This window comes from Crocuta crocuta, unplaced genomic scaffold, assembly GCF_008692635.1.
Source record: "Crocuta crocuta isolate KB4526 unplaced genomic scaffold, BGI_CrCroc_1.0 scaffold159, whole genome shotgun sequence".
Lineage (NCBI taxonomy): Eukaryota > Metazoa > Chordata > Mammalia > Carnivora > Hyaenidae > Crocuta > Crocuta crocuta.
This window is the reverse complement of record NW_027533263.1, coordinates 3,693,153-3,765,241: the sequence shown is the minus strand read 5'-3', so window position 1 is coordinate 3,765,241 and position 72,089 is coordinate 3,693,153. Positions and strand designations below refer to the sequence as shown.

Sequence of the window (72,089 nt, the reverse complement as noted above, 5' to 3'; positions counted from 1 at the left end):
AAATGTGGAAATACAAGAGGCTCAGAGGACTCCCCTCAGACGTAACTTGAATCGATCTTCTGCACGACATATCATAGTAAAAATGGCAAAATACAAGGACAAAGAGAGAATTTTGAAAGCAGCTAGGGAGAAAAGGGCCCTAACATACAAAGGGAAACCTATCAGAGTGGTGACAGACCTATCTACTGAAACTTGGCAGGCCAGAAAGGAATGGCAGGAGATCTTCAATGTGATGAACAGTAAAAATATGCAGCCAAGAATCCTCTATCCAGCAAGCCTGTCATTCAAAATAGAAGGAGAGATAAAAACCTTTCCAAATAAACAGAAATTGAAAGAATTTGTCACCACGAAGCCAGCCCTACAAGAAATCCTGAGGGGGGCTCCCTGAAAGAAATGTTGCAAGAAACAAAATTACCAGAGACACCACCACAAACATGAACCCTACAAAAGATACAGAAACTCTAAACCGACATAATTTAATAATAATTGAATTTTAAAAAACTAGAAAAACAATTTGGAAAAAATTTGGATGGGAAAAGTATATCCTAATTGCTTAGACAGAAGGATAAATTGCTTCATGGTCATTTCTCAGACATTCTCTTCATCTGTATTATCTTCTTTATCTTTTTTTTAAATCAACATGTGTTAGAAAAAAACAAAGATATTTTTGGAAAAATACCTACATAACTATGAGCCTAATCTCAGGGTAAAGAGAGTATTTTAAACCTAAAAACAAAGGAAAACTGACATAAAGGAAAAACCTTGATAAACATAATCCATAAAAACTCACAAATTTTCATGCATCAAAAGTTAAAGGCCAAATGGTAAAAGAAAAGATATTTGCAACTCTGATGGCAAAGGGCCAGTATGATCAATATATAAAACTTCTTACACATCATTCATAAGAACACTCTAACTTTAAAAAGTAGATAAAGGGCCTGAGTAGGTAATTCACAAAAGAAGAAAGGCAAAAGTTCAAACCCCACATTAAGAAAAAAAAGTTCAAGGGGTGCCTGGGTGGCTTAATTGGTTAAGTGTCCAACTTTGGCCCAGGTCATGACCTGACAGTTTCTGAGTTTCAGCCCTGAGTTGTGCTCTGTGCTGACAGCTCAGAGTCTGGAGCTTGCTTCAGATTCTGTGTGTGTCTCTCTCTCCCTCTCTCTCTCTCTGACCCTCTCTGCTCATGCCCTTGCACTCTCTCTCTCTCTTTAAAAAATAAACTTAAAAAAATAAAAGAAAAAGTTCAAGCTCACTAGTAAGCAGAGAGAAATGAAATGGAAAGCATGACCTATATTTTTGTCCTACCAAGTTGGCAAAGATATTTAAATGATATTTAAAAGATATGATATCTGAAAGATTTTAAACAAAATCTAATATTCGGCTGTAGTTCAGGAAATAATGGGCACTGTTATCCACAGCTGGCTGGAGTAAATACTGACACAGCCTTCTAAAGACAATTTGATAATAAATACCAGACCTCCTAAAGCACATCAGTCTCCCAATCGAGTGGCGTCTTCCCAGGAAGCCTGCTTCCCCACTTTATCAGATATTTCCGAACAGATCAGGGCCCCTGTTGAAGCTCCAGTAGACCCCCAAGCCCCTATGGAGATGTGTATCCACATTATAAGTGAAGCTATGTCTACACAGCTCCAACCATCCAGATGTTGTTTTATCTTTATAACCTTTAGAATCATCCGAAAGATTAAATTTTATTATTTTAATTGTTTAGTGTTGAATGAATAAAGTCTAAACAGCAATGTGACAGAGTACATACCTATTCCAGCTTTGGAACCTTGCCCTGGAGAGGTGCCCAGGTGGCTCAGGTGGTTGAGCATCCAACTCTTGTTTTGTCTCAGGTCATGATCCCAGGGTTGTGGGATCAAGCCCTGCATCGGGCTCCTCGCTGAGTGTGAAGCCTGCTTGAGATTCTTTCTCTCTCTCTCCCTCTGTCCCTCTACCCCGCTTTCTCTCTCTCTCTCTCTCTCTCTCTCAAAAAAGAAAAGAAAACTTGCTCTGGAAGTAGCTGGAACATATGTATGGTCAGAAAGAAAATATCAAAACAAATAGAAAGGGTAATAGGAACTATTCTGCTCCTTCCCAGACTGAGGGAAGGAGGCTTTGAATATGGTTAATGTAACTTAAATATCAATAAGAAATAAGAGCAACTTCTAAAAGTGTTATATGTTCATTGCTCCAGTAGGCTGGTTGCTATTGTATTAAAAAAAGTAAAAATGCTACATATTCCTGTGGATGGCCCATGCCTTCATTTTGCATTATTTCATTCTTTTGCATTATTTGCATTATTTTGCATTATTTCATCAAACAAGTGATATTCTTAACAATGGGTAGGTGGCTCTATTCCCACAAAAACATGCCAGCTGACAGCTTGCACAAAATTTTACTTTGCCACTGCCAAAAGTACTTTCAACAATGCTAATCCACTCCCCCTGCAATAAAACACTAAAGCACAGGACTAAACCCAGATCATTGGATGATAAACAATACGTATAGAAGCCGACATAAAGCAATATTGATTTTTAAGATCACAGAGAAGATATTAGTCAGGAATTTCTATTACAAGTGACAGAAACCCAAATTGGCTTAAGAAAAGAAAAGGAATAATGGTTCATGAAATTAAAAGTAAGTTTAAGAGAACTTCAGGTACAGCTAGATCCAGGAATCTATCTTCATTTGTATCTCCTTTCTGCTCTTTTCTGTACTGGCTTCATCCTGAATCTAATGAACTCTGGGCTTACATCCCGCTGGCTTTACAAATGTGACAGTTTATAAAGAGTAGATAGCACTAACAGAAGTCGTGAGTTTGATGCACTGACAGAGCACATGCTTTTAAAAAATAATAAGGGACACCTGGTGGCTCAGTCAGGTAAGCATCCAATTTCAGCTCAGGTCATAATCTCACAGTTCATGAGTTCCAGTCCCAGGTCGGGCTCTGTGCTGACAGCTCAGAGCCTGGAGCCTGCTTCCGATTCTGTGTCTCCCCCTCTCTCTGTCCTTCCCCTGCTCACACTGTTTCTCCTCTGTCTCCCAAAAAAGGAATAAATGTTAAATATAATAATTATTATTATTATTGACGAAGAATTATAATATAATGACAAAGGACACGTAGGACTGTAACTGGCTAGGCCTGCTCACCTGCTTAGCCCTGGAGCCCAGAGGCCAGGCCAGCCCCGCGCCAACCACATAAGCTAAGAGTCTGAGGAAAGTGGGCCCGAAAGGAAAATCAAGGTGCTGTTACCAGAAAGGAGGAAAAGGAATGTTGAGCAGACAAAAACAGAGGCCTGCAAAGATGGGAAAATGCTTCCTTCATCTTACACTGCTGATAAAAGTAAGTGTTCAAGGCACACTGTGAAAACTCCTTGCAGGAGGATGTATAACAAGACTTTTAGAGCAAATAACTGACAGTGATAAATGGAAGCCTTTTCTTCGTCATTTCATCATTAAAAATAGAGGAGGAGGAAATAGGAGCCTGAAGTTAGTTCTCACTGTCGGACGGTTCCCAAAAGACGAATCACTCAGAACAAGGAGCGTGCCCACCCTGCTGTGTGCTCTGGGAGGCTCCCCTCACAGACCACAGCCACTTTCTCAACCTCTGGTTTCCATTTGCTTTTCAGCTGGCAAAGCTCTGGCAGGAGATCGTAGGGCAGGAGGAAAGTGAGGTTCACTATTCCCTAAGCTACCTCCTTTTAAAACCATAACTTCTGTCCTGGAGCTTTCTCACAGCAACAGCTACTGCTAGTACCTACTGCTATGGCTCTGTCTGGGTTCTGATAAGCAGCCCCTCTCCTTGACCTTCAGATATAGAGGTGGTAATGGATTCGCGCTGTTGTTTGCCCTGGGATATCTATCCTCACCTTACTGGTTTTCCTTACCCCTGCCCACACACCTTTACAAACAGTCTCTTTATTCAACTTATCTCAGTTACTCCTACTTGTGTTTACTGCCTATTTCTTTTGTTCAGTGTGCTAGGGGAGAGGACAGTGGAGGAGGCTACCCCATCGATCCAATGACCAATTTTGTAAAGAGATGAATTTTGTTAAGTGTCTGGCTACATCTTGTTATTGCAGGGGTGGGGCATTCAGGAAAAGGCATTCATCTCACTTCCCCCCTCACCTATTGATCTACAAACTATTGGGTGAATTCGTTTAAATGGAGACAAAGTCTTTCATTACACTAAATGGGAACGATACAGTGTGCAAATTGCCCTAAGTTAACATTGTTCCACTATATAAATGACTGATATCGGATTCTCTCTTGAGGGCTAGCATTGATGATAGAAGGAGAGTGAGGCACAGAGTCTGATAAAGATAAAGAAGATGGTAACAACAGCATGAAGGCAATATCCTAGGGGAAAAAAGACTGTGTGTACCAAAGATAGATTTTTTTCAACTTAAAATTTTGAAGGGTAGCTCTAGAGCTAAACCTCTCTATCAGCCTAGAACAAATGAGGTTACCCATGGTTCAGAGCTGAACTGTGTATTCCCCCAAAATGTGTATGTTGAAGTCCTACCCCCAATACCTAGGAAGTGACTGTATTTGGAAACAGAGCTTTTAGAGAAGTAATTAAGGTAAAATGAAGCCAGGTGGGTGAGCCCTAGTCCAATATGACTGGTATCCTTATAAGAAGAGATTTGGATAAATGGGAAGAAAGGAAAGACTGTGTGAAAACATAGAACAAAAACAGCCATTTATTAGCCAAGGAGAGAAGCCTGGAACACATCCTTCCCTCATGACCTTTAAATGAATCAGTCCTGCCAACATGTAGATCTTGTACGTCTAGTCTCCAAAATTGTGAGCAATTTCTGTTGTTTAAGCCACCCAATCCACAGCACTTTGTTATGACGGCCCAAGCAAACTAATATACCCACCTATACCCATACCCACCCCCAAGGTTCCTAAAGTAAAGACTTGTCTTCTGCGGAGGCGGTGGGGAGGAGGGTTAGCCACAAGACCCAAAACAAAACAACCCCACATCAATCCATTGTTTTAGCATTATGAAGCTGCAACTTGTATATATAAACCCTAGGGCAAGCCATTTTGTTAACCATCTATTCATCAGTATATGCCATCAGATCCATCATTTAAGGCAATAAAATTGTTATGTATTTATTTGCCAGCCATTTGGGGAAATTAACCCCATGGTTGGGCTATTACCTATCCTACCAAATATTGGAACAAAGCTCCATTTCTAAACAAGGACTTGGCATTTTAGGACTTAATATGTGATCTCTTCTCACACAATGATGTGAGAATTCAACTGATGGGAACAGTAAGAAATAAAATCATAAAATACGGTAAGGTAAGATTTTTGGATTGTAGAGGGCAGTTCCCTACCCAGCCCCTAGGTGTTGCTACTCCAACAAAGATTACTCATAGTGCCTTCTCTGAGACTGCTGGGTCTCCTTGAGCCCATACCCTGACCTAACCCAACCCTCTTAATTTGCAGGATTTGATGCTAAGAATTAGTAGTCTCTTCAGTTTGTTGGTGGTCAGTGCGCTAGATGAACAGGGAAAGTCTAAACAGCAATTGAGAACAAAGCAGAGAAAGAGCCCCAGGCAATCACATTGAGTTTTTTTCTCTCTATAGGCATAAATACTACCAGGATACCTCCTGCTTCTATTGCAATTATTAAAAAGTAATAAGTCATGGGAATGTAATGTACAGTATAGGGAATGTAGTCAATAATATTGTAATAACTTTGTATGCCAACAGATGGTAACTACACTTATCATGGGGATCATTTTGTAATGTATAAAGATATCGAATCACTATGATGTACACCTGAAACTAATAGGGTATTGTGTGCCAGCTATACTTGATTTTAAAAAAAACAGAATTCTGTTTTGAAATTTGTGCTTGGGAACATCGCCTTAGAAATAAATGTAAAAGCATCAAGTAGGTTTGGGACTGATTAAAAGACAAACCCAAAAGAAAGTCAAAACCAAATTGCTAAGGCTTTAAAGGCCTCAGCCTCAAAAATGGAATGTCATATGTGACAGAAGCCCTACTGATGGAGGCATTTATTTTATCCTGTCTCATTTTAGTTTCATGTCCCAGAGCTGTTCATTTTTATTGAATTTAGTGAGGCTTCATGTGAACCATAGTTTATGTAAGTGAGTTTTTCCTTCAAATATATAAAACTAGAAGTTTTGTCTCCTTCTTAAATGTGGTATTTATTACCCCCGTGCCTAGTAGTTTTTCCTAAGGAATACAACTGGATTCCCAAATGGGAAAACTGGATTCCCTTCACAGACTCTTGTTGGCCACAAACTTGACGGGAGCCAGAGTCCCTCACTCAGAGAGGCCTGCTCCTGGTGCAGAGGTTGAGAGCTGGCCTTCTGGAGCTCTGCCTTCTGGGCTTGAGCCCAAGGGTCAATACTTCCTAAGCTGCAGGCTCACAGGCAAGTGCCTGAACTCCTGAGTTCAGTTTTGTCACCTGTGAAATGAAGATAATGGCGATACCTGCCTCATTAGCTTCTTGGGGGAATGAAGCAAGTTATCACAAGGCAAGCACTTCCACTGGTAAGGAACCTGCTCTCTCGACTAGGTAAGCGTTAGCGGCCGCTGGTGTTAAAGCAGCGGAGAAACACCACCATGTGACTCCACCCTAGTTCACACCACTCCTCAGTGGCCGGTGTGGTTAACTGGTCAATACCGCAGGCTGTCTTATAGGGGCTCTGAGCTGGGCCTTTGGTGGTGGTGAGGTTTATGTGGCACCAGCTTTCTCACTGGGTTTTGTTTTGAAGATGCAGGGGGTGTCTATCTTTTTTTTTTTTTTTTATTCACTTCGAACTTTGTCTGGCCTGGCCTTTAAGATTTAGCAAAAAGTTAAAGCTATTCTGTATTATGTGTGTTCAAAAGCTGAATATAGAGAGAAGACAACTAATGTCAAACATGAGAAAGAAGTGTCAAAGATGCTAAATGCAACACTAGACATTATGTTCAGGCTTGGGATGGAAAATTTTCTCCTATTGTCTCATAGTAGGAAAAGTTCCCTTGCTCTTTCTTTCCTATCAAACTCCATCCTGACTATGGTTAGAGACAGGGAAATAGTAATTACTTTCCCCTAAATAGTTTCCAAATTGACTACCCCACTGGATATATTTATTTTCATGTTGGTGGTGCTTTCCCTAAGTACACCGAGAATTTAATGTAATAATATCAATCTTCAAGGACATACGGTATCTACGCCAGATTCTAGAAGTTCCATTGTGCTGTCCCAGCAGTGCATAAAACAGACCACCCGTGTGCACTACAACCTGGAAAGCCCACCTGTTGGGTCCAAGGGAAGTCAAGAGTGAAAGCATCATGCAGGGTTCCTCTCTATGGATAATAGCGCCCTCCAGTTGTCCAGAATTTGAGCCCAGAAACTGTTAACGTAATCTTAAAGGGATTCAAAATATGCAACAAGAGTCTTCTGTGTACAGGTGACTTCTCCTGAAGACATCAGAGGAAGCTAGAAAGCACGAGGTGTCCGATGCAGCACCCTGATTGTCAGATGGCAGCACCCAAACGCAGAGGCAACAGCGATTGGTGGATGAGGAGGGAACTTCGACCAATGAGTGAGAAAAGAAAGAGGAACACATGTGAGAGGGGACATAGAAAGGACTTGGGGATGAGAAAGTAAAAGCGGAAAGAAGAGACAATAGCCAGAGGAAGAGAGGACTGTGAGAAGAAAACTATCTTTCTAGGGAAAGGCTTAACAAGGGAACTGATTTGTTGAGAAACACCCCATTCTGCCTTTCTAGGCTTAAGTATTTTCTGAGAGGCTTCTACTAGAGGGAGTATCTCTGAAACGGAGGCTTGATCCATGAGTTCCCCAAATTTGAAACATTCTTGTAGTCGCAGGATGATTGTTGTTGTTCTGGGTTTTGCTTCTGTTTCTCTTTTTGTTATTTCCCAGTGCCACTTGGGCTGTGATTATCTATCTTAACATTTGTGCTTTTACTAAATTTGTCCTTCTATATTTTTATTTAACTTAAAAAGGGGTTCCTGGCTGGCTCATTTGGAAGAGCATGTAATTCTTGATCTCCAAGTCCTGAGTTCAAGGCTCATGTTGGGCAGAGATGACTCAATCAATCAATTAATTAAAATATCAAAAGGAAGACTTTCATTTAAAAAACTTAAACATTTTTCATATCAGTAATTAAATGGACACCCAGTGTTACTTGCCAAGAATAAAATGCAATGACTAAATAAATAAATAAATAAATAAATAAAATGGGAACAAATAATGTATTAAATTCTAGCCAGAAAGAGAGAAAGAGAGTTTAAGATTAGCAAATGTTAGCAATGTGTTAAAGATACAAGAGAACTAAATGATACTTGTTCTTTGATCAAAAGAATGAAAATTGAAATGGGAAAAATATTCTCACTTTGTGAGTCAATGTTGTTTAATGTCCAAATACCACCCCAAGTCATTTTTTAAATGACTACCTCTTAAAATTAGTGGTATCCCTTCCATGCTTTTGAGAGCCGTGGGGCTAAGAGCATTTCATTCCTTAGAAAAGACTGTGCTCTTTACAAATTATACGTTTTCTCATTAGACCAGACAAAAATGTTACCAAACTTAGTTAACCTGAGCCCCCCTTCTAGGGGCTCATCACCTCTCGAGGCTCTCAGGGCGAAGCCTAAGACCAGAGCTGGGAGAGGTGCCACCCCAGGGAAATGCTGCGAAGGAGTCACTGGGCCCTGAATGACATCCCATCACTGCATCTATTCCTGCATGTCCAGTATAGTAGCCTATAGATACATGTGGCTACTGAACACTTAAAAATGGCTAGTTAACACTGAGATTTCCTGTCAGTGTAAAATACACAGCAGAATTTTTGAGACCATGCAAAAAACACAAAAAAAACAAAAACAAAAACATAAAACCTCATGGATAATTTTATACTGATCATGTTGAAATAACATTTTGCATTTATTGGGTTTAATAAGACATTAAAGTGAAGTTTGCTTCTTTCTTTTTAATTTTTAAAATATTGGAGCCAGTTTTAGACTCACAGAAAAGTTGCACAGCTGTATAGAGTTCCCATACAATTTTCACCTAGCTTCCTCTCAAGTTAATATCTTACACAACCATAGTGTAATTCTCAAAACCAGAAAATCAACATCCCTGTTCAGGCGCCTCCGGCAGGTCCGGGGATCCCTGAAGGATGGATGGTGTCAGCGAGAGAGAGAGTGAGAGAGCCCCGAGATTCTTTCTGATCACCAGGCAGGCATCTCTGTCCTGTCGTTTTTTGTGTCTTTATTTAAAGGTTCAGCAACAACATGAAGTCAGAGAAAGGAATTTCTTACAATGGGAGGCCTTTTGTGATATCAGTTGCAGAATTATTCCGACCAAGGAAATAGCAGAATGTTCTTAGTGAAAAACAGGATAACATATAGGTCAAATTGTATATGGATAAGTTAGGAGTATTTTGTCTGGCTCTCAAGAGGATGAATGTTTCTGAATTGGTTTGTTTGTGGAAACTATCATGGGGGCCCTGAATGGGTCAGTCTTTTGCCCCTGGGTTTATGTTTTAGCTACTCTTATCTATCCTCATCCCAGCTACCAGTGTAAGGGAGTGTGTTTGTGGAATGTAAGCCTTGAGGAAGGGACTGTTATGTTTCACCAATTAGCAAAGATATATGTAGTAACTATGTTTTGCTCTTAACCCCAAAATAGGCCCTTTGTCTCAGGGCCAGGCTCAATTGTAATTCTTGTGTTCTTAACCCCCTAAGTCTCGGAACTGCAAGGCCCATAGGAAGAGCCTTTTGACAATCGCCCATAGAGCTTTCATCTAAAATCTCTTTTGTAAAGGCAGGAATATGCTTTTCCTTATGAGGTATCTGTATTCAGAATATGGGTCTGATATGGAATATTGTGAGGCCTGGTCAATACCAGCAGGCTTATATCCAACATGAGCCAGTAGTAGCAGAAGGAGATACCAGTTTTCATTTCTCATGGCTGGAACTGTGCAAACGCTACCATATCCTTGCTGTGACTGCCATCCAGAGAGGCCGGTGCGGCTCCCGGCAGATCCAATATGATTATTTACAAATATATCCACATTCCGCCACTTTGTCCTACTGATTTTTGTTTTGTTTTGCTTTGTTTCCAGGACTCAATCCAAGATACCATATAGAATTTAGTTGTCTTGTTCCTTTAGTCTCTTCCAATCTGTCACATTTCTTCAGTGTTTCCTTGTCCTTCGTGATCTTGATGCTGTTGAAGAGTACTTATCTTTTATTTTGCAGAATGCCCCACAGTTTAGGTGTATCTGATGTTTTCTCATGATTAGGTTGAGGCTATCACTTTGGGGCAAGAAAAATTACAGATGAGAATTGTCCTTTTCAATGCATCTCATCAAGGAGTTTGTGATGGCACTATGGCTTATTCCTTGTGACTTTTACTTTTATTTAATGTGGCTACTATAAAAATCTTAATTTATGTAAGTGGCCCACAAAATTGTTCTATTGGGCAGTGCTGGTTAACACCATACATAAGATAATAAGTATGTGACTTAATAAGAGCGTGTTCATAGCAGAAATGCATGGGTTTAATTATCTATGATTTTCTAGGCCCTTTTGACATATTTCACCTTTTGATGCTGATAATAATGTTTATTAAGAGCCTACTCTATGCCAGATTCTTTCATAAACACTTAATGTATCAAATCGTTTAATCCTTACAAAATCTGATAAGGTAGACACTGCTATTATCCCTGCTTTGTGACCAAGGGACCTGAGTGACAAAGAGGTTGTAAGTTGTAAAATGTCCTTCAGCTTGTTAAGTGGCAGATCCAGAATCTGAACCCAGGGAGAGAATTCTAGAGTCCAGACCTATAGCCACAACCTTTTTTTAAAGCCACAGCTTCAGTTAATTCAAATCCCACAACTCAAGCTTCGCCAACCGTAAACTCCGTTTTAACTTTTCTCTCTCTTTCTATATGACACCAAATGGGAGACTTGACATGTATTTAATCTTCTACACTGTGCTAAAAACTTAACACGTTATCTCATGTGATGTTCATGGCAGTTCCATTTTACAGAACAAAAACTGAGAGCCTCAAGAAAATAGCAACTGACAGAGGCTGAGATTCACATAGTTCACTCTTGTTTTCCATTGTAATTCTATATTCTCCATTTGGCTCAACTGCATAAGTTTCATTTTATCAGCTTGTTAATGTTTAATTATTTTTTAAAAGTCAGTGCTATACTATAGAGATGGTATCCGTCAGCAGGTTTTATGATAATGGAAAATGACCCTGGTATATCTTCTTAGTTACTAAAGGAATAAAAATAGTATCACTTTAGAACAAAGTACAAAATTAGTTAGGTTCTAAGTATGGAACCAACTTTGGGAAACCTAATCACCTTTTTAAGAAATACATAAAGTAACTCTTAATGTTACCTTATAGAATGTCTGATGGAGAACCAGAGCATTTGACCTGTTGGTAGTTAGCTAGGATAATTCCTTTTACAAGTAGTAAAAAAGTAGCATCCATAGCACAGAAAGTGATATCCAAATGGAGCTGCCTGTGGTCGAATACAGAATCCATTGTGTTCATCACTACTCACTCCAGGGACTGAATGGCAGAATCTTCTTTAGTGAAAGAGTAGAACTGGGCACCACTTCCTGGCACTATGCTGTTTCAGTGGAAACAGGCAGAAGTGTGGCCCAGACTAAATATTCCGGTGACGCTTGAGGCTAAAGCAGAGAGATCGAGTTGTTTCTATTTGTTCAGTTGGGTTATCCAAGGAAAAGCAAAGTAATGAGGTGATTAAAAAGTTCAATGTAATTAAACGTACTTGGGGGGAGGGTATCAGGGTGGCTTATATTATTAGGTACTAAAAAGGAAAAATAGGTTTCCTGCTTTGAAGTAGCAAGAATCATTTACATTTCAGTTTCCAAAAATAGACACTAGGGGGTGCTGCTGAATCATACTTAACTCAGAATAAAAAATAAATAAAAATACCCACCAATTCCATAGGCCTGTGTGCAATGCAGTGTAAGAGGAAAGGTTTGGGGGGTTTTCTGTTTATTTTTTAACAGTGTGCAGTATAGGCTCATAAAGCTAGCTCAGTAAATCCCTGTATTGCCAACAGAAGCAAGCAAATCTCAGCATGAAGAGATGGGAAATCCATGTAGTGATACCTTCCCTTGAATGACTTTGTTGAAAGAGATGACTGCTTGAAAACCTATGCATTTTTTGTCTTGCTTTGCTTTGGGGGGATAGTGGGAGAGCTCCCCCTCAGAGATATGAGAAGAAACCAGATGTCCTGGGAGAATTGCAATATCCCAGTGAAGGCAAGAAAGCCAGTTGATATCAATATGCATCTGCCAGTCTCATCTTTGTCCAATTTCTCTGTTCCCTAACTGCAAACACACTTTATAACTTTCCTCCTGTGCTTGCCTGACCAGCAGTAAATCTGTAATGTACAGAGCAAGATAAACTTGCCTTTGAAAGTTCTTGAAACTTAAAATGCATATTTACACATGCAGGAAGGAAACAAAGCAAGGAGACAAAGGCTACTGAGAACAGACCATGACCCCAGTCCCTATCCCCCCCCACCCCACCACCGGGATACCTCATGAAATACTTGAAGAGAACAGTCAAGACGCAGGTACCCACCAAGTCACTGAGAGTATGCCCTGTGGAATTTCATCGGCAGGTCCGAGTCTGGAATTGTGAGAACTGTGAAGGATGGTTAGAGTTCTACAGTGGCCAAAGCAGATTCAGTCATAGGCTGCACCATATATGCAGCAAGGGCAGAGGGAAGCAGCCTGCACTGAATACACAATGCACAGGCTCCACCACAGACCACTCCTTACCTTATGTTACTCTCAAACAACGCTTTAAGTAAGTATTAGTATCTCCATTTTCCAGATGAAGATGGGGATTAGAGAGCTCACAGTAACCCCCAAAGTCACCTAGCCAGCAAATGGCAAAGAGAAGCAGATTGACTTTGAGACCCATGCCCTTTCACCTTACTTGCTTCTCCCTATTTCAGTGTGCTGTTCACTCTTCCACGTGCACCACAAGCATCACGTCATTTACACCTATGATAGGTACTCTTATTATTTCCATTTTGAAGATGAGGTGACTGATGCACAGAGAGGCTAAGAAGCCTATCCAAGGTAATGAACGTAACTACAAAATGGTAGCACATGGATTCAAAACCAGACAAACGGAGCTCCCAAACTGTTGCTCTGAACCAAAGCCCCACACAGGGTTCCCTTGTGGCCCCTCAGCAGGTGCTCAGGCATTTGCTGAGTTTCATATTCCTGGGCCAAAGGCCGTGACTTCCAAAATGGAAAAGAAAAGGAATTGCTCTCCCTGTACTGGGCATGAGATCAAGTAACACTGGTTTAGAGCTATGTATATGATATCATTTGGTTCTCACAATAGTCCTTAGAGAAAAGAATAATTATCCTCATGTTTAGGTGGGAAAATCTGTGCCAGAAAGGTTACTTAAGCTACCCAAGGACATGCAATTAATAAATACCAGAGGCAAGACTAAAATGTAACATCTGTTTAACTTGGAGGCTTTTCCATTGAAATATTGTTGAATAAGAAAAGCCAAACCCAAGAGTATATGAAATGAACATGTGTAAACAATTATATCATTTTGGAGAAAAAAAAATAGAAGGATACATGTTAGACTGTTAATCTAAGTTACAGGAGAAAGTGTGGTAAGAAAAAAGTACAGACATCACACACTTAATGCCTCTATGAAAATTATGCACGTGTATATACATAAATATTTAAGAAATTTAAACAAAAATTTTAAAAGATAAAATTAAAATAAATATTTGATAAAATTCAATAGCCATTTATAATAAGGTATTAGTATACTTTACTGTTACGGATGTATTTTCTAATCCTAGATTATTAACAGAAATCAAAAGTGAGCGTTATATTTAAGATTAAAATTCTGGATATATTCAAATTAAAGTCAGAAACAAAGCTGGGGATTCAACTATCATTCTGTGGCTACTCAACATTATTCTAGGAGTTCTGGTTAATGCAATAAGACAAGAAAAGGAATTAAGGAGTGAGAGCCTTGAAAAGGAAGACACAAAATTACACATGCAAATAATCGAGTTATAAAAGAAAAACACACATATATCAACATAACAATGACTTTATACAACATAGGACCAAACCTAGGTAGTAATTTTTAACTAGAAAAAAATAACACCAGTGTATTTTAATTCCCCTACTACCTTACACCTACTAATTTCTACCCTTCCAAGGCTCGATGCTCTTATGTTTCTCTAAGCCTTAAAATTACCGTCTTCTTTCTTTTCTTATTCATTATCAAAGCTTACTTTCCCCCTTGGTAGAAGAAAAAAGACCCTCCCAAAATTAACATAGTAAAATGTAAACAATCACTAAAACTCCCATGGTATCCCGAATATATTTCTTTATACATATTTTTAATACAACTTATTTTTTAGCAGTTTTTTTAAGTTCACAACAGAATTGAGTGGAAGTATAGAAAGTTTCCATATGCCCCATGTCCCCGTGAATGCACAACCTTCCCTACTATCAAAATCTACACTAGAGACATACATTTGTTACAGGTGATGAACCTACATTGACCTATCATTATCACTCAAAGTTTGTAGTTTATAATAGGATTCACTCTTGGTGGTACAATTTCTATGCATTTTGACAAATGTATACTGACATGTATCCATCATCTTAGAATAAAGGCCTTAGTTTCAAGGCCCTATAAGTCCTCGTGTTATGCCTTTTCATCACCTCCCTCTTATAATCCTGGCCACTAGTAATCTTTTTACTGTCTCCATAGTTTTTCCTTTTCCAATATGCAGTATGTAGCCCTTGCAGATGGGCTGTTTTTACTCCGTAACATTCATTTAAGTTTCCTTCATATCTTTTCATGGCTTAATAATTCATTTCTTTTTAACAGTCAATAATATTCCATTATTTGGATGTACCAGATTATTCATTCACTTACTGTAAGACATCTTGGTTGCTTTCATGTTTTGGCAAGAATAAATAAAGCTGCTATAAATATCGATGTGCAGGTTTTTGTGTAGACATTAGTTTTTAATTCATTTAGGTAAATATCAAGGAGTCCAGTTGCTGGTTTATATGGTAAGAGTATGTCTAGTTTTGTAAGAAAACATCAAACTGTCTTCCAAAGTGGCGGCACCGTTCTGCATGTCCATCAGCAATAAGAAAGAGTTGCTCCACGTCATTGCTAGCATTTGGTATTGTCAGTGTTCCAGATTTTGGCCATTCTAATAGGTGTGTGATGGTGTCTCATTGCTGTTTTAATTTGTAATTCCCTGATGCTATATAATCTGGAGCATCTTTTCATGTTTATTTACCACTTGTGTATTTTCTTTGAGGTGTCTGTACAAGTCTTTGTACATTTTTAAAATCAGGTTGTTTTCTTATTGTTGAATTTTAAAAATTCTTTGTATATTTTTGATAACAGTTGTTTATCAGATGTGTTTTTTGCAAATATTCTCTCCTGGTTTGTGGCTTGTCCCCTCATTCCCTTGACATTGTCTTTCATAGAACAGATATTTTTAACTTTAATGAATTCTACCCTATCAATTATTTCTTTCATGAATCATGCCTTTGATGTTTTTTCTAAAAAGTTATTGCCATACCAAAAACCATCTAGGTTTCTCTCCTGTTTTGTAAAGTTTTATTAGAGTTTTTATAAACTTTTAAGAGTTTTATAAAGTTTTTGGTTTAACATTTAGGTCTGTTTTCCATTTTGTGTTAATTTTTATGAAGAGTTGAAGATCTGTGTCTAGAGTCACTTTTTTTTTCATATGGATGATCAGTTGTTCCAACATAATTTGTAGAAGAAATTATCTTTGTTTCCTTGTATTGCTTTTGCTCCATTGCAAAAAAACTGAGTGACAACATTTATGTGGGTCTATTTCTTAGCTCTCTATTTTGTTTCCTTGATCTATTTGTTTATTCTTTCAGCAATAAGACACACTAGAACCAGTTTGTCCATATTCACAAAACATTCTGAGCTATTCATTGGGATATGATTGAATCTATAGATCAAGGTTAGGAAGAACTGATATATTGACAATATTGAGTCTACCTATCAATGAATATCTCTTTGTTTGTTTAGTTATTGGGGTGCCTGAGTGGCTCAGTAAGTTTTGCATCTGACTTGATTTTGGCTCAGGCCATGATCTCATGGTCCTAAAATCAAGCCCTGTGTAGGGCTCTGCACTCACAGTATAGAGAGATTCTCTCTCCCTCTCTCTCTGCCTCTCCCCCACAATCTCTCTAAATAAATAAACACTAAAAAAGACTTGCTATTTAGTTCTTTAATTTTGTTCATCAGAAGTTTGGAGTTTTTTTCACATAGATCTTAAACATACTTTATTAGGTTTATACCTAAGTATTTCAGAGGTACAAGCAAAAGGAGGCTACCAAAAGGACTTTCATATGCTAAAGAAGACTCACAAGGTACTGGAGATCTAGCTATTGTCAAACTAAGATTATTTTTCCCTCTAGTAAGGCATTAACATTAAGACAGTAGGGAGTACCTGGAGGAATGTTTTACTCTGCCTGTCTCAAGAATTTGTCAATGGGCTGCAGGTTATAAGGAAATTTAACTTTACCTACTATTTCTTTCTTGCCTTTGTTCTCACATCTCTATGGAGTAGAGGGTGATGTTAGTGCTGCAGGAAATTGGTTCTGAGTTTCTGGAGGCTAGGCTCTTGATAAGATTGCCTTTTTCTTGTAATGTACTAAGACATTTGTAAACTGATGGTGACACATGCCCTTCCTGACTGTGATCTCTATCAGTTAACCCTTTGTTTTCCCCTTTCTTTTGTTCTTGAGCAGCCAGGATTGACAGAGGAATATCACGAATATCCCACCTGGGGGATCGCAGGGTGTCAGCTTGCCCTCTGCTCCCTCATCAGTCAGTGTTTTCCAGAGAAACAGAAGGAATAGAGTGTGTGTGTGTGTGTGTGTGTGTGTGTGTGTGTGTGTAATATATCTATGTATACATATTATATGGAATTGGCTCTTGCAACTAGAAAGGTTAACAAGCCCCAAGATCTACAAGCTGGAGACCCAGCTAATGGTATAGCTTTAGCCCAAGTCCAAAGACCTAAGAATCAGGAGGGCTGACAGTATAATTCTCCTCTGAAGTCCAGCAGTCTGTACACCCAGGAAGATGTTTTGATTCAAGTCTGAAGTCAGGAAGAAGCAGATGTCCTAATTCAAAAGCAGTTGGGCAGGAGGAATTCTCTTACTCAGGGGAAGGTCAGCCTTTTTGTTCCATTCAGGTCAACTGAGTCTCACATCAGGGAGGGCAATCTGCTTTTGTAATCTGTGGTCCAGTCAAGTTGACACATAAAATTAACCATTACAACCACATGGGAATAGGCAGAATTGTTCTTGCTAAGAATCTAGCTTCAAAATCAGCTCTAGATGATTCCTGTTTTCATAGCATCTGCCCTTCATTTATCTCTGAACCTATAGTTTTAAAAGTCTGGGTGACTTTTTAAAGTGGGTTTTAGGACAGTAACAGCAGGGAGCTCTCATCTTGAGAAATAGGGGAGGGATTAACAACACTGGCTGCTATAGGAGTGAAGAATTTCTCACAGAAACATATAGGTGAAATAAGATCCAGAAAGTAAAGACTACATGGAACCACTAACATATTAAGGGTAATAAAGAATGCATGTATTCATGCACATACACACGCTTATATTTGTGTGTTACACATAATGCAAATAATTACAAACAGTAAAGGCCAAATGTAGCAAAAGAGAATTTAAAAATTAAAATCAGATTCTGTTTAGAGGGAAAAAATATATTCCCCACGTAAGAAATGAGAAAATCAGATGGCATCAGACTCCTGTGCCAATGAAGATACACCTTCGAAGTTCTGACACAGGGGCGCCTGACACAAAATTATTTTCAACTCCTGTATCCCTAATCAAAGGTTAGGGCAAAATAAAAACATTTTCAAACTTGCATGGGATCAAAATTTTGCCTTCCACACCCCTTTTATTAAGAATTTACTTGAGGACATAACTTAAGAAAGCAAAGGTATGTCTTCAATTTCCTCAGAGGCAAAATGAGAGCAAAGACTGGGACTTTGGTCTTGAAATGGCTCAGCACAGAGCACAGTGCTCTAACAGGGCCACCAGGGTATGTTGTCAACAGAGGTACCAGGGGACAGATGCCAACTTCTACCCCTACCTCAGTGAGAGAAGCTTCACTTGGAACTGCTTCTTATGGTAGGTTTTAATGGAAGGCTTCATTTGAAGAAAGAGTTCACCAGCTTTGAATCATTTGGAAGCTCCTAGATTGGACAATCTCCGAAGTCCCCCAGCTCCAACATTCCACAGATCTGTGAACACAGTCAGGTTTGATCAAATAATGCCACTTGTTGAAACGTACAGCAACAGAGCTCCCTTTCATCAAACAAAATCAGAACATCCATCAAAACTGAAAAGCCATAATTTCTCTCACTCTGCGTAAATCTTTCTCTTTACAGTCTACTTTTTCAGAGCAGAAATCCTGAGGAAGACAATTCGATGCTGTGGGGGAAAAAATTACCTAGGAATCCGGGAAATCTGACTTCTAAACCTAATTGCCTTCCTTTAAGCAAGATGGTTAACCTTTGTGGGCCCTTGTTCCTTTCTTTGCATGAACAATAGAGAGTCGAAGAAAGGGTTTTTTTTGAAGTTTTTAGCTGAAAAAAATGCAAAACAGAGTGCCAATCAGAGCAAGAGAAACATTGCTGTGATTTTAAGTCCAGTGTAGAAAAAAACACACAACTTTTTAGATAGCAATATTTCTTTCACTACACTGAAGATAGCAAAAAGAACACTCCAGGCTCTCCAAAACTTTATTGGCTTCCCTGCAGAAGGTTTACCAGCTTTTATCTTTATGAATGAGGAAATCATGAAATAACTGAAGTCATTAGAACATTAAAAATGAAGTATTTTCAAATATGAGTCCTTTTTTGTTTTTTGTTACTTCATTGGTCAAAGCACATTTCTTAAGCCCATGGGTCAGTGCTGATTTGTAGAACTTATGTAAAGAACTTAGGAAATTCTTTATGATGAAAAGGCCTACATTTTACAATGTAAAAATCATACAGGAATTTTGCACAGGTCATTAAAATGTTTTGTAATCAAATAGCTGGGATGATTGTCTAGGGGTTACCAGGTCCAGCTTCAGTGTCTGAAACTTGGGCAGATGTGAACTGACGTGGCCAGCCTTCCAAAGGGACAGAAACGTCAAGCTGGAACTTGTTAGGCTGTTCCAAGGCTAAAAATGGCCCCATTTCATGAATTCCTTTGTATTGCTCAACCCTGTGATCAACAGTTTTAACCCAATTCTTCCCATTTTATTGTGTAAAAATATTTAAGGTCCATGCCTTTGCATTACAACTTCTCTATTTCTGAGGAATGCTATCAAGATTCCAAGCTAAGGGTCACCTGAGTGGCTCAGTCAGTTAAGGGTCCAAGTCTGGCTCAGGTTATGATCTCGAGATCTGTGGGCTGGAGGCCCCCATAGGGGTTTATACGGAGAGCTCAGAGCCTCGAGCCTGCTTCAGATTCTGTGTCTTCCTCTCTCTCTGGCCCTCCTGCACTCATGCCCTGTCTCTCTCTCTCTCAAAATGATAAACACTAAGAAAAACGAATAATAATAAAAAAAAGACTCCAAGTTAAGCAAGCTCAAATCCTTCAAGCTATTTTCTAGTTCTTCCCTCATCCCCAACAATTTTCTATTCATAACAGACAAAAGAATTGAGGAGACAACCCTGTTAAAGAGGAAGAGAAAAGGAAGAAGAGTCCAGAAAGGATAAAGATAACCAAGTGTAGCTTATCCACCTGTGGTTCCCAGACTCTTGAATTTCACAAGTAAAATTTCAAAAATAAGTTGAGTCATTAGCAGGGGACTTAGTTAGCTTTTCACCTAACCAAGTGATAACATTAAATATAAATACATTTTATTTTATTTTTTTTTAATAGTTTATTGTCAAATTAGTTTCCACATAACACTCAGTGCTCATCCCCACAAGTGTCCTCCTCCATGCCCATCCCCCCCTCCCCCCACATCCATCAGTCCTCAGTTTTTGTCAGCATTCAAGAGTCTCTCATGGTTTGCTTCTCTCCCTTTCCCCCACCATTTCCGCCCTTCTTCTCCCCCTTGTTCCTCCGTCAAGTTCCTCCTAATCCTCCTATACGTGCAAACATATGATATTTGTCCTTCTCTGCCTGACTTATTTCGCTCAGCATAACACCCTCAAGGTCCATCCATGTTGCTACACATGGCCAGATTTCATGGTTTCTCATTGCATGGCAATGAGAAACAATAAATATAAATACATTTTAAAACAACAAACATTCTACTGTAAATTACCATAACAAGGTCCTACAAAGTAAGTCTGTTTGACACCAAAATGTGAGGAAGAATACATTCTCAAAATAATGACAGTTCTTTAAGTGGCATTCAAAGTGCACTACATCAATCATGTTTTTCTCATCTCACTACAGACAAATGAAACTTTGTCAAAGAAAAACACTCCTCCTCGTAGGCCCTGGCATTTGAAAACCACTAGACAACTCCATTATGAACATGAAATCGAACAGAAAGGCCCAAGACACTGCAAGCACAGGGTAGTTTCATAGCGCTATGTAGCAAACACCTGGCGTGTGCAGCTTCAGAGCCTTCTTAGTTTGAACCCCTATCAGAAAGTGATTGTATTTTCCCAAAGAAACAAACTACCCACCTTCATCTTGCTTTGAGTAGATAGAACCCATTTTCATATATTTCTCTTGTATTCTTCAGTCCTGCTGAGCTTGTGTATTAAGGTTAATAGTTTTTTGTGGATTCTTTAGGTTTTACTTTATATATGATCATGTCCTGTTCCAATGAGAGTTTTCTTTCTTCCCAATCTGAGTGCTTTTATTTCTTTTTCTTCCTTAATTTCCCTAAAACCTCTAGTATGATGTTGACTAGAAGTGGCTAGAAAAGACATCCTTATCTTGTTCTTGTTCTGAAAGGAAAAGCTTTCAGTCTTTCACTATTAAGTATCACGTTATCTAGGGTTTTTTGTAGATGACATTTTTCAAGTTTAAGAAGTTTCCTTTTATTACTACTTTGTTGTTGAGTGTTTTTATCATGAAAGAATGTTAGATTTTTGTCAAATGCTTTTTCTGCATCTATGGAGACCATCTTTTATTCCATTAATACAGTACATTATGTTTGATATATTTTTGTATGTTGAACCAACTTTGCATTCTTGGGACAAATCCTATTTCTTTCTGGTGTATAAACCTTATTACATGCTGGTGGATTCTCTTTGCCAGTATTTTGTTGAGGATTTTTCATCTCTATAGGAGAAATTGGTCTCTAGTTTTCTTTTCTGTGATATCTTTATCTGGTTTTGGTATTAGGGTAATACTGGCTTCATAAAGTGAGTTAAGAAGTGTTATTTAGAAAGATACTGACGTGAGAAACAATAGACAGAAGTTAACAGAAAGATTTCAAGATATTATAGAAAAATAGAGAAGTTGTGCCCTAATAAATAACTAGCAGCAGTAATTTTGTAGACTATACTGTAAACAAATGTATTTTCAGAAACTAAGAATTTTATACAATAAGTAGATACACAATGCAAGCTAGACACAAGGAAATAACTGTGGTAGCACAGAATATGAGCAGCATGACCTGATGGCTAATTCCTAAAGGAGAAAACTTGAAATTTAATATTAAAACCCAACTGTAGATTATTCATAATTTGAATAAAATTATGCTCAAGTTAACCATACAGGGGGAAAAAAATGTATAAGGTTTTCATTCCTAGTCACAGTTCAGTTGTTTTCAATCAAGCTTTCCCACCCATCCCTCAAGATGCGCGTGCACATGTGCACACACACACACACACACACACACACACCTTCTTTCTTTTTCTTTTTTAGTAATAGAAAGATTTATCTGGGCACATAACTACACAGCTAAAGCTTACATTTCTCAGCCACCCTTGCACGTAGGCATGGCATATGACTAGATTCTAGCCAATAGGAAATTAGAAAAGGTGATTGCAACTTTAAATTTAGGTATTGCAAAGCAAATGAACAAAAAGACCAGATAAGAAATATCTGTTACAGAACACTGCTTTTATAGGGCTTTCCACACACAGCTCCCCCACTCTGAGCATTTATTCTTCTTCTCACTTACTTGAAGACACTTCAGTCAAGTCCCTTCTCCCCACCCTTGCACCAAAATTACTTTCACCAAGATCAATAATAACCTCCATGATGAAATTCTATGGTTATTTCTCAGCCCTCATTGCACTCAACCTGTCGGGATCTGATGCATCTCTATATTTTCTCCTCTTTGAAACATTCCACTTAGTTTACATAAGAGCCCACTCTCCTGGCTTTCCTCCATCCCACAAGCTGCTCTTTCTCAGTGTCTTCTTCATCTATCCTACCATGTGTTGCTAATGTGCCCCTGTCCCTACAAATCTATATTCTATCAACATTCACTCCTTGGTGATCTTATCCAGTCTCACATATAAAATACCATATAGATATGCAACTCCCAAATTGTACTTCCAGACTACTAGAATGTAAACTCTATGAGGGTAGGAATCATTCCTTGCTTCTTTCCTACTGCATTGACAGAGCCTAGGACTGGATCTGTCACATATCAGTGCAGTAAAAAAAAAAAATCTGTTGAATGAATGAATAAATAAATAACTAGAAGGTGCTTTGCTTTATAAATCTCCGTAAAGTGCTTTACTATTTACTTTCCCCTTGAATGTCTTAACCAGAGGGCAAGGAAAACCATACCCTTGCTCAGCATACAGAGCATATGCAGAATATATTTTAGCTATGAATTTCTCGTGGCACAGCCAGGCTGTATTTCACTCTCACTATTCTTGGCCAGCTATGCAGAGGCTGTGATGACAGTGTCCTCAGTGTTTTAAGAATTTATAGAACTGCAGAATATGAAATGATATGCCAAAGTCAATAACAGGCTTAAAGAAAATGAACGTTTATTAGTATTCAGCTCTTCATGTCTCTGAATTCTAATCCCCAATACAAGCTCTGTTAGGGTCATAAACAATGCTCAAAGACCAACACTTTCAAAGGGTGTTTACAGGGTCTTCTTTCCTTCTGGGTATATTTAACAACTGATTATACTCCATGGGATACTAGGCACTCAGAAAAGAGCACATGTATCTAATTAGAAATATTATCACTTAAATGCAGGCTCGGTTTGTCCTAATACAACCTGTGCTTACCCAAAAGTTAACCAGAAACTGCAATTAGCCTTTCCCTTTCAAACCATGTGCACAAGTCTAATTTCCGAAATGTTCATTTAATGCTCTCTGAGTGGCTCAGGATGGGTATCTCTTTGTATGTCCATGTGTCAGTGTGCTTCCATGTGTGAGTGTGTGCCTAAAAGAATGTGTCTGTGTCTACGTTCTTTTTTTGTTTTTTTATGTTTGTTTATTTTAAGGGGGAGGGACACAGAGAAGAGCAGAGAGAGAATCCCAAACAGACTCTGCTCTGACAGCACAGACCCTGATGCAGGGTTCAATCCCACAAACTGTGAAATCATGACCTGAGCCAAGATCATGACCCTGACCTAAGATCCAGAGCCAGATGCTAGCCACCCAGGCACCCCTGTGTCTCAGTCCTGAAAACACTCTGTTCAGATCTCCACCAGGAAAAACAAGAGCTGACCATTACCTGAAAATGTGTTTAAAAACAGAGAAAGCAGAAAATTCAGGAGAGAAAATACTTCCCATCTGGGAACTTAATTCTCAGAAATGGTATCTTCTGAGTTTGTATTTGACAGATCATGGCCAGTGCTTTGGTTTGGTGGTGTAGACCTACCTCCCACATCTGAGAGAAATGGAGCGAAGAAGAGGGAATACTGTGGACCCAGCTGACTGCCCACACAACCAACATCCATTTCTCCCTTCTTCTGACAGGACTCAATTTTGTTCATATATCCAACCTCCTTCTCTTGCAACTCAGGGAACAGTTGACCCATTTGCAGCTCTAGAGATAGATCTTGATTCATCTAAGCTAGGAGTTAGCAAACATACACTTCAAAGGGCCAGATAGTAAATAATTTAGGGTTTTCAGCTACATAAATCCCTGTCACATACTCGTCTTCATTTTTGTTTTTTGTAACCCGTTTAAAATGTGTAAACCCTTTTTTAGATCATGGGTCATATAAAAATAGGCCCCAGCCTGGATTTAACTCCTACAATCCCCTGGATGCCAATCCCTTGTCTAGCCTGTCAAATAACTTCATTTCCCTTCAATCGCTGCTTTCAAAGAGGGCATGGCCAATTTTAACCAATGAGATACAGGAGAAAATCTGTTTAGGGCTCCTGAGAGAAGTCTCATCTCTATCATAGCCATCTTGCTATATAAATCAACACAGAGAAGGGAGAAGCATGGGGCCACAGGGAAGTGAAACCAGATTCTAACTGCACTGTGCCTAGAGTCCATCCTGTCTCTGAACTTACTGCTATGTAGGATAATAAATCTTGTAACTGTTTAAACTAATCTGAATCATTATTTTCAATTACCTATAGCCCAAAGCCCAACCTCTAATTGATCCAGGTGGTAATAACTTCAGAGCAGATGAGAGGAGCAACAAAGAGAATACTTGAAGAGATAAAATGGAAGATGTTTCCCCAGCTCCCAAGAGATCCTGTCTTTCCATTTATTCTCTTCAACACCCCCTCTCAGATTTCAATTTATTTTTTTTAATGTTTTTATTTATTTCTAGGAGAGAGACAGACAGTGTGAACAGGGTCAGAGAAAGAGGGAGTCACAGACTGAAACAGGCTCCAGGCTCTGAGCTGGCAGTCAGCACAGAGCCCGACGCGGGGCTCGAGCCCACGAACTGCGAGATCATGACCTAAGCTAAAGTCGGACGCTTAACTGGCTAAGCCACCCAGGCGCCCCTCAGATTTCAATTTATAAAGGTGATCTGAATGAATATTAATTATGTTAGTTTTGAAAACCATAGGATTTTAGAGGTGAAAGAGACAGTAGAGATAATATGCTTCAATTCCTTCATACAGTAGATGAGAAAATGGAACCCAGAGAGAAGTAATTTAACCTTAATCACATGACTACTTGGTGGCAGAGATGCAATTAGAAACCAGGTCTCAAACCCAAGCCTACACACAAAAACATATCATCCAAGGTCTATATACTAGAAGACAAAGTCTCCTAATAGTGCTTATCATGGAAACCTAGAAATCAAGATTTTCTCTTTGAACATCAAGAGATTTTGTTATACCCAGGCATAAAATTGGTCAGTGTTCTACAGAGAAATATAACCAATAGGATGAGAAATCAATGGAGGGAAGAAGATTGAGAGATTGAGAAAAAGATATTGAAAAAGAGATATTGAGATTATAATGAATTGGTTTATCCCTTTACGGAAGCTGACAAGTAGTCAGGAAGCTGAAGACCCATAAAAGTCCATGTGCAGTTCCAGTCCGAATGCTTGCCAGCTTGAAATCAAGGAAGAGCCAATGTTTCAGTTCAAACCTGAAGGCAGGAAAGAAAACAAACAAACAAACAAACAATATTCCAGTTTGAAGGCAATCAGGCAGGAAAAGTTCCTTCTTTCTGGCAGAAGGGACAGTCTTTTTGTTCTATTCAGGTCTTAAACTGATTGAAACGGTCTCACATTAAGGAGGGCAATCTTCTTTTCTCATTTTACCAATTTAAATGTTAATCTCCTCTAGAAACACCATCACATTCACACCTGAATAATATTTGACCAAATATCTGGGCACACTACTGCCCAATCAAGGTGACACAAAATAAACCATCACAATCTGTCATCACTGGCTTTCTGAGACTTCTGGGTCTGGGTAAAAGGGAGGCAAAGGTGCCCATATAGCCCTCAACACAGCTATATTTGGCAACTGTCCCTGGCCCAGAAATTATGAAGGATTGTGTTGCCAGGGGAAGAGGAAGTACCAAGGCCTCCTTTCTGAGCATATTCATTTGGAGTTGGGTAAGAAGGTGGATGAACTAGAGCTAAAATAATAACCTCATTTACGTAGAATTTGAAATGTAAATCCTGACATTTAAGAATGAAATGGGGAAAAAGAAGAAAAAGGTAAGATATGGCTTAGAGAAATTTACTGTTAAATCATAAGCGGACTTTAGAAAGGCAGAGAGTTTTATGAGAATAGCATTACACCTTTGTGGTCTTTCTTGATAGCAAGAGCCCCCGAGTGTTGATGAAAAGGAGCCATGTTCATTTCATTCCCCCAAAATCTTGTGCTCACAAGTGTAGTGGAATGAGGAAAGAATAGAAATTGTAGAATAGAATTGTAATAGAAAATGTAATGGAAGAGGATCTCTTACTTACTGATTGGAATTTTGGCAAACCACAGAGCTCTCTGTTCATGGCTGTAAAGATCTTGGAGTCCCACTATGAAAAGACTAAAGGCCTATAGTTGGTGTTAATTGGTGTTGACACCTAACACCTTGTAAATGTTCAAAAGTCAAAATAATAGGAAGAAAGAATAAGGAGCTCTACAGAAGTCATATAGAGCAATAAGTTTGCAAGATTAGAAGTAATGTCAGCACTTTCTAATGGGAAGTGAAAGACAGATGAGGAACTCACTATTTAAAGAAATCAAGAGAGGCCCCATGAAAATGAAGGTTCTATTCATGGTCTTAAGTACAATTTCCTCTGAAACTTTTGGGTGATGAACAGGGATTATTTTTAGGAAAATACATTTTGCAATTCCACTGCCTGGACTGCATCTTTGGTGGATTTTTAGGCCGTCAAATGGCTTACATAACCTAGAGTCCAACCAGAGGCAGGAAGGAGGCTTAGCCATTACTTCTATGGCTCGTGCCAGTACCAATGTTAGGGAGAACACCCAATAAGACCACAAACGTAACACACCTGAGCAACAATATCCTGTTTTTAAAAAACTAAAGAGAGGTTGGTTAATTACCACACTTTGGAGATCAAATCTGGTTACACCCTTCCAGGCTGAAAACCTTCTTCCTACCAAATAATGTACCTGGACACCTCCCCAAAGGATGCATGTGACCCCTCACAACCCCACACCTAAGAATTCATCTCTCTACCTTCAAAAAAAAACAAATGGGGGGGGGGGGAGAAAGAGCATTTGATTCTCGAGATCCCAGAAATGGCATCTGTTTGCCTGACCTCCTTCAGAATCATGGCAAAGGGTAAAAGAGTAGAAGCAACATATTTGGAACTGGGCTATAAATTAAATGAAAGAGACAGAAGTAGAAATGCCCAGTATTTGTTTACTGTCTAGGCCATTGTCCAGGAACTGAGTTATTCTCAGCTTAGCAGAGTTAGCCTCTCTAGACTCACCCCTCTGGAGAAGTCTCTCCACAACCCCATAACTGACACAGAGCTTGGGGACCAGCAAGAGCAAACTGCAGGCCCCAAGCAAGGGAAGACAGTAGTAAAGCAGGGTAGGGGTGGGGTTAGGGCTAATGACTTTCCAGACAATATTACTGATATACATAGTATATCTATTTTAATTTCAGGGAATAGGGGTTTTGTAGGGTTTTAAAATAAGGATTAAATGCTCTGATATTTGAAGATATGACTGCTTGAATTATATGTGAGAAAAGAATTGCTTGTATTGTGATTGCTTAATATTCTTAAAACTGATGAGGCCAAATATACTATTACATTGAAACCTCACAATAACATTGGTTGGTATGTATAATTATCTTCTCTGCCTTTTATATAAGAAATAAAAATGGAACTCATAATTAAATCAAAATGTCTTTAACTTATAAGCCTGGCTTGGAGATAAGGCTGTCTTTCTGAGTTTAGAGGGTTTGTCCCTTCCAGGTACCATTATACACTTCTTCAAAATTGGGAAAGGGGAGAAGAGAGAATGAAAAAATACAGGAGACTTAAAAAGATATTTGTTTTATTTTTTTTCTTATAATTTTTAAATCTCCTGGACACTAGGAAAGTGCCAGACACTAGGAAAGTATTATAAGCATTATTAGCAGTTGATATGACCATTTGTAAGCAATCTAGTGCTAATGATATTCTACATTTTAAAACAATCCTCAAAATAGCTGCTTATCTATTATTTTTTTCTTTTTTCTAAGTAAAAGTTACAGAAAAAAATTAAGCTATAGCTCTCTTTTGCTTTACTAATAAATGTGCTCCATTAAGGACAACTTTGAAAGAAATTTCTCTCCCAAATCCCATTGGTTTTCATGATATCCAGTGACAGATATTCCCATAAGAAAAGATCTCTGAGAGAGGTTAAATTAATAACGCTTAGCAGGAAAGCACATATGTGCTACCTGTGTTTTGAATGGTCTAAGTCCAGTGTGTTTTGTGCCATGAACCAGCACTGGCTGTAAAAGGGACAAAATGAAGTATCTGATTCTTGGCCAGCAAGTTTCAGATGATGGATGAAGGGATGAGGTCCTCACCAGAAAGACCTGCTAAAGCTAATTGACAAAGGATGGCCAAGTACATCTCAGCCTTAATGGGTATTTGGAGGGGTAGGCAAAGGCTGTTCAGGAAGAGGACACTGAATGAAGTAAATCCCTGTTTGTGTACACATGAGACAGGGAATGGTGCTTCACAAAGCCAATGTCACCATGTCTCATGCTTCAGAAGACAAAGAAGTTTAGACAGTAGAGACTATCTAACCATTATACTCTGGTTCCTCCTCTTGGCATAGCACATCCATCTTAAGGAACTGGCTTATACTAAAAAGATGGAGTCTTTTTGACCACATTCCTTGGGAATGGTGTGAGAAAGGTCAGTCACATCTTCGGCTAAACTAAGCTCTAGTCAGAAAAGAGGTGGTCCCTGTGGTGAAGAAACAAGAATGCTGTATGAGAGTCTATGTCCTCAGTGACCCAGAACAGAAACACAAGGCCTCAGAAGGTTTTCTTGGCTTCAAAGTAACTTACGGTGGCCATCCCAGATAATGCTGGATAATCTTCAATGGATCTTCCTTCCTGGTTCACAGTCCTCCGTCTTTTCCTAATATTCCCTTTTTTGCTGGGCTTCCTCTGGTCTAAGCGTCCATTCCTTAGTTCTTATAAGGACTGAAACCTATCAGCGATAAAACCTAGTAACCCAGAACTGTGATGCCCAACTTGACCACATCACATCCTAACAGAAAACCCAAAGAATGTCTTATATTCATATGAGTTTCTGGTGCTGTAAAATGAGATCATTAGTTTCTTTCTCAGTTCTCCAAGTTCACATTTTATTTATTTATTTTTTTTTAAATTTTTATTTATTTCTAGGAGAGAGAGAGAGAGACAGCGCGAGCAGGGGAGGGTCAGAGAGAGAGGGAGACACAGACTCTGAAATAGGCTCCAGGCTCTGAGCTGGCAGTCAGCACAGAGCCCGACGCGGGGCTCGAACCCACGAACCGCGAGATCATGACCTAAGCGAAAGTCGGACGCTTAACCGACTAAGCCACCCAGGCGCCCCATCCAAGTTCACATTTTAAAATGAATTCCTTTAAGAGAAGTTCTGGAAACATGAAGGAGGAAATGCAGAACTATTTCCTTGTCCTAGTTTTATTCCACAGTTGGCCGTGACAAGAAATGTTCAATTTCATAAAGCAACTTGTTCTAATGAGCACTTTATCTGTGGTTCTGAACCTTAGCTACACATTAGGATCACCTGGGGAGCTTTTAAAATATAACGCCTGCATCCCAGCCCTGGTGGTTCTAATTCAACTGGTCTGAGTTGGAATCCAAGCAACAATAGTTTTTAAAAGATCCCCCAGGTGGTTGTAATGAACACCTTGGGCCCAAGAACCACTGCTAACTTCATAAACAGTGCCTTAACTGTATCCATTTTTATGAGTCAGTATTCTGTGTTCATCTGAGGAAAGTGGCTCAGAGGATATATTTCCTTGATTCATGGGCTGCTCTTTCTGGTCACATATGTTTTCATCATAATTGATTTAAATGTCCTATGACTAATTTCAAAAGTCAAAAGAGCCCGAATTCTATTTTAGATACATCTGAGCAAGTACAACAATTTTCATCCGTTTGCATTTGAAAAGTGCATTCTACTTTACAGATCACTTTCTTGGTGTCGTATCTCATTTCATCCTCATCACAATCCTTGGGTAAATAAGTCAGATGCTATTCTTCCATTTTAAAAAAAGAGGAAATCAATGCCTAAAGAAAGGGAATGATTTCCCCCAGGATCACACGGAGCGAAAGTGGCAGAATAGGGTCTAGAACCAGGTCTCATCTCTCAATCTGATCTTCTTTGCATTCCTCAGTGCTATCCACAGACAAATTTGCAACCCAATCCTATTGACCCAGTCCTACATCTTGATTTTGTCTGCTTTCAATGCTTCTTAATCCTAAAGTGCATGCAAATCTCTAGGTGATCTTGTTTAGAATGCAGAATCTGAGTCACTGGGTTCGGAGTGGAGTCCAACATTCTGCATTTCTAACACCAAGTGACACCAATGTTGCTGGTTCATGAACCATACTTGGAGTAGCAAACTAAACAAAATCACAAAATACATCCCTTTGAATAATACTGAAGAAAAGAATCCAAATGAGTTTCACTCATCTTCTGGGTACTCATGACACAACACAGTTATTGAAACAAATCATCAGATCCTTGCCAGTTGTCTTTCTGACCAGAACACGTGTTATTCTTCTGGCAGCCAGAACATCATTGTGCTCATGTCTGGAATCACTTCAACAGCTGGAGTTGCAGCAGCCACTGGCTATAATTTTTTTCTCTCTCTCCCTCTGATCTGCTTCTAGTTCTCAGGCCAGAAGGATAGGCCCACTGGGACCAGTGAGCCATCTGGCCATGCAGCTGGCCTGGGCTTCTGAGCCTGAGAATATAATGGTGATTCACTGTGTGCGATCCAAGTCCTTAGATGACATCTTCTGTTCCTGGAAATAAACTGCCAGGAACAGTTATATTGGCAAAGGGTTTTATCTTGAAACCCACTAAATGTTGCATTGTCATTGATGAAGATGTGCTTTTTCAGTTTTTTCTTATCCTTAGAATAACCTAATTGTTGAATAGCTTTGTAATATATAAGAATGTTCTAGAGAACACAAAAGGACCCAATGCTTGAGCTTGGTTCCATTCTTGCCATGGAACTAAATATGGACTAGACAATTGGGGGCAAATTTTATAAGCTTTCCATCCTTTAGAAAATTAAATGATAAAACTATATGATCTCCAACAATCTATGAATCACTGACTCAGAGTATTAGTGCTATCTTCACAAAGTAGGAGGAAAAATGACTTCAGAGAAATGTTATCTCTCTTCTTTCTACTTACCCCTTTCCCCTCAAAAAGTATCCTACATTCCAGTTTCACCACAGGCCATTTAATCACTGCCCACTATTCTACTGGAGCCATCCAATCCTAAACAATTAGAATGTGTCAGAGAAAAAGGCAGAACTATTCCCATTAGTCTTTCTCTAACAAAAGTCCTTAGGGAAAGGGAAGCTATCAAAAGAGCCTGAACAGAGGATTTCCCTCACCCCTAAAGACACTCCCCCAGGTGTCTAGGGGAGAAAGAGGTGGGCCAGAGAGCAGAGAGTACCTATACTTCATTCTGGTGCCAGTGTCTGGAAAACAGCAAGACCTTAGATAGAGAAGGGAATGGCTATAGGATGCACACATGCTGAAGGGATTGGAGACAGCCTCACCCAAGGTCTGCCTGCCCCAAACTGAGCATGGGAGTGGCTGAGAGCCACTATTCCTAAAGGGTGATGAAGACAGAAACAATGGAATTGGAGAGAGGTGGGAGGGCCTGATGACAGCTTACCCCAGTGTCTTAACACTGAAAGATACAAGAGTATGACACAATCCTGGGGAGAGATGGGGAAACCCCAGAAAGGACTGAGGTTAATAGTTCTTTCCACTAGCCTAGCAGAATGAAGTGTGCAGTCAAAAATCAAAATCTGATATTGAGTTACTAAAATGAATAAAATGAACTGAAATGCACATTATCCCTGCTCTACATCCATAGAATGTCATATTACATTGCCTTATATGAGTACTTCCAGTAAGAATTAACCAAAATCCTGGGGAATCCAATTATTATTCATTAAGAAGTTCTTGCAAACTAGGCGCCCTTTAAAGCACCTAGAGCAATGCATGGCAAACAGGAGCCTCTATGAATATTTCTTGCTGGCTAGCTGGTTATCTAAATGACCAGCATACATAATGAAGCACTAACACATCCCCCTTCCTTTATTTTATTGTGCTAGTTTGAATACAGAAAGAAGACTATTCAAATTAGTAAAATGTGACCTAAAGTTAGGCCCTTATTAAGCTTTTTCCAGATCCACTTTCTCAGATTACTCCAAAGATCTAGCCTGTAAGAATTCAATCATTTTCACCAGAGAACTTACCTGGGAGGCAGATAGCTCCTCTCTGTGGTCTTATAGGAACTAAAAGCATTAATAGTTTTGAAGCTCTAAGACCACTGTGAAATCTGGGATGCTGTGTTTTGAAGTGAGAAGTTCACTCTTGGCAGCTGTGCTATTACCAAGCATGCACAGGTGTTAACTGAAATGGAAAATAGCCTTTCAAGAGCCCTAGGTCTTCATTATTTTTAACATTATAGTTCACATTGCCAAAAGTATCCCTAAACCTCTCCCTTCTGATAATGTGGAAGGAGATTTATGTATTTTGAGTAATAGCTGAATAATAACCACTGCCCTATTTGGAAGTACAGGGTAAAACCTAGCAAAGGCATCAGACAGCTTATGAATGGCAGCCATATTGGATTCTGTCTGTTGCTGCAGAAGATTGTCTCCTCCTGGCTAAGACAGACTTTCAAACAACAGCTTCTATATCTCTTCTTATATGAAAGTGAAATGATTCCACATTTCAAATCTCTAATAGTCACTGCTTAAAAGTACCAGCTCACCACCCACAAATCCTGTTTTGTTGCTTTCTTTGTTTTAAAAAACATGTTTTCTAATGGGACTTGGAATCTGAAGTATAATGCAAGAAAACAGGGAAGAGATGTGATTTTAATACTCAAACAAATGGCAAGGTTGTGATACTGGGTCTTATTTCAATATCAACCCTGATGTGAATGACTTCCTTACTGAAGTTTTAAGTCCTAGCTACATTTAGTTCCCTGCACAGATGATTTTAGTGGTATACATTAAACCCAAGGTAAAAAGAACGAAGGAGTGAGATCAATTTTCACTATCCACTCTACTCCTAGTAGAATGCAAAGGACTGTTTAGAAACTAAATGACTAATAAGAACCTCCTGTCTCTAAGTTTCAAACCCCAACGTGAAAAGCAGAAGTTACGGACCCAAGATTTTCTAACAAGTCAGAAATCTGAAAATAGGTTGTGGGGCAAGGATAGGACTGCCCTCAGATTACCTAGCCTAGATTCTCTTCCACAGGCTTAATTAGGTCATTGGAAATTAGTTGCTCTATCTTTGAAACACTCCCCTTTCCCTAAATGTCCACACAATTACACAGATCTTAGCTATCTATGTGATGCCACGTCTCCAACTCTGATCTTCCAAGTGAAAGTAACAATAGTTCCTACCTCATCTTATGAAAATAGACTAAATAATGTTGAGTTTTCAAAACAGTCTTGGTGCATAGCCATCGCTAAATATTTGTAAATTATTATCCCTGAAGACTCTCAGGGGCTTTTTCTTAAACACATGCAAACACAAAAAAAAAAACCCCACTTGCCAATATTGTAGAAGTGCCATTTTCAATGACTATAATCATAATTATTCTAGAACCTGTTGGTTAATTACATTTTTTGTAATTATATTTGTCAGTATATTTATATACTGTATTTGTATATGTATATACAATGTACATATACAAATACAGTATATTTGTCAGGGTCTTCTCTTAGTTTTGTGATTTCACTATCATTTTCCCTGAAGTTTCTTGGACAGGGCAGCCTTTGTGATCCCCCTCACCTCACTCACTGTTTCTTCACCCACCAAAAGGAAACTCCTATTTATAACAATTGAATCTAAGCATACCCCCCATTGATCCAGAAGCCATCCCTCCATTTTCAGTCTGAGAAAGTCCTCTCTACCAACCTACCAGCAACAGGAGAAAATGCTGACTCTGCAGCTGGACAGAGACAACTTTGGGCTCTTCAACTAGATACTAATCAATGAGAAGGTGGCTAAAGATTTTTTGGGTATAGCATTGCTGGCAGAAGCTGTTCCAGTGAGTCTAAGAGCATAGCTAAGTCTCAACAGAACTGACCAGTGGTCATCTTCTCTCTTCTCTCTTTCCCCTCTTCTCTTCTACTAGGACTTGAAGTCAAATAGATTACCAAGGGATAGACAGCAGACTTCTATAGCAAGGATGCTTCAATTCCCAGCTAGAAATTATTGTTAGGACAGACTCCCACTCTACTATGTTGTAAGAAAATGACTGATAAGTTCCATGTGTGGAGAATGATATTATGGCCTAATATGATGACCATAAGTGGTACTAAACAAATTCCTCATTTTCCCACCTCCAACCTAGCAAAAGCATTAGGTATCTCCAATTATAGTGGGTCTTTGAGAAAAGCCATCAAATCATATGATAGGATCATCAAATGCAAGTGTATACACAAATGAATTCATGGCTTTTCTCTGAATCATGAATCTGAAGTCCCTTTTGCTAATTCTTGACAAATGTGACAAGTTCAAGCTATGCATCCCTGTAAAAGAAATAAAATAAAAAACACCCCACATCTGTTTCTTGTAATTCATTAAGTGGCAAAATGCCACTCTACTGGTTCTATGCACCTATTGTTTAACTTGGCTCTGTTTTCAGCAGTCTGAATGGTGTTCTCTTCAATGGACAATGTGTTTATTCATGTAGCTGTAGCTGTTCTGTTATTAGAAGTGTGTCTTTGAAACAGACTTATAATGTCTGGAAGGAAGGAAAACACCCAGACAAAAAAAATTAAGCATATTAACATTTTTTTCTGAATGTTTTTGCCCCCTACACAAATATTAAACACATCATACTCCTCAGAACATCTTTAGGAAAGGTGTAGTTACCAAAAGAGTAGAAAGTTACCCCAAGACTGAGGCAAAATGGATGAGCTCCTATTCTTTATTCCTCAAACACTGATAGACCTTCACATGACGCCTCACCTCTATGAAGGTCAGAATCATGCTTCTGTTCATCTCCATTATGCTAAAAATGACAAGACAAATCCTCCTGCTCAGAGGAAATGAATGTTTTTGTTATCAGAGTTTTTAGTACACCTTCTCATTTAAGTTAGGGCATCATTTTGTGGGGCTGGGAGCCTAAGATTTTGAATGGTACTATGGAAAGAACTTGAAGAGTACTTCCTGATGGATTGTTTCAACATAAATAAAGGGGATTGTTGGGCTCACATGATAAGGGTTCAACATGGGAAAATAGAATGAGAGAAGGGACTTTCGGCTAAATGATTTGAGTCTCTTCAAGCACTAGTGTTGAATGATTCCATAATAGTAATGTGACTGTATTTTTAAAAAGTATTGCGGTGACCAGATTTGCTAAAGAGATAACTAACATGAAGGAAAATTTGAGTAATGAGTAAAGCTGCCTGTCAATCATAAAGGAATTCAATAGGGTGAAACAGAAAGAGGTCTCTTGAGAAATGGTTGGCCACAGGGTACAACACCTCATCAAATTTCTTGCTGGCGAAACCCTCTTGCTTTGCTGAGAAGGGCTCATTTGCTGAGCTTTCACAGATGTAGAAATATAAACTCAGCAGGTTGCAAAGCCAATTGGCAGTTTCAATGGTGTCACTTACAAGAAGAATTTGATAACCAATTCAGAAATGAATTGTGCTTCTTTCCTCTCTTGATGAGCACACCTCACTAAACCCATTCTTACTGTTCCGAGTGTGCGGTCTAATTTGTCGAGAGTCTAATGGGTTGTGGAGCTTATGTATTGAGTTCTTTCCAGAAAGCAGAGCTCTGAGGTTTAGGGGTGGGGAGGAGGAGGAAAGAAGGGCATTATTTTACAAATCACATGACTTTCCTTTTGTTCTAGAATAAAAATTAACATTCTAGTAAGAAAGTACTAGGAAAACAGACTTTGTTGAATTTTACTTGCTTGTTTTCAATCTTATGGGACAATATTTATATTAACATTTATGTTCTTTTACAAATATGTCACAGAAATAGCTGAAAATAGATTGAACAGTAAAAACATTCTGTAAGAAGGTCTGGGCCTCATATGACTCTGTTGCTAAACTAAGTTAATTAACATCCCTAAGCCTTGACCTCATCTAAATAAGTCCTGACTGGCCTGGCACTACCTACATCTTAGGGCAGTTATAATGGTCAAAAGAACTACCATTTCCTCACTACAACGTTTCAGCAATGTACATGAAAATGCTTTTAAAAAAGAAATGTATTCCTCAAATGGAAGGTATTGAGAAAAGTCACACTCAAAGAAGTTAAATGACTTGCATGAAAATGGCAACCAAATAGTACTGGGTCTGGGACTCAGAGCTGGTCATCTTTATTGCCGAACAGTATTTCCTTCCTAGACGCTATAACCTTTTCAGTTTCTCCTTGTGAACCCATCGTGAAACCAAGATGGCATTTTTAAGAGACCTGCTTTAGAAATAAGCACTATACTCGGGCCTTTACCACCCAAAAGGAACTGAAAGAGTGTAACATCAAAATGCAGAACAGACCGATTTAAAGGGTTCTCCTCTAAAATAACTGAATATTCTGCTTTGAAACCAACATTTGGAAAACACCCAGACATGGCACTAGGTAGTCCCTTTATGGGTGACATACTTTTCCTCCCCAAGTCATCCACCAAGGAGGCCTGTGGGCTTCTGCCTCCTCCCATGTACCGCAACACAGGTCCGCTTCTAGCCACTTGAGGAATCAGTTAATGGAATTTTGTGCTTGAGATTTGTTCTTAAAATATGTAGAATTCCAGAATGCATGTATTCTTGTATCCCTCCCTGAGAAGTAGATGACAGGTTCTTACCTAGTAAGCAAACGCCCTCCAACCTTTTGAAGGTTTCTCTTTATACTGATCTTAAGTTTCTTCAATGCTTAGCCCCTTTTTCATATTCAATCAGATACTCATTCCACCAGAGATATTCATTGAAAACCTACTCTTTGCCAGTCACTGTTCAATGCCAACCTGTTACAGTTGAAAAACTGGGAAGAGCGAAAAGAAAATATTTCAATACCCTAACACCAGCACTGACAAACCCATTAACGACAACAAATCCCTGATGCTTGTAATTGATGTCTGGGATTATACTCATAATTATTCAAGATGCAACTTGCTCAACATAGTTCGTGTCCAGGCCACAGGGGCTTGAGATGTCCTTTCATATGAATAAGGAGTGCTTCTTAATTCTACCCTAAGGCTCTTAACAAAGGGAGGAAAGTAGAAGGAAAAAAAGAAATTGATCTTTGTATGAGCCATTTTTCATTTCCAATCAAACTTTGGGTCTGTTTTCTCTTAAGTTCCTGTCTTTTAAGTTAGTGAGCTAAATCAAATCACAGCACCCAGGTCTGATTTGTGCGGTAACAAGCTACTCTGACAGATTGCCTTGCACTTCCTACAGATCACGCTCTATGAATATCCCCCAGATTTACTCAGTTTGAGCCACATCATGTACTGCTTACTCATCCCTGAGTCTTTTTGCTCATGTACTTGCACACAGCCAGGCATTAATCACCTGGCATTTCTATCATTTATTCCCACCCACCCCCTGGAAGCATGCTTCTCTACACTTGTTCTTGATTGCAATTCATCTTGTTTGTATCTGAAAACCTCTGTAGTTTATCAAGTTTACTCTGAATTCTAATGATAACTGTAGGCTTTCAGACCGAAGGGACCTTGGAGATCGTCTGCCCAACCCCCTTTATGCTCTAAGGGAGGAAATAGAGATCTACATGCAAGGGGACATTTCCAAGGATATGTGATATATCAGTTAGGATCTCAGCAGAGATCCTAAGCAGAATTCACCTCTGATGGTTCACCTACAGAAACTGGAATAAAGGGACTATTTACAGCGTTGTGGACGGGGTTAAAGGAAAACAACGGATGCTGAAATCCCAGCAACCAGAACAGCAAAAAATTCTTTACTTTCCCTAGGGCTTAAGGAAAAGGGAAAAAATAGTGATCAGAGAGAGCTCAGTGAGAGCAGGAAACCAGGAGGAGACACCCAACCAGAGCTGTAGTGAGAGAAGGACACAACTACTACCCTAGTTGCTATGTCAAAGCAGGTTGACTGGAAGAAATGCCCCAGTCACTCCCATCACCTGCTGGTGGCTTCCATCAACTGAATGCCAGAGAGCAAGGAAGATAGGTGATGGAGTCCGTTTAGGTCAGCTTCTCCCCAAAGAGTAGGGAAGGAAGCATAGAGAATAGGTTTGGAGAAGAATAATCAGTGGATTTTGTAAATTCAGTCACCCAGCATCTACATTAAAATGAGCATCTCCATTTGAACCAGTGCATATCTTATTGCAAAGGCTCCATTTGCCAGCAAATATTTGCTGAAGGGGAAATGAACGAAAGGTAAAACAACAACAACAACAACAACAAACTGGAAAAATAGAACTTTCCTATGCCAGGCAGTCTACTCAGTATTTTGGGGGGTCACGAAGAGATAATAAAAGCATTCTGGGGGCGCCTGGGTGGCTTAGTCGGTTATGCGTCCGACTTTCGCTTAGGTCATGATCTCGGGGTTCGTGGGTTCGAGCCCCGCGTCGGGTCAGCTGCTGACTGCCAGCTCAGAGCCTGGAGCCTGTTTCAGTCTGTGACTGCCTCTCTCTCTGACCCTCCCCTGCTCACGCTGTCTCTCTCTCTCTCCTAGAAAAAAAAAAAAAGCATTCTGTAGCAATACACATACTATGTATATTACTCCATAATATAGTGTTTAGCCTGTGCCAGGTCCATTCTAAGCCCTTTGCATATACCAACGCTTTTAATCTGCAACCTCATTCTATGGATGAGGAAACAGAGACATACAGTATTGACCAGGATTGTCCCCAATTGCCAGACAGCAGAGCTCATGCTTTAACCTCTCCTCCACACTGCCTCTATCAAGTAAAAGAAGTCCCTGAGGGAATTCATTATGTATTTGGAGAGATAGTAATATTAATGTATGAAAACGTAAGAGAGTTAAATTGCATCGGTACAAAACAGCACAAGAATAAGTTCCAGAGATGAGTGTTCAGCTGGGGCTGGAGCAATCAGCAGAGTGACCTGGTAACCATCAAACAGTACATACCCCAGAAATGCTAACCTGCTGGGCCAAGTCAAGAACAGAATCGACGCCTCCTAGCTCTCTAAACAAGGACTACTGGTCCCCTTGCTCTTGACAATTTGCTTTTCAGGGCTCCACAGGCATTTCCTTGGGAACAAGGCTCCAAAGTACAGATGCGGCACTTCACCCCATAGGACCCCAGAGGTCACCTTGGCCCACCTCCTGTCCACAGGCCAAGTAACACAGGCATGTTCTCTTCTCAAATGAAGTAGTTTTTCTGCACTCATCTTCATGATTCTGTGGAAAAACTAGTAACCAGTATTTTTAAGGAATTGAACACAGACCTATAAATCTATGCACAGGAAAATATTCAAATATTAGAATATAAGCAAAGTAAGGCTAACCTTGTCCATTACACCTTTGTCTCTATTATCATCACTTCTGAATTTAAGTTAGACCTAGGGTGGGTCTATATTATATTTCCTTTCTTAATTATCTCTTGGAAAAATGCAGTATTTAATAAAAATACCAACAGAAAGATCTTTTGTTCAAGGACAAAGCAAATTATTTTCTTTACATTGCGCATGCATTTTGACTTTGAAGGGAATAGACATCACATTTGGTTTTACGATGTTGCTGTGTGGTTTTCAATTAGGTTTCTGTTAGGTTCTGCAAACAGAAAAAACTAGCGTGTATCTGATTTAATACCTAATGAATTTCCACAGATGGTCGCAGTCTAGTGGATAAAGATTTTGCCACATGTTTTCCAATTCATGACTTAAAATTGTTTCTACCACAGTCTTTTTTATTAAAAATTTCCATTGACTCTTTTTTTTCCAGAGAGTGTGATTATAAAATAATTCAGTTTCGCTAGGCATAAATACATCTAATTTGCAAAAATTTGTATGTTAGACAGCCAAGTAAGAGATAGTACAGCTGTGACTGAATAAAGGTGTTAGGGTGGCTGTCAAAAGTCAAATTCATCTACACTACTTTGATCCCAGTGTATATAATGCATCAAAGAAGATGCATTACTTAGGGTGGAGGTAGGGACTCTGCTTCCAGAGTAGCCATGGAATTCTTCATATGTCTGTCTATGCTCACAAATGCACCCTTGTTCCCCTCCTACCTAAGCTAGTCCCAAGGTGCTGAAAGACACACCTTGAACTGACTTGAACTCAAATCCCTCTGCCACTTGCTGTGATGAGATCTTGAGCAAATTATTTAACAAAACTGGAAATCATATCTTCCTATCTAAAGTTTATGTAGACAAATGTAAGAAGAACTTTACTATTGCCCACAAGTGAGCCAAACAATACAGCAAAGGGGTGGAAGCTAAATGGGGAAGGGACTAGAATGGTAAAGGATAACCAGTGTGAGAGTTTAGGAAGGCTCTCCAGAGGAAGGAACACTGGAGCTGTGTCTTGGAAGAGGCAGAAGAGGGTTATCAATAACATCTTGAATGACATCTGTTATGAATATAATTGCCTAGAGAACTGTGCTGACAAGGATTCTAGGGTGATACCTTGGATCAGTGGCCTACAAGTTAATCCCAGACCTAGTCTATGATCATACCTTTAGGCAAGATCTCCAAGAAAATATGGTCCTCCTTGACTTATGAAGTTCAACTGGACTCTGGCCTCCATTTACTTGACCAGCAGGCCAGTTCTTCCTGACACCTTTCCTAGCTCCCATCCCCAAGCATGGGATCCTAATCCCTGTACCCCCAAATGGCTGGAGGCATCTTAATGTGAACCAGCTGACCCTCCAGAATAGCAATGACCATCTGGCTTTGGGTATTTCCTACCATAACACTTCATGCCATGGTGCTCACCTGCCAAGTTAGTATCTATGGACCACCTGCCTGAATGGAGCCCTAACCCATCACAGGTCTCAGCTGGGGTCCATAGGAGGGCTGCCTGCCCAGCAGGGGCTACTTCCTCAACCAGGTCTATTTCCTCACCGCCCCACCCCACCCAATCTCCTGATCCTTTCCCTTCCCCAGCAGCTGATGTTGATGAGGACTCAGCAGGCCTGCCTTGAGCCAATCTGCAATATGTATGACCCAATAAAATGTACTCTCCCTGAGCTGAACCCATGTCTTCATATAGGAAGAAAAATCATGCTAATCCCTCTTTCTACCATGTGTCCCTGTGGATCACTGGAGCTAAGTGCTCCAGAAAACCCACAAAGTGAATTTAATTCCGTTTACATATGACAGCCCTTCACATCTTGAAGACCTCTTTCATGCCCTCCTTGAACCATCTTCTCATGCACAGATTACAAACACTATAAATACTCAAGTTGGCACAACTACAATCCACACTACTTGGCATTGCACAGGCTCAACGTACTCAGCAGTTACTTTGTGATACTCCTTGCTGCTGCTCTCTCATAACGAGCTTTTACCTCTGTGCAGTACCTATCCTCACACTACACACATCTGCGTCCACTACCATCCATCCAAAGTGGAACCATTGCCTTTAATGCCCATTCCTGGCAGAGAAAGTCTTTTTCTGTTTCTGGGCCTAGATGCTCCCACACGTCAACATCTGGTAGAAATTGTGCAGCTACCTCTGTCACCACCTTGGCCAGATATTCCCCTTCTTCTGACCTGGGCATCTCTTACTCTTTCATGTGGCCTGTGACTTTGGGGCCTGCTCTATAATTTTGATCCCAGAATTCTGGTCCAGTTTGTTTGCCCTCTGGAAGATCCTCAGGCCCCTGACTTCTGCTTTCATTCTCTATTTTTCTTTTCCTCAAAGAGACTTGTTATTATTTTCCAGCATCCCTCATCCTCAACTCAGAGACTCTCCCTTCTCTTTACTCTCACCCCCAAACTCCCCTTCTGCTCCAGACTGATTATTATTCTTTCACAAACCAACCCCATTCCAGGGGCATGGGGATACATTCAAGGTAGGTCCTACTGACTTCCACTGGTCATTGCCTTCTATGACCCGACTGTTTTGAATGTGGAATGATCCCATTTTCAGGGCACACACTACAGTTACATGAAGATCAACACTCCTCATTGGTTGTAAAAATGGTTTCCATTTTCTCTCCTCTCCGAGTGAGAAGCTATAACACCTGTGATCAGCCAGCAATGTTGTTATACTTAACTTCAGCACCTGTGAACGGGAAATCAGCTACTGCTACAACTGTGGATTCAAACCAGCGGTCCACTGTTACATGTCTTCAATTTCCTGTTTTCCTCTCTCTCTGATTACAATTCAGCTGCTAGAGCTAATCATATAGGGAACGCCTTCAAAAAATCTTTTCAAACATTTATCCAGAATATTTACTTATTCTGACATCCATTTGTAGACCCCATGATACATGTTTTACTTCCCTAGCACTCCAATCCCCATTTACTTTCCATGTTGCCATCTTCCTTTCACAGGTAACCCCCAGAATTAAGATATGGTTGTTCAAAAAGAATGTGGGCTTTGGAATTTACCATCATTTCTAATCCCAACTCTGCCACTTACTAGCTATGTACCTTTGGTAATAACATCAAAAGTAGTAAAACCTTTGTGAACCTCAGTTTTCTCCTCTGTAAAATGAGAATGCTAGCAGTCCCTCCTCTGCAGAAATTTCCTGAGAATTACTTAGGCCAATATATACCCACGCGGTGTTTATGGCTTCACAAGTTGGTTTCTTTTCCCTCTTCATTCTAAATAAGGACCTCATGAAGTATAGCCACCATGGCAACTTCCTCTACAGTAGAGCAATACTGGAGAATGCTATTCTTCCTTCACAAATCCAAGTTTCCTGTCTTCAATGTCCAGTCTTGGTTAGAGGTCATTTTGATGTGCCAGGGGCAAAAAGATATTCACAGGAAACTAGAGATCTTGTCTGAGTTGCAAGTTAACTACAAAGAAGGAAAGCAAGATTCATTTTCAACAAGTAGAAAGAAAAATAAGCTAAAGTGGGATGACTGCAGCACACACTAAAATGTCATCAAGGTGAAGCAATAAGAAGGAAACATCCTCAGAGAAGTGCTGTTCATGAGAAATCATTTGTGTCACTTTCTAAAATGCAAAATTGCCTCCTCAAATGTTTCCTACAATTCCTCCCAGAGAGAGCCCCCTCTTTTTGTTCGACTAGATAAGATTCTTTTGTAGGACTAATATCATGTTTTTAAAACACTGTTGGTTGCTATGGCAACCTGATTGTGTGTGATAAAAAGAGCACATATCATTTCACTGGGTTGTTACATGATTTCCCACAGAATTTGGAAGCTTTCTCAGCATACTGCTGGCTTTCCTGGTGGACTCTTGGCAGTGCAATTTTCCTCTGTTTTCTGTTTTCCTCTGCTGCATTCTTCTGTAGGTTTGCTGAGGACAGGCTGCATCACCTGAGACTCTCTTGCTACTGCCCTGGAAAATTAAGGGAGAGCTAGGAAAGATACAGCCAAGATGGGAAACAGCAGTAACGATCACACAAAGGCTTACCAGAGCAGCTGGGGTGGAGGTGAGAGGAAAAGCAGATTTTTGGGGGGCAGGCTGGAATGGTGATGGTGACACTCTGAAGCAGCCTGAAAAACACAACCCCTGGGCAGACAGGTTCATAGTGTCACCCACTGCACAGCCTTGATGTGAAAATATAGAGACCTGATTCTCAGCCTGGTTCAAACACTGCCTTCCTCTGGGACCTTGGACAAGTCTCCTGATGCCGATGAGCCTCATTTTCTTCTGAAATGTAAAGATAATTCCCCCAAGTCCCTTCTCCAGTCTTAATCATCCTTGATGGTAAGATCTTGAGTTAGACCAGGACTTCTGAAAGTATGATCCAAAGACTTGCTGGAGAATTAAAATCCCTAGGTGTTGTCTCCAGTCTTATAAATTAGAAGCTCTGGGCCTGAGGCACCTCGATCTCATTTTTTCTAAATGCACTGAATAATTACCAAATGCAATAAATGCAAGAATACCTATGGCAGAGTGTACCCAGGAAAGCAAAGATTTCCAAGAAGGGTCTGAATGTCAGACTTCTGACCATTTAGATCAGAGTGGGTTGAACTCTTCTAAGAAAAATGTTTAGAAAACTAATAGCTGCCCCCTTTTTGTTGCCCCCCACCCCGCCCCAGCAACACTGAGCATCAGTCCCACACATGCTCAGGAATGGGAACAGGAAGGCGAAGGCAAGAGTCTTAGAATTGAAACAGCAGTCATTCTCAGGTTGTTCCTGCCCAGAAACTTCTGCGGAAGGTCTCCAGCACATTTTATTCACACCACATTAGAGGTATTAACTTTCCTGCTGATAGGGTTGTCAGATCAAACATAAGGCATCCTGTTTTTGGGGTTTGCGGTTTTTTTGTTTGGTGGGGGGTTGGCTGAATCTGGCAAACCTACAAACTCCTACAAACCTACAAACTCCTATCCCAGCCTGCAGCCAAAGTCACATCAAGGAAAAAGGAAAAAATATTTCCTCTCTCCATCAATAGAATGTGTCGTCTTTTTGTTCTGAACAGAGAAAGTTGACCGAAGATAGGGAAAAATAATAAATAAATAAAACAAGGCCCCCAGGGCGGCTGAGTCACACATCTAACCAGGTGCAAAAGAGAAGTGAAGCAATGGGAATAACTTTCCAGAGAAAGCCATTTTCTCTTTTGCTTTGAGACCTCCCAAAACAATAACTTAAATTTATAACTTCTTAAGCTTCTTAACTGGCTTTGTTCCAGTTAACAGCACAGTGACATCAACATTTTGCAAGTTCTGTCCCAAGTAACTTGTATGTCAACTGTGAGGGTGGAATGGAAGAAGGCTCAGACACAGTATAAAAATATAGTCTGTTTTAGCAACAACCTACAGTTTAAAAAAAGAAAGAAAGGCAGTAACAATGAGACTCATCTCCTTTCCCCTCTCGAAAGAAGAAAAAAGAAAAATGTTTGGAAGACTGGATTGAGATAAAAGTGAAATGTGTGAAACAGGGCAGCCAGCTGGAGCTCACGTTCCAGAATCTTCAAGGTTGAAGCCAAGTGATAGACTGACCCCTACATAATTCTGCTGGTCAAATGGGAAAGAGATTGGACTGAGAGCAAGAAAACATGGAAGGCAGTTGTCCTCTCATAGTCCCAAATGTCCCAGCTTCCCAACTTTTTAATGTGTTGATTTGAGCATCTTCTGTGTGCCTAAAGGTGTGTTGTTTCCTATTTTGGATAAGTTCCCACTGACACTAGGGAGAGAAGACTTGACACTTGAAATTATTAGAGATGAAACCAAGTATAGCTATGAAACAGAAGGGGAGAGATCAACGTGGGCTTGAAGTGTCAGCAAATCTTATGCTGAATGAAGAATTTGAGATGAATCTTTTTGGATGTGAAAATAAGGGCCAAAGATATTTGGAGGTGAGAAAGAAACAGGAAGTAGCAGAAATGAGAGTGTCATGGTGGAAGAAGAGAGGCGAGCAGAGGTATGTACTGGGAAATGCTGGAGTAGAGGCTGATCCAGACAGAGCTGGTAGCTCTATCATGTTCCCTTTGTCATCCACATTCCTACCTGGGAGCAGTGGTTCTAGGGAGAAGTGTTATGGTACCCAGCCTTCCTCTCCATGGTGAACCAAGCCCTATTGAGATAAGTGGAGTCTGTGGGCTTCCCCAGGACCCTGGTGCCAGAGATGGAAATAGTGATGAAGTTTGACATGCCATGAAAAAGTTGGTCCTCTGATTTGGGGGCAATGAATCTATCCTCAGAAAGAAAATGGGGATTGGAAGAGGCTTTCATTTGATACCCAGAAACCCCCACATTTTCTATCTCCACTTTCAGTGGAAGCCCAGGTCCCAGCCTTTCTTGCTCTTTTCCTCTGCCCCAGAGGAAACTTCTTTGAGTTAAGGAGATTTTTTTAAACTGATACTAAATAGAGAGGGCAATGCTTAACTAATGGCAGAATTTCAGTATTAAGCTTATGTAAAGTAGTCCATGGTCTAATGTTGTCTGAAAGATACCTGAGAGGTCCTTCATCTAAGGCCCTCTCTGTCATTCAATTTGCCATCAACTATGGAAAAGAATTTTCTCTCTAAAGACACTTAAAGTAGAAATAGTATCACTCTATCCATTGGGGCTTCTCAATTGTGTGTTTCTTCATGGCGTCCAATCAAAGTCCAAGAGAGCAAGAAGTACGGTCTTTGACCTAATAGGAGCTCTTTCTAGGTAACTGCAACTACATATTTTGAAAGGCCTATTCATTTTTGTTTTAATATCTTTATGGAATTCTCACTATGTGCTGTCCCATTTGTTAGCACCTGCTGAGAAAAAGAGAGAGAGAGTGAGAGAGAGTGCTATGGGTAGGAAGAAAGGAAGGGGGCTGCCTGCACAGTGACTGTCAACATTTGATGAGTATAAGAAGCACTGGGGAGCTTGCTGGTAAGCACACTCCTGGCCCTATCACCCAAGCTTCTAATTCAGTGCATCTGAGGTTAAGCACTTGAATCAACATTTTTACTAAGTGACCCAATTGATTCAGTTACAGGTGGTCCCTGGCCACACTGAGAATCATTTCACAAGACAATAACAGAATATAGAGGTCAAGAATAAGAAACCTTGAGAGGAAATCAAGCAGACTGAGGCCACACATTGGTTAACCAAGAATCACAGAGGGCTCAGTGGGTCAGGCCCAGGTCTGCAGCTGCTGGCAAAACACAGGACCACAGCTATGTTTTCCCCACATTTGTGAAATAGTCCATTTGGAAGCCACAAGGAAAAGCTCCATTTACTTTGGAAGCAGATCAAAATGGCTGTGAGGAACACAATAGACAACAGAGGAGTTGCCATGGCAACTGTAGGAGCCAAGCTGAGGCTGAGAAAGTCTCCTCAAAAAAGGGGAGATGGAGAACTTATACTAAAGAGAATGCTGTGTGACTTATAAAGGCTTCTGTATCTGTGCTAACCCCTTTGTATCTCAAATAGTCGTAAAAAAAAAATCAAAAGGACAGAGGAGGAGTTCCTTCCAAGAATGGCTTGCAGGTAATGGCTAGTGGACAGCTGACTCATGAAGCATTATTTGAATTTTTGTCAGTTTGTCCCCAATATTCCTAATAATGGAGACTCCACTGACAGCCGAATGAATCCATTAAAATCAAACTCAAACACAATATTCAAATATAAGGAAGGTAAAGACAAGTCTGGAAAATGACCACCACAGATTTTTATTTAATTAAAAATATTATACATGTTGTTGCATTTTCATGGAAAATAGTGAGTTAAAAAACACCAACAGTGTTTTTAGAAACTTTCATCACCCCATTCTGCCATCTGCTGCTTTTTTCTGTCCATGGCATTAACCATGTGTTAGGAATTGGGCCCTCGTGAAACTAGAACTTCCTTGAAGTTCATATCTACGAGGCCCCTGAAGTGAGCCATTTTCTTGAGGTTGGTGTTCTATCGAGTTACATCAGATACACCAGTCTGGACTCCCTCGCAAACCTTTGAAAGGAGCTAACATAAAAGTCCAAAGCACATGTCAACACCAATTCAGCTCAACATGCCTATAAGAATCAGTTATGACCTCATCCAGTTTCCAGGCCAGTTACCAAGTGACCTTGTATTCTACCTGGTGTATTAGTGTCCTGAGCCCCTCCATAAAACTTCCCCTGAACCCATGGTGGGAAGACACTGCCATATAGTGTTTATACTGAAATGATCAGCAAATACACAAAAGCTCATGTGGCCCCCATGCACAATACTATCAAATAAAAAAATACATATTGGTACAATACAACCTTTGAAATCACTGGCTAAAATATAGCCATGTGAGTATTTTTAAAGTCTTCATGTAATTCCACATTTAAGAAAAATAACACAGCACAAAACTTTAACTTTAACTTGAAAACATCACTTCAGCTACAAACTTCTCACGTGTAAATACAAAGTGTGTACAATATCATCCTTTCCCTAACTCTTTTCCTTTGTATTCTTTGGACAGCACCACCCCCTAACCTGTATCCTTCATCCCACAGCATAAGACTGCATCCCACATTGCTCCCAAGTGATGCCTTTACTAAAATTGGATCTAATGTGACAGAGACACCCTGGCTCTGTTTTCCTGCACCTTTGCTTCAAACTGTAGTACACTTCACCTGGATTCCACATCCAGCTTCATATTAAAAAGAGATGAACCCACCCCCCAAAATACACAAATAAGCAAACATAGCTGGATAGCAAAAAGTTAGAATTGCCTCAGCTCCTTGAAATTGGAAAATGCTCTTTCTTCTTCATAATGGTGTCTCAATTGATGGGAATAAAATAAGGCTGAAATTGCTTTTCACATTCTGGCTCTGTTGGGGGCATTTTCACGTAGACCCCTGTAGTAAGAGGGCTTCTTTTCTTTAGCTGCCAAACACACAAAAAAAGAATAATTATCATTGAGAAACGCAGAAGCCATTTCTAGCTATAATAGGACTCACCAAATATTGGGTCCCTACCCCATTGAAAAATGAATGTTCACTGCATACAAAATTATAAGCCCTAGGAGATTTTCTTGATTCGGCTATTATAACTCACTTTGGGTAAATAACTCTGCACTATTGATGTAAAATGGCAATCATTTTCCCTGATGGCAAGAGAGGAGAAAGATACTTGGGGAAAGCTAAAAAGGACACCCCAAATGCCTATGGTGATTGACTACATCTTATCTGTGAGGGGGGGAACTTGATAATAAATTTAAGTTACTCTGTTTAAGACCTGTATTTCTCAACCCCACTCTTCACATACTTTTTATTACTTTTTGTCCATGTTAGTGCCCATTTTTTTTATCACCTCAGCAAATTGAGATTCTGTGTCCATGTGGCAGTTTCTAGCAAATGAGGTAAGAAGAATCTACAGCAATCTAAGGTTGAATACGGTAAGAGAACAGAAATCAGGAGAGGGAAGAAGGGAGGGAGAGAAGGAGAGGGAGAGGAAGAAAGGAAGCCAGGGAGATGAAGAGAAGCAGTGTGGAGAAGTTCGTGCTGACAAAAGCCAGCCATAGACAGAGGTGGCTGAAAAGAACCATCAGAAAGAAATCCTGACAGGAGGCCTGATTCCATATTTCCATCTCTTCCACCAACAATTGCAATAAATAAAACCTGGTATTCTCATTTACTGGGCTGGAGGGGAGGGCAAGACTCCCCATTTGAGCAGACTGAGTAACAGCGAGCCCTGGACAGGTGTTGTGGGGACAGCTTCAGCTTGGACGAGGAAGGCACAAGCAGGGTGGCACCAAGAGATGGTTTCAAAGTAAAGTACAGGGAAATTAAGGGGGAGAATAAAATCCATCCAGTGGTCTTTCATAGAAGCATTTCGTCCAACTTAATCTTACATTTCAGGATTATTAGGTACAATTGTCTTGAAGATAAAGAGCAAAACAGCTGCCCCGTGTTGTTCAAATGGTTACTCAAACTGAAACCCTGTTCAGAAGCACACAAACATTCAATGTCAAACACACTCATCTAAAATGTTAGTCATCCTGAAACCTCAAAGGCCAATGCCAAGGGTTCTAGCGTGTTCTTTACCACTGCCCTTCCTTTACCACTGTTCTTCATTTATTGCTTCATCTCCAGAAAACTGAACTCAACAGCATCATTCGGTCAGTTGCTATCACTGAAGGCATCCCCACCACAAGTGGTGTGTTGTCAGCATTGCACTCACCATTTTGCTCAAAGAAACAGCTGTGATAAGGAAGCTATAAAAAAACAGTCCTGAACTGACTGCTGCAAGGATCCAAAGAAGGAAGTCAGAATCTGGGCAAGGTTCGGGATCTGCAACAGAAGACAAAGCACAGCTTCCTTGAGACGCTCTTTAAACTTCAGGGCCCTGCTCCTCCCATTAGTGAAAAAAGAGCTTCCAGACCTGGTGTCCACCCATAGGTAAGTCTGAATATTGGGGACCACTTCCACAGGAATGTCTTATCAAAGGCCCAAAGCCAAATTTCACAAAGCTTATCACTCCAGAGTAAGTACCTCAACCTCCAGTAGAAAAAAAAGACTATCCCCAACCCATTTTATTTTTACTCAGAATGCTGTTTGGGTCACCATCCATATTAACCAGACTACCATGCAGTATGCCAAAGAACTCTGAAAAAGAATTTCCATAATCTTAAAAATGAACCACCTGATATTGAGAAACAAAACTGTTTTCATGCAAAGAAGACAGCAGTGCAAATGGTGTAGGCTTAGTGATATGGGTTTGCTCACCAATGACGTAAATCTGGGTTCCATTGCCCATGCCTGCATAGTAGGGTGGTGGGTACATGAGCTCCACCTTGCAGATGTAGAGTCCTGTGTCCATGGCCCTCAACCCTTGGATGGTGAGGTTCACTTTGTTTCCACTGGAGATGCCAGTGCAAGTGGAATCATCTAGGAAGGCCAGCTCATTGTCTACCGTGTACGTCGCAGCGCAGACTTCAGTCATCTCCCTGCCAGTCTGCCTCAGCACCGTCACTCGGACTTCGGCGGCATTGCCTGAAGACCCATACTCACACACGAAGTTGGCGACACCTCGGCTGCTGGCCAGCACCACTGCAGGCTGGGCCACATGCATCCCTAACAAGGGAAAATTAGAGGGAACTCAGTGAACTCATGCTCCCCCACGACCAGGCTCAGGCAAAATCTCTGGCTGAGGAAAGTTGATCTTTGATGGGCACCGTCCAGCTTCACCTTTGAGTCCTTCTCTCCCTTCAGCCAATACTCTTCATCCCTTCCCTTCTCCCCCTACTCATCCTCTCCATCACTCATCTGTCTTCCAGCTCATCTCCATGAAGGTGTTTCCTTATCAGACAGTTTCTTGAAGGCAGTTGGTTGTAGCAGGAAGAACATTGATGTGACAAACTGAAAGCCAGGCCCTACCATGAAATATGTGATTTGGGGCAAGTCATGCCTCCCCTGTAGACTTCATTTTCCCCTCACATGCAATAAGAAGGGATTAGATCAGACAAGAACAGAGTGCCTTCCACCTCTGATACTCTAAAGTTATCACAGAACAACAGGAACTATTATTTTAGAGGTTGAGGTACAGAATCTCACCTTACCCCTGAATGCATACCTCACAAACTTCTGCCTACATTTACCTGGCCCTTTACCTTTATTAGCCACAGAGTTGATGAGCCCCAGGTCACTGTGCCGGCCGACACCTTCCCTAATATTATTATCAGAGGGATGCTGCTAGATGAAGGAAGCCACAGAGCAGAGGGCACCAGGTCGTTTCCTCTCTAGGTTGAGGCAACCCTGCTATTAACTTCTGTGGGCTTCCCCTGCCACCACCACCACCTCTTCCGCCGCTCTCTCTCCTTCACTTGAACACTCTCGTGCTCCTTTGTTCTTTCTCCCTCTGGCTTCTACAGGATATGGGAAGCCAGCTCTCCATTCAAAATGGCTTGCATCATCTAAAAAATAGTAGCTTCATGTCAAACTACCTTCTCATAACTAACTCAGCCCCTCTCCAGTCGATCATACAAGTGACACTCAAAACTTGGATGAACCATGTCACTAATTCTGTTCAAACATTTTGATGACTTACACACCATTGATTGCAAATCAAATAAAATCAGTGGCATTCATGTCCTCCATGATCCAATCCCAACCTATCATTCCAGCCTGAGTTTCTAGGACACCTCTTCCTATGTATAAATGACCATAGAAATCACTCTATCACTAGTCTTTTCTCCCAAGTACCTGAACTGGACAACATCTGTCCTCAAAGGAGAGAACAACATGGTAGCAGCCATTGCTAGAATTAATCCAGCAGCCCTGGCTGGCTAGATAACAGTCTTCTTCCCCAACCCTCATCTCTGTCTATCAGAGCATCTTTGGAGCATCCTCTGAGCATCCTTTGCACTGTTATAACTCCATTGCAGTATTTAATCAAGTTCTACCCTGTATTAAAGTTTTTTTAAAGTTTTTTTGCACACTAATCACATCTCCTGCGGTTTCCACCTTTGGCTTATAAACTCCTGGGAGCCGCCATTATAACCTGACCATATGAGCACTCAATAATCTTTATCATATTGATGCTAAGCCTAAAGACCAAGTTTCCTACCCTCCCCCCACCCCAGGCATGTTCTCAATTATCACCACTAAATCTTGTCACACTCGATTTTTCAATGGGAGAACCTCAGTTACACGTTGAGATAAATCTTCTACAAAGTAAATACTCTAAGAATATTTCATCTTTACATGTTCAAAACATGTAGAATAAGAAAATGTATATAAATGTTTCTTACCTGGTAATAATTTAATTATCAAATACCTTTTCAACATCTAAGATATTTTGTACAAACCACATGATTTCTTAACTGAGATGGTCCAGAGAGAGATAAGGTTGAAATTCATGAGAATGCTCATCATTTTATATATAGCAAACCTGGAATCTTCTCTAAAGAGCTTTATTTCATCTGAAAACTGGGTAATCTGCATCTGAAATCCATAGATAGGTCAGGTGGCAATTAAGTGTCTTAGGCTAAGCAGACTGATGGTGTTGTTTCTTCTCTTTCTTTCTTTCTTTCTTTCTTGTGTGTGTGTGTGTTACAATTTCAAACTGCTTTCATTTTCTAAATAATTGGGTAGCTAGTTTATAGAATTGGCTGAAGACCTTAAAACTTTGAATTGAGTAAAGAAGGCTTAAATTTTAAATAAGCTGATTCAGTTCTAAAAGTGAATTAGAGGATCTTAAAATCTTAAATTGGGAAGGAAAGAAACTTTATATGATTTGCTTAAATCAATATTTTTTAAAAAGGAAAATCTTGAGCTTACCCTGATTCCAAGCTCAAATATATTAAGGACTGTGGCTATCTTTCCTCTCTTAAGTCATTTAACTTTACAGTATTTTCTCCCAAATATATAGAAGTATATGAAATTGCTTGTCTCCCAAACCAACTCAGATGTGTTTATTAAGCTCCTGGCCAGTGCCTGGGACTCTGCTATGAGCTATACCTCTGTTCATTTGCTGCTGCCAGCTGTCCCCTTCCTGCCTTAGAATACAGAGCTATCCAAGCCAGGAGTCTGGAGTTTTACCTTTAGCTTCTGGCTTTGTTATAAATCACTGCCCTTGACTGCTGAAAGAAATGAAACCCAGGTGGGAGAAACACCTCCTCCACCTTCATGCTCCAAAGCCTCACTCACCTTTGGAGAAGATGGGGATAAAGAGAAGAGAAAATAGAGCCGTACAGGTCCAGGTCCTAGAAGCCGGGTCCAGCTGAGCCTCATGCCTCCGGAATCCAAAGCAAACCATGGCTTTATGGGAGCAGTGTTCAGGTCTTCAGGAAGCGGAGTGAAACCTTTCAGGATCCTGAAGCTTTGAAATGTGTTTGAACCCACACAGAATCAAGGACTTTATATAGCTGGCTTTGATCCCAGGTATGTACTATACATGTGCACACACAGAAGGTACCTGAATAGAAAACCTTTTTGTTTTGGTTTTACGAGAAAGGAAGTCGTGGGTTTAGCTGTTACGTCGAAAAGATAACCTCAAACACTCAAAGTTAAACTGAACAAAACAAGCCAATCCATGGATGGAAAATGCACTCAATTTGAAACTGCAGCTTCTTGCTCACTTTGAGGATAAGTGGAGACTTGGAGAATTTCCTGGAGTGCAGGAGTCTCCCTAAGTCCCAATTATGTCCAACTATCTAGGCATCTTTTACCACACAATTCACTTCATTCACATCTCCAAAACTATTAAGCTGCTGGTTCTGAGCCCTTGACCCAACCATAGCATTAGTCTGTAGACATCATTAATAAAAGCTCTGCATTCACCATCTCTGGCAAGTTTACAAATAAGAGTTTCTTTCTCCAAGCTCTATTGTGCTGAGAGAAAATACTAAAATCCCAAGAAATGAATGATTTTGCTTCTGGTTTGCAAATTAGGAAAGAATTGGGGTACTCTTGAAAGCCTTAACAAAGACAAAATAAAGTTGGAGACATTCCAGAAAATGTCAGCCAAGATGATCCAAGAGATTCTTCCGTAAGAAGATGGACTTTTTTTTTCCCTAAAGGGAATTTTTCAAGCATAAAATCCAAAAACTAAGGTTAAATATGACTGAAGTTCCTAAAAGTATGAGAGCTGTACACAGGACAAATGTTCATCCTCTAAGAGAATACTAAGCATGGGGGACTGCCTCCCTTAAGACTGAGGAGTTTTCATATACTTCAATAAAAAAGAGACATTTATTGAAAACCTATGATATACAAGTCATATGGTATGTGCACTTAGATTGAATGGTGAGCAGACAAAACATAGTTAATGCCTTAAGAGACTTCTAGAATATTGACATGCAGACTGACAGTTACAGCATGAATATGGTGTTTGCCTACTCCAGCCCTTCATGGTTTCCCATTGTCCATACAGCTCCATACAGCTGAGGAGGCTCTATAGAATATGGACCTAATGACTCTCTTCTGAGCCTGTCTTCCAGCATTCCCACACATGACCTCTTCCTTTGTTTGTCCTTTCTCCAAAACATGTCTTTTGGGTCTCATCAACTTGACCCATGCTGTTCCAATGCCTTTTTCTCCCAATATTTAATCCTCCATCCCATCCTCCAGGGGTAAACCAATATGACAGCCTCTCCTGAGGCCTTTTTCTGTACTCCCCTAGCATCTTATATAAGCCTTCAAACTCAGCTGAGATGCCTACAGGCACGAGCAACCTAATGGGCTTTTACTAAGGACCAGATCCCAGATGGGACACTGAAGATACACAAGTGAATGTTCCNCAAAGTATGGTGCATGATCAGGACAGAGTAGAGAAATGCTGGAATCAAAGTATGGTGCATAGCCATAGAGGAGCAGAAGCCATTGGTTCAGCTTGTGGAAGTCAGAAAGGGCTTCTTAGAGAAAGTAAAACCTGAGCCTACTATTGAGGACAAGAGCAAGGGGTGGGTATTGAAACAAAAAGAACAACATGTGCCAAGATTGGAAAGGGTATAAAGCACTCATTATGGCCAGAGGACAAGACAAATATGGGAATCCACAGTAGGTGGAAGCTGACGCTCTTAGCACTGAGGGCCAATGCACCAAAAAGGAGCAAACTGGCATGGCTGAGTTCACATTTTGGGGAAATTCCCCCTTACACAGGAGAAGGGGTGGGGAGGATGAGTTCAAGGAGAAATAAGATATAACCAGGAAAACCAGGAAGGAGGCTATTGCTATACCCCAGGCAATCAGGAATTAGCAAACTTCTTCTGTAAAAAGACTGACAGTAAACGTACTGGGCTTTGTAGGTCATATAGTCCCTGTTGCCACTACTCAACTCCACTGTTATAGGGTGAAAACAACACAGAAAATACATAAATGGCTATGTTCCCATAGAGCATTATTCACAACATCAATTATACCCTAATTAATAAAAAAAAAAAGAACATTATTTGCAAAAACAGGTGGAGGCTGGATTTCGCCTGCAAACCATCGTTTGCCAATTTCTGGTCTAAAGTAAGACAGTGACAGCAATGGTGACAAGTTCCTAAGAGGACTATTCCAAAAGCAGTAAATGGATAAAGAACACCAAATTTATGGCTTAAGAGGTACTGTGGTACTGCCAAGAATTGTTCAAATGTTTGTCAATTTTATCTCGTTCAAGTCTCAAAACAACACAACAAGGCAGGGATTGTAGATTTTCTCAATTTATAAAAGAGAAAACCAAGGCACTGAGACTTGAGATTTATCCAATCCTCCATAGTTAGTGTTAGAGCCAGGATCTGAAGTGAGAAATGCTGTTAATCACTGTGCTTTAGTGATTGAGGCAAAGATTTTAAGGTCAAAGAGAACTAGATTTGAATCCTGGTATGAAGACTTGCTAGCTGTTGATCTGGGGCTCAGAGCACAAGGTCTTCCAGAAAGTAGTGACTATAACTTAAGGCTATTACAAAGATTAAGTGAGATAATGCATGTAGCATGTATAAAAGAACTACTATGGTATCTGGACATTGAAGAAATGTCATTGAGAAAACAGAGGTACAATTTCCTGGAATAGGGAACATAAGAGCAGATCAGGAAGTGAAGATGATGAGTTCCATTTGGGTACATTGAGTTTATCTACAGAATATAAGGCAGAGAGACTCAAAAAACAATTGCCAGTATGGTCTGGAGCACAGGAGAATGATCTGAGTTAAGATATTAGTTTAGGCAACCTTGAAGCCACTGATGAAAATTTCATAGGCAAGTTTTTACAGATGAACACTCTATAAACATTTGTTCAATGAATAGATAAATGATGAAAACAGTTGAATATAAGAAGACATGAAGGTTGTAATAGGAACTTTCAAAGAAGTTTACCAGGTTCCCTAATTATACTTTCATGAAACTATTTCTGCAATAGCAAGAAAATTCAATTGTTTTGAAAAACACTGGATAAAAAGAATGTTGGTGAAAAAGAGATGTTCTTTTTCTATGTATCATTCCATAGATTATTTGATAATTACAAAGGGGAAAAGCCATTATCTAAATGGCTAAATCTAGCAGATACTACCCTAACCAAGTGATCACACTAAAGATCACCCATGATGAGACATTTTGACATCATGTGACTCCAGATATACTGCACTGAGAAGAACACATCTTTATTATTATTCTCAAAATTGATTAAATTGAATCTAATTGTGAGTAAAAACAATTAGGCAAATCCACACTGAGATCATTCTGCAAAACAACAGCCTTCAAAATGGGCCTTTGATTCTTCAAAAATGTCAATATCATGAAAGATTAAAAAAAGAAAAAACTTGGAGAATTGTTCTAGATTAAAGGAGATTAAGGAGACATGATGATAACATCTAATGTGTGATCCTTGATTTTAAAAAATAATAAATAACAATATAGCACATTATAGAGACCCCTGGGGAAATTTGAATTTAGACTATATTTGACAATAGGATTATATTGGTACATTTGCTGACTGTGATCACTTAACTGGGGTTTTGTAGGAAAACATTCTGGTTTTATATGATGTTTGCTTAAGTATTTAGGGATAAAGTATCAGGATGTCAGCAAATAACTCTCAAATAGCTCAACAAAAATATGTGTGTATGTTTGTGTTAGCCCAGGGAGAAAAAGAATAAAACAACAGGAACAAAATATTAACAATTGGTGAATCTAAGTGAAGCATATATCTGTGTGTACATGATACTATTCTTACAAATTCTTTGTAAGATTGAAGTTTTTCAAAATAAAAAGTTGAATGCAAAAATTGTAAAACCACTATTACTATGGTAGGCACTATACCACAGATAAGCAAACTGAAATTTAGAGAGAGGAAATGACTTGCTCAAGGCTATTCTCTGCCCACCCCCACCCCCTTCCCTACATCTGTTTTCCACCTGGGAGGCAGACCCACAGGGACAACTGGGTTCCCTGGCAAATTGGCTTCTGGAAGGGACCAGCAGATGGGAAGCACCTGAAAAGGATCCAAAGGAAGGGGGTAGAGATCAGAATACTTCCTCTCTACGCTCTCCCGGATTCAGAACCTTGTCTCTGGCAGTAACAGTAGCTCTGCACAGCTACAGCTTTCGTTGAGTACCCCCAGCTCCTTCTATGAGCCAACTTTCACTATTTCTTCCCCTGGTCCTTTCAGTATGGAGAGTGGACCGGCTTCCAGTGTTGGTAGCTTCTGTGTGTACTAATATCTTCTATTCCTGACCTTCCTAACACCTCTTAAAATAGTCCTTCTGCTGAATCTCTTATTTGAACCAGCTGTTTGCTGTAGAGTCCCTGGTTGGTTCAGTCCTACAGCTGATAAGTGGCAAAAACTGGATTTAAATTCTGGTCTCATTCCCATCCAGTACTTACTTTTCCCCTATTATCTCATGTACAATAATAACATTATATTTATCACAGACAATTCTGTGCAATTCTTCTGTCTCTCCTATATCAAATTCTATTTCCATGACACTTACACATTCACCCCACATATAGCATCTAACTAGGGCCACTTTTGTACATAGTAGGTAACAGAATTTCTGCATTTCACTTTAGGTCTCAACCCTTTTTATGTTTCTTGCATCTCATTTCCAGCCTGGGAAAAGTGCTAGTAAGTAAGAACTCAATCAGGGGACTGACAGACACTAATGAGCCCAGAACAGTGGTGAAGAGTATGGCTGGAGTCAGACATGAGTTCAGATCCTAACTTTACTGCATGATGTATGATCTTAAGTACAGTTTTTGAACTTCTTTGATCCTGAGCTTCCTCATCTGTAAAATAAGTATAGCTAGTTATGGTAACTATCTTATAGGGTCAAGGTGATGATTCGGTGAGACTATGCCAAAAAATGTTGAAAACTGTGCCTAGAATATAATATGTGCTCAGTAAATGTTAGCTTATATATTAAATACAGAGAAAACTATGGATTTCAAACTTCAGCTGTTATATAAACCCTTTCATTATCATCTCTGATAAATGAATAGTACATCAGACTTAAAACAGGGACTGACTATTCTAATACTCACATACTTACTAAATTTCAGCTGCTATCAGTGTTCTCATCAGTATCTGAAACCAAATAGCTTATTATAAGCTACTTGTTTGAGTCTGAAAACTCACAACATTAGACCTAACCTAAGGATATTGTGAGCTCTCAATTATTCAGCGGTTGACTACTCAAATGTCTGGGGGTACTACATCCTTGGATATTTTCATTTCAGGGTAGAAAGGGGAAAGTCGATTTTGTTATTTACTTTTACCACTCCAACAATAACAACAAAAAAGATTGGTAGTAGAGGAAATGAAAATTATTGGCTAAAATTAGGGCTCAGGGATTCACTGTGATTTCATTTCCTCACTATCTTCCTGTATCCTACTAGTTTGAGTAAACCCCATACTGGTTTTGTAGTACTCTTAGTGGTTACTGGATTTGAAAGATCTCTCAAGATTTGCATAATTTCAAGTAATGCCTACAGTGGGTGGCTTCAGAATTCCAGATGAGATATAGTTTGGGTAGGGTTACTCTGTTGTTTTACTTAATTATAAAACTACTCTGAATTTATAAAGCCCATTCTGAGATTGATTGGACTTTTCAGTTTTATTAAGCTTTTTTTTTCCCTAACCCTCCTCCTATTATCCTTTCCCCAACTAGCTCGCCCAAAAACCAAACTTTTGTTGAAAGATGTGCACCTGGCATTGACTGCGGTACATTCTGCAAAACATCCTTTGCTTGATGGTTTCAGATGTAATGGGAGGAATGAAAAGTCTAATATTTGCATAGCGTGCAGTTTCAGGACATCCCATTACGTTGAACCTATTATCATGCCTAATTAAGGTTATATACTCTGTTTTTGTGCTAATTAGCTCATCACAGTACAACTCCTTTCAAAATCGACTTCAAAGGAAAAAGAAAATCATCTACTCAAGTGATTGCTAAAGAAGGACCTATCAATCATCTCACTTTGAAAGAGAGCTAAGAGAAAGGAAATGATATGCAAAGTGACTGGAAAGAAATCTTAGCTTCATTACCATTAAAGGGTGAAAATATGGGCCGGGCAAGAACTCACTTAAATAAATGTGGTAGATTAATTTTTAGTCCCTAGGGAACTGTAATCTACATCATAAAGTCAGGTGAAAATGGATGCTTCTGAGCTGTGGACCTTCTGACAGTCCCTTTGTGGGAAAATGGAATAGATTACTGCTGGTCTTTCAGTCTACATTGTCACCTTGCTAAGGGTTAAGTGAAAAGAGTTGTCAGGGAAGCTAAGTTTTATTTTCTGATCTTAATGACAAAATAAAATGCTTAAACCACTTCAGCTGAAGGTTAATCCTACCTGTCAGAGGTTTACTTATATAGAGATGAAAACAAATACTTTTGAATGAATAAATGACAAAGTCAACTGTGGTCAAAGCAATTTGTAGGGAGAATCTATGTTCTAATTGCCTAAGCTCCTTACTTTATATGATTAAATCTTTTTTAATATCTTATCTCCATTTATGTATAATGGTCTCTTATTATATTTCTGGTTTTAGCCATTATCATCTCTGATTTTCCCTCAATCTCCTTAGCTTCTCATACCTAAAAATAAAATTAAAGTTGGATTGTGTTTTAGTCTCAATCCTTCACCCCTGTTGCAACATAGCCAATCATGAATAATTTGGGTAAGTGACTTTATCAAAAGCCAGGAATAGATGTTTTCAAAATAGGTGGCCCTTTATTTTACAGATCAGCAAACTGATGTTGAGAATTAATTGACTTGCCCAAGATGACACATTTAGATTTTATTCCTGTGCACATAGATCTTATTTCTTTATTGTCAGGAAGAAATAAAAAGGGAAGGGTAAATAGTCTTGTATTTGACCTATGTTGCACCCCAACTCACCTCATCTGAATGATAAACTCAGAGTATACCTGATTCACCTTTGGAACAAGTTGAGATAGCTCAGGATTATTTCCATTTTACAAAAGCAGAAATGTCAAAAGTCACTAATATTTTCTTGTCCTAGTGCAAGCTTAGAGTGTGACTTAAAGTTGTCTTTAATGCTGAATAACCACTCAACCTCAAAGAGTTACAATTCTCTCTAAAGAGTAACATTAGAAGTACCAAACATTTGATGGAAGCCATTTCTCTCATGGTATTTGTGGCCTGTATAATCTCAGCTTCAAGAACTTATTTCAGTTTCTTGGTTACAGAGACAATCACTGTTTTCACATTTTGAGCTGTGTTATTTCTAGCCCTACTGCCCCTGTAGCATTTGAATGATTTCAGGCCATGACCTCCTTCACACCTTCAGTTCATAGGAAACTGTTATGTTCACACCTTAAGCATAGAAAAGGAACAACTTTACTCCTTTGTAGTGTGAGCATTAGCAGCTGTGATGGTGGAGAAATGTGTATTAAATAATAAGGAACACAGTGTATTTTCACAGCCTATTGCAAGTATTGAATTCTAGAAGAAACATTAGTTTTACTCTCCCATTTTATAGAGGAGGAAAGAGAGGCCAAGGAAGGTGAAGTGATCTACCCAAAATTGCATGCACAGCCTGTTGGTGGCAGAGCCAAAATGAGGCCTCAAAGTCCTTAACTTAAATTCTCTTCTCACTATGCCTTCACTATCATTCATCATCTTTCCAAGACCTCTTAAACTAACATGTCTGCTGGTTCTAATTTTCTACGAGTTTACAACTTGAAGCCTAGCCCCACCAAACTTCCTCATAGGTTTTAGGTACGCACAAACACAAAACGGCAAGTCAGATTTTGAGTAAAAATTTAAAAGTATGGTCTTATAGCAGTACCAATCACAACAGACAAAAGATGGAAACAACCCAAGTGCCCATCAACTAATGAGTGGATAAAGAAAATGTGCTATATCCACCCAATAGAATATTATATAGCCATAAAAAGAAATGAAGTACTAATGCATGCTTAAATATGGATAAACCTTGAAAACATGATGCTATGTGAAAGAAGCCAGACACAAAAGGCCACATACTGTATGATTCCATTTATATGAAATATCCAGAATAGGCAAGTCCTTAGAGACAGAAAGCAGACTATTGATGGCCAGGTATTGGGAGGAGGAGGAAGAAATGGATAGTGGTTTTTTGATGGGTACAGGATTTCTTTTGGGGATGATGAAGATGTTCTTGAATTAGATAGTGGTGATGGTTGCACAACATAGTGAATGTATTAAATACCACTGAATTATATACTTTTAAATGTTTAAAATAATAATTTTATGTGTACTTTACTATACACACATACATACACAAATATGGTTATGATAATGGATTCAGTTGGCATCAACCATGTTAGAAATCATACCATTGGTCTTACAATATATATTGACCATACTTATAGCTCTTCTCTGAATGTAATCTGAACAAAATCTATAGTGAAGTTGGCTTCTTTCCAAGTGTAAAAAGAATGAACTGGTAAATGCATCATTAACTGGCTGAGGCAAGGGAGAAACATTCTTGTTTTTCCTCATCATCTACAATTCTGACCACACATTGCAATGAATCATAACCAGCAAGAATCTGAGATATGGATCATTTGGCTTTGCCTTTCCCTGGGTATAATTTTCTAACAGGTTACTCAGTTGTGGAATAACTAAATGAGATGGAGAGAGGCCATGTAGGAAATTTTGGCTCGGTGAACTGTATTATTCAAGCATGTTTCAGGAGAATATAATTTAGGAGCAGCTGGTTGCATTTAGCAGCTTTCCTTAGCAGGCCCCATATCATGGATTATGCTCTAAGAGGAAAATCTCTGTCCCAGAGCTTCATCCATGAGCAGGAAACTGAATAATTGCACTTACACGGGCACATCAGGGCCTGCTGAAGGCAGTAGGGGTAATGCACTGAAACGAAAACCTAGGGCCTTCAGTTTTTGTCTGGCACACACAGAGACCAGCTTCCATACTCATCTAAGAGAATCCTGTTACAGAAATGACATTGACTTTAAAATTCTGAAGAATCCATTGCTTATAGTTTTTGTTATTTTTCAACATTATTTAAGTTCATTCTGATCACATGAAGTTCTTACCCTACATGCAAACTTTGCAGTTTTGGTCATTTGTGTTATTTGGTTAAAAAATACTGACAAGTAGAATATACCACAAACCTTTGTTTCCTGTCCTCTCAAAATATAAGCAGGTCAAGAAACATCAGTCAACTCTATCTCCCGCATTTTACCTTTTGGACAAGATAGACAATGTGTACTGAAGAACATATGAGGTTGTTAGAATTTTTTAATTCATGATACAAGAAAGCTAAAGGAAGTTATTATTTCTAAAAAGTATATCTTTGCTACTGGAATTTATTATCCTGATTTATAAGACAAATTCTGTAACCAAGTTTGTGGTGATAAATATATTGAGCAAATGCAATTTCTTTCTTATCACTTGGAACCACTATTTTTATTTGAGAAAATGAATTACTTCCAAATTCTCTGGCTCTCTCTAGATATGCAGGCCTTCTTTTAATTAGCATCATAAAATGTCTATGTAAGTGAATCTCCTTTGTAAATCTGAATATATTCATGGACTTCAATATCTCCTATAGCAAAGAAAAACTGGAGGGGAAATCCTCAAGATTTTTACTTTAAGAGAATGGAAATAAAGAGGAAAATGAGAAGAAAGAATAAGAGAAATGAGAAGCAAATGGAGCAGAGAAAAAAAGACAAAGCAGAAACTTTAAATGAAGGATAATTTGCATATATTGAAAGAAATATCAATTCTGACCCATCTGACAGAATTAATCAACCATAAGAGAAAATTGGTTTTGATTGTGGGTGGACCTTTCATAAAATTCCAAAAAACCTCTTGAAATCACAAAACCCCAAAAAAAATGCTCTGCTAGGTGTTTTTAGACAAAGAATGTGCAGATAATGTCATTCTAGTACTAAATTTAGCAAATAAAATGATTGTGATTGATAAGACTCATAGAACCATTTTTAAATGTCTTTAATTCAAATTACTGTAGCATAAATGTTTTTTTCTTTCAAGCCACCAACTTAAAAGTCAAGAAACTCTTACTTAGGTTTAGCCAACAATTTTTTATAGGGAGTTTGGGATGTCACCAAGATTCAATGCCTCATGCCCTGTTGTTCCAGCACCCAGATTTCAATCTGAAGCTTTAGAGATTGAAAACTAATCATTAAAATCTACAAATTGTATTCTGTAAGAAATTTTCAGTAAATTCCTAGCCAGTTGATCTCTACCACTGGGTTTCCCAGCAAACATTGAGCCAAGCTAAAACACATGAGGGAAAGATATGGTTTCTCACACTTTCTAATTCTGATTTATTGTTTCAGGTTTGGTATAGCAAATAAGGAGTAAAATGCATAAAATGGTGACCTGGGATTTAAGAATTTTGAATTATAGATGTGGTTCTAATGCTACCTAAATGGAAATCACTTTAATCATGTAATCTCACTAGAATTTAATTTTCTCATCTGCAAAAATGAGGAGGTTCAATTAGAAAGAATCTCTAACTTTCAGCCCTAAATATTTTTTAATTAAAAGTATATTTCCCCTTCATGATATGTAAATGGAAAAAGCAGGTTAGAAAGCAGTATTTAGAATATGATTCATCTTGTAAGAATAAAGTGAAAATACATGCAGAATTATATATAGCATCCTGCTAACAGTGATTATTATAGAATTTTTATTTTCTTATTTTATCTTACCTCTATTTTCCATCTTTCTGAATGTATATGTATTATTTGTGATTAGAAAACTAAGATATGACAAACCATAAAAATTAAAGGTTTTATTGTTTATAGAACACTAAGTATGTACCCATTCATCAGGACTTGAACATTCCTGTTTTGGGGGGAGAGGGAAATTAAAGGAAAGAAGATTCATGTAGAGATTTGAAATCTAAGATGAATTTATATAAGAACTCTAATTTGTGGAATATCAACCAGGGGTGCCTGGGTGGCTCAGTCGATTGAACGTCCGACTTTGGCTTAGGTCATGATCTCATGGTCTGTGAGTTCGAGCCCCATGTTGGGCTCTGTGCTGACAGTTTAGACCCTGGAGCCTGCTTCAGATCTGTGTGTCTCTCTCTCTGTCCTTCCCCTACTCAAGCTCTGTCTCTCTCTCTCTCAAAAATAAAAACATTTTTTTGAAATATCAACCAAAGAAGCAATTTCACCATTGTGAAATACAACGTATTGTACCATCAGCTTCTCTACTTTTGTTACCCCATTGGCATCACAATAATCTGAAAGCACTTCTTGTGTTAATTTTCCTAGAATACCATGAAAAATATTGTACACATTAAGAAACACACCCCTTTCCCCAATGATAAATAATGTGTTGGGTATGGTTAATTGAACATCCAAGTACATGGATTATGTGACGAATATAGGAGAAAGACATTAGTAAGGTAAATTTTAGAAGAGGAAGTAGTCTAAGCTATCCAGGCCCTAATTCACTGAGATCTTCAATATGCAAATCAGAACTTTAAGGTACATCTCTTGCCCTCTGATTGTTTGTGAAAAGGAGAAAGTGATCCTCCCAGGCAGAGGGTTAAGCCTGGCTTCCTATCATCTGCAGACTTCACATTCTCTAAGTGTATGTCCTGGGTTTCTAACTTGACAGAAATCACACAAGGCACACCATGCAGGTCATTCAAAGAGATTATTCTCAGTTGAAGATGAACTTCAGGTGTCAAGGGGAAAATCTATCAGAATCAGATATTCAGTAATAAAAATTATACATCATCTTGAGCATACAAAGACAGAAAATTCAAGAACTAATCCTAAACATTTTAAAAATTATCTAGCTAATTCCTCTATGTCAGAATTATATTCCTACTTAAAAGTACTTTTCTGTTTGTGATATGGGAGTGCAGCTGAATGCTCCCAGCCATGCCAGCCTCTTCCCTGGTAGAAGGAAGCAAGAGAAAGAGAAGTTCTTCTTGGGGCCCTCCATTGAAGGCGATGCTCTGCTGTGTCACAAAGAGAATCCCAAGGAAATGTAAGGCTAACAGGCTTCCCACAACTCATTATAGTTGAAAAGTGAACCAAAACAAAAAATTTTCAGTAATGAAAGGTTCAATTGCTTTATCTAAAATTGCAAATTCAAATGACTGCAGCCCTTCAAATATGCCATCTTGGAAGATTATATTTTTCCAGTGATACTGTCATTGTTCAGAAAATCCCTGGAATGCCACTTTTGGAATTATTCTCATTTTTCTGGAAGAGAAAAAAATGCAGTGTCTTGTTACTGTATGATCATATCTTAGTGTTTTAATCACCAACATTCCTCAGATAATGAGAAATTTGTTGTTGGTGGGAGGGAATATCAAATTCTTATTCATACAACAAATAAGTGCTACCTTTAAAGATGTTGGAAGGATTGTGGTATGTACAGGCCTTTAAATACCAAGAACATTTTCAGTAATGGTGGAAGCACTAGAACAGGGATGAACATCTTAGATTTGAGCGAGAGGCATGATCCTACTCCATGGCCACACAAAGCAAGTGTAATGGGATTCTCTCATTATCTATCACTAGTGCAGAACTACAGCTGAACTTCAGGCCCCTGGAAGATTAGATGGTGAGTTATGCCAAACCTTCACAGGGCACAATTTAGGTAATAGCACTGGAGCCCAAGGAAAAGAGATTGTACACAGTGAGTAGAGCACAAAAAATAGGAATCTAGGCAGAAAGTAACCTGATACTTCTTTATTCAGAAGGCCTGTCCACAGACTGATGAGCCCCAGGCCCCAAGATAGAAAGATGGAGATCAGGTCAGGGTTTCTGGCCTCAAAGGAAGGGCAAGACAGAGAAAGACACTCAAAAGTCTGAAAGCAGAAACTCAGTCCTCTGAGATATAGACAAAGGGACTTAGAGGAAATCTAAGCCTTACCTGACTGTGTGGCAGAAGCCCAGCGGCCATTTCCCAAAGTGAGAGCCCAGTGGTCAGAACTTCATTGGATCTAAGTCTTGGAGAGTGACTAATGCAAGTCTCATTCAGTGAAGGACTGAGAATTTTAATACCCTTAAAACTTCAGTTAGGAAAAACAGGGCAAGTGAGGCAAAGTGGGGCAAGACATTTGGGAACACAGATGAAGAAAACTGATCAATATAGAGATATGAGACATACATAGGGCTGATTGGATATCCAAGATCACTTTCTGAAGAAGCTATCACTTCTGATGTAAATCCTGATACATTATTTTAGAATATCTATCACTTTAAAAAAAAAAAAAAAAGAATATCTATCACTTTATTGGCAAACCTAACAAAAATGCCATGCTTCCTTGTCCTCTAGGTTTATTGTCCTTAGAAGAGTGCTATTGTACTCCATGGGTTGATGGGATTTTCTAGTCATTATTTTTTAAATTAAACTATCCAAGTTTAGTTGGGTTGAAACCAGACCGTGGTTTTCAAAGAGCAGACAAATTGAGACCAGACTATATTCTAAACTCCCCCACATTCTGGTTTCATTATGTTCTTGAAACCCAGACCAATTTTATGAAAAGAATTTGACAAAAGCGTGCTTGATTCTTAGCAAACCTGACCCAGTTAGAACCTGATGTTGGACTAAAATTGGCTTTAATTTGGGGGTGCATTGCTAACCCTAAAAGTGAAACTAAATATGTGCAAATGCGTAAGGACTGAAGAAGAGGAAAAAATTAAGTGATAAATTTATTAGCCCAAATCTCCTAGTAATGAGTGGACAATGACTGGTAAGAAAATATTTCCAGATCTAAAAGCCCAGCAATTACCCTAAGATCATAATTCTAAAATAACTTTTCTGATTAAGTTCAAACTTTCCAAGAACATTCACCTTTTATCCGAAACTGAACCATGAGAAATTTCAAACTAAAAGTCATTGTAAACTGCTTGCATGAGAATTATGTTTTCATATGGAACTATTGACTAATCATTGTCATTACTAACTACACAATACTAAGGCAAGAGACAAAACGTCACTGGGGCCAGAAAAGAGAGAAGGGAAGAAAAGGAAAGAGAAGAGAGAAGGGGTGTGGGGATTAAGGAATGAAAGAATGAAAGAAAAAAAGGAGGAAGGAGGGAGGGAAGCCAGCATGAACAAGGGTTGTTGAGACCATACATTCTCAGAGAAAGTCAGTTCTGACCAAACCCCTTGGAAGCAGAATTCTTTTAATCTTAGTCCAGCTGCTTCTCAGAAATGTCATTTTTCTTGGTGCAGCATCTGCCATCTGGACCAATCCCCGGGAGCTCTATCTCCAGGGAATCACAAAGTAATTGGGCCAATATTGATACTCAGCTCTCGCTGTTATTAGCTCTGTAAGCCTAAGTTTTTCAACTTCAGAACTATTGACATTTTTTACCAAAATGGGATTAAACATGCAAGGGTCTCATTAGGAGAACTATCTATGAAAGAAAATGAGGAGGGAGATGCGGAAAGTTGGAAGAACCATCAGATATTTATGCAAATCTGGACCCTAAGGGAAGGAGTGTGGGAGGGAAGGTTGGGTAGAAACATGCTAGACCAACATGGATGGACCTTGAGGGTGTTATGCTGAGATAAATAAGTCAGGCAGAGAATGACAAATATCATATGTTTGCACGTATAGGAGGATTAGGAGGAACTTGACGGAGGAACAAGGGGGAGAAGAAGGGCGGAAATGGTGGGGGAAAGGGAGAGAGGCAAACCATGAGAGACTCTTGAATGCTGACAAAAACTGAGGACTGATGGATGTGGGGGGGGAGGGGGCGATGGGCATGGAGGAGGACACTTGTGGGGATGAGCACTGAGTGTTATGTGGAAACTAATTTGACAATAAACTATTTGTAAAAAAAAAAAAAAGAAAAAAGAAACATGCTAGACCCCTACACAGTCTAGGAAAAGTTTGGCAAGAGTGTCAAGGGTCCTTGAGCCAAGGTGAACCATCTGGAACAGGCTGCTTTAGAATTTCTGCCCCTCAGAGTTTAGGCTAGAAGCAATGCCTCAGTATAAACAGGGCAATGGATGTCAGAGTGGCCCAGTTTGAATCTTTGGTCCATTACCCTCCTTACAGTAGAGGATTTGATTTGTGAGGTTTATTTTCATAGTGCACCCCTTCTGCCCACGGATCCACTTCTCCACTTAGGTTCAAGTGGCTTCTCTTCCACCTTTCCTATGAGCCTTTCTTCCTGAGGGAAAACTCAAAAGAGGGAGGTTAATGGATGAACAACAACCCTCATTACAACTGACCTTAAGAACATTGCTCATCTTCCTCCTTTCCCTCCTCCAGTCTCCATTCTAAATTTCTTCCCTACATCCTCGGCTATCACTTCAGTAGATCTGGGTGGCTTACCTCCTGATGTGACCCAAACCTTCATTTCTGATTATCTGAGCCCTTGAAAATCATATCCTTCACAGTTCTGAGTGGCTATACATGTTTGTTCATAGTTAAAACAGGTCAAGGGTACCAGGAAACCTCCAAGTAGATCATCTGTGTACCACCTGTATTCCTCCCTGTCCAATTGTGTAGAAGCAGGCTTATCTCCTTCTCCTATGATCATTGTCAATCACCTCTACCAGTGTGGTAAATCTCCTTTTTGCCAGCTGGTCCCAAAACAGAGGACTCCAAGGCATCCTCATGGCAGCCATAATCTGTAGTTCTTTGGGAGTCTTGCTATGTCTTCTAGCCAGAAGTTCCTCCTCTCAAGTAGCAGAGACAGAAAGCACAAAATCTCCCAGTGGGTCAATGGGAGTGGAGGTACATGGGCTCACTTCTTCTTCCACCCCTTCATTCTTTGACTTGTGTTCCCTTTCTGCTGAGTACACAGCACCAAATAGGAGTCTCTGATTTAGCAAATACATTGCATCCTAAAGGATGGCACCCCATCCTCCCAGAGTGTTTTTCCCAAGCTGGCAGTTTTACTGCTGCTTTCAAAGGACATTATTGCACTCTGTGAGGCTGACAGCCTCTGGCTACAGTTTGGGATACAATCAATGGACCTGAGCACATTCCAACACCTTCTTCAATGTGAAGTGGTCCCTCTGGTCAGATGATATTCAGAATAAATATTCTGCATGTGGATCAGGCATACTAGAAGTCCCTGGATAGTAGTGTTAATATGAAGCTTTACAGGCAGATAAAGCAAGTCTTCCTAAGAGTAGGTATCTGTTCCTGTGAGAATGAACCACTGGTCCTTCTGGAATGGAAAAGTCTCAATGCAGTCAACTTGCTCCCAAGTAGCCAGTTGGTCTCCTAAAGGAATAGTGCCATATGGGAGGCCCAGTGTTGCTAATAATTTGGACATTCATAGATAGCATTAACTACATCTGCACCGGTAAGAAGTTCATACTACTGGACCAATATGTCACCTCCATTTCTTCCACCAGTGATGAAAGCTGGCTAATGCCAACTGGCAAAATAATTTTATCTACTTAGTTGTTCAGTGCTTCTTCTTCCATGGTGAATGCTTTCTGATGGGCATTAATGTATGAAACAAAAGCTTTGTGCTTTGTGACCACTTCCAAATGTTTAGCCTCAAGACTCTACCCCAGACTTCCTTTTCTCCAATCTCCCAATCCTTTTCTTCTAAGTCCTTTATCAGATGTTCAGGACATTGGCCACCTCCCAGGATCCATACTCTCATTTTAGACCACTATACTTTCCACACAGATTAATGACAGCTCACATATCTGTCCACTGGAAAGATTCTTTCCCCTCACTGTCTTTTAGGGCCATACTAAATGAAGCTATAATGCAGCCACTGTCAACATTCAGCTTGCACCCAAGTACCAGGCAGAGTCACCCATAAACAATTCATTTGGCAATAGGTACCAGCTGAGAGAGAGGCACTGGTATAAATGTGGTGGATGACATGGGATCTGAGCCATCTGCTCATGCAGCTTACTCATGGCCTCCAGCTCTTCTTAGTCTCAATCCCAGATATACCACTTCCATTTTATAATAGACTGATTTGGGGCCATATGATGTTATAATCTGGTGAATCTAGCAGAACCCAACTCATTATGGGCAGTTTCAGATGCACGGTCACTTAGAGTCCCGTGCTAAAGTGTTTTATGTCTATTGGGGTCCAGTAACAAACCAAGAACAATTTCTCTATTTTTCAAAAGGTAATGCTGCCAATGCCATGGTCTTACTCCAGAATCCCGGAGGTCTCCTGCTCGAGTGTGAAATAAACTCTATACTGCATCTTTTTCCACCATTGATCCCTTCTCCACCACAGGGTCCCCTGAGTGATATGACACAAGTGGCAGGGCCGATTGCACCACATTCTGGACATGATGTAGTACACTTTTCTGTGCTGAACTGCATTCAGCACTGGCAGCTTTGCATACCCCTGATACAGGGGTGAGAGCAGTATCCCTAGATGTGGGGTATGTTGCCTCTAGAACTCAAAGAGGCCTACCAAATGCTATTTCTTTCTTTCTTTCTTTCTTTCTTTCTTTCTTTCTTTCTTTCTTTCTTTCTTTCTTTCTTTCTTTCTTTCTTTCTTTCTTTTCATTTTCTTTTCATTTTCTTTTCATTTTCTTTTCATTTTCTTTTCTGTTTGTGTGATAGAAAATACAAGATGCAGCAATTTGTCTTTCACTTTCAAGGAACTCTTCAGCATGCCACTGAGTACTGGACCCCTAAAATCTTCACTGAAGTGCCTGACCCTGAATCTTCACAGATGGTTTACCAAATCCCTGCATACTAGTCACCTCTTGTTCAATCTTGATGTCATCCATGAAATAAATCAGTGTGATGTTTTGTGGGATGTCCAGGCAGTCAAGGCCTCTTCAGACTATACCATATCAGAGGGTGAGAAAAACCTAGAACTCAGACAAAATTGCAAGTGAATATTGTTTTCCAGCCCATGAGAATGCAAACGGTTTCTGATCCTCTTTTCTAATTAGAATGAAAAAGAATGTACTTATTAAGACAATGGGTGCATACCATGAGCCTCAGCCCTTACAGTCTGCTCTAGGAATGATTCCCCATCTGGTACTGCAGCTCTACTTGGGGCTGTTATTGCCATAGTAGCCTATAGAGCTATTGGACTACATCCAGTTTCTGAAGGGGATAGCCTGGTGAATTAAATGGAGACATTTAGATCTGCATTCTTTAGATCTTTCATGATGACACTAATCTCCACCATTCCTTCACCCCAAGATAGGATGTTTTGGGGGTCTACAATCTTGGATGGGGAAAGAGAAGGGTTGGGAAATTTCAGAATTTCTACTTGGCATTCCAATGATAACTTATTCCACAGACCATAAAACCTGTGTAGGGGTTTCTTCAATTTTCAAGTATATCAACTCCAATTTTGCAATCCTCCACAACTGCAAATGGTGCTGATGGGTCCATCTTCCTAAACACCTGGCCACCTCTTCAGTCAACAGGTTCCAGATCTGAAAATTAGATCAGTTGAATTGAGCAAGGGACTGTGACTGTTTATGGGGGTAATTTTCCTCGGCTTCATGACCCTCCACTG

General features: G+C 39.6%; 1 protein-coding gene across 2 annotated transcripts; it reads right to left on the bottom strand.

The window, feature by feature from the left end:
* Nucleotides 1–47,399: 47,399 nt before the first annotated feature.
* CTLA4 (cytotoxic T-lymphocyte associated protein 4) lies at nt 47,400–53,589 on the bottom strand. Of its 2 annotated transcripts, XM_077747571.1 has the most exons (4): nt 53,362–53,589; nt 50,440–50,787; nt 49,895–50,004; nt 47,400–48,598 (listed from the first exon to the last, which is right to left on the bottom strand). In XM_077747571.1, exons 1-4 carry the CDS (start codon nt 53,468–53,470, stop codon nt 48,494–48,496), a joined length of 672 nt encoding a protein of 223 aa, XP_077603697.1. In that variant the 5' UTR covers nt 53,471–53,589; the 3' UTR covers nt 47,400–48,493. The 2 variants fall into 2 exon arrangements, with proteins under 2 accessions (XP_077603697.1, XP_077603698.1); XM_077747572.1 differs by lacking the exon at nt 49,895–50,004.
* Nucleotides 53,590–72,089: the final 18,500 nt, after the last annotated feature.

Excerpts from the sequence above, each read along its gene's own strand:
- CTLA4 (XM_077747571.1), bottom strand. The coding sequence starts at position 53,470 with ATGGTTTGCTTTGGATTCCGGAGGCATGAGGCTCAGCTGGACCCGGCT. Across the intron at positions 50,005-50,439 it reads AACCCAGATTTACGTCATTG|ATCCCGAACCTTGCCCAGAT; the intron begins GTGAGCAAACCC and ends CTTCTGTTGCAG. Across the intron at positions 48,599-49,894 it reads CTGTTTCTTTGAGCAAAATG|CTAAAGAAAAGAAGCCCTCT; the intron begins GTGAGTGCAATG and ends TGTGTTTGGCAG.